The sequence below is a fragment of the Oratosquilla oratoria genome, chromosome 19 (assembly GCF_046742065.1).
Source record: "Oratosquilla oratoria isolate Oo_2021 chromosome 19, ASM4674206v1, whole genome shotgun sequence".
In the NCBI taxonomy this organism is placed as follows: Eukaryota; Metazoa; Arthropoda; class Malacostraca; order Stomatopoda; family Squillidae; genus Oratosquilla; species Oratosquilla oratoria.
The window spans coordinates 22,200,252-22,270,359 of NC_134795.1; the positions used below are offsets into that span (position 1 = coordinate 22,200,252).

The 70,108-nt window shown below is 42.3% G+C and overlaps 1 protein-coding gene across 1 annotated transcript; it reads left to right on the forward strand.

The window, feature by feature from the left end:
- Positions 1-14,265: 14,265 nt before the first annotated feature.
- On the forward strand, positions 14,266-60,695 carry und (methionyl aminopeptidase und). The gene is made up of 10 exons (XM_076202755.1): positions 14,266-14,476; positions 28,205-28,323; positions 36,362-36,479; positions 38,032-38,186; positions 43,041-43,278; positions 50,897-50,998; positions 55,133-55,267; positions 56,114-56,288; positions 59,690-59,819; positions 60,045-60,695. The coding sequence occupies exons 1-10, from the start codon at positions 14,323-14,325 to the stop codon at positions 60,165-60,167; spliced, it is 1,449 nt and encodes a 482-aa protein (XP_076058870.1). The 5' UTR covers positions 14,266-14,322; the 3' UTR covers positions 60,168-60,695.
- The last annotated feature ends 9,413 nt before the right edge of the window (positions 60,696-70,108 follow it).

The following is a 70,108-nucleotide window of genomic DNA, read 5'->3' on the forward strand; positions in this document are numbered from 1 at the left end:
GTAGCCTGAAGAGATGTTTCCATTTGCTCCATATATTTCTCAAGTGGATGATGGGGAAAGGGTTGCTATATAATGAAGTTGTGGGAGTAATCCAGCTCTGGCTGTGGAAGCTTAAGACCCAAGCAGAGTGGCAAGGGACAGGAATGACCCTGCTAAAATGGGAGGGATAAAGTACACCTAGGTCTCTTAATCCGACACTTGCCAACTTCAAGAATTGGCCCAGGAGATAAACCTGCATCAGGAATTGGCCCAGGACATAAAACACAACCAATTCTCAAAGCAAGTAATGTCCTGGGCCCAAACATCTGCACAAGTGGCAGTTGGCAAATGTTGGATTAAGAGACCTAGGTTTATTGGTTTTAGGATGGGTGTATACTTCGACTCAGCCTCACCCCTTATGTGGAAAAAAAAGCCTTTTGGTGTGTGTGTTAGAAATTCTCAATACTGGAATACTGACTACATACAAACATATATTTAATGTTTCAGTGGATTTTAAGGGCACCCTATGGACCAGAGGCACACATTTTGTTCAAAGACAATTTTCCTTTCATGGAGGAATGCTGGGCAACTTTCAATTCTTATTATCCCTGGTTTCTGTTGTCCTTAAATTTCTACTAGGCTTATAAGATGTTCAATGGCCAAGTGGCAGTGCTAATTAGGCACAACATTAGGAGAGGAGGCTGCCAAGTGACAAGTTTGTAGTATAAGTATAATATACTAAATTCTCTGCTTCAAAAAACCTCCTGTAAGGGGACACAGTGCTAGCCATCTTTGATGGAGTTCATGATGTTAAACTGAATTGAAAACCACTCCCATGACACCTTTCCTCTTGCTCCTGTGAGAGAGGGATAAGAATGTTCTGATGCATGTTGTAGATATCAGTTAAATAGGACAAAGCAAGGGAATTATTCTTTCTGCATTTTTCCCGCTGTGATTCAAATCATGCTTGGACTTGGCCAACCCTTTTACAAAGAGGGAAAGGCCATTATTACATAACTAAGCAATCAGAATACGTGTATATATATATATATATATATATATATATATATATATATATATATATATATATACAGTATATATATACACCAAAAGACCCTTTCTTCCTTAAAAGGTTATGACTGAGTCAAACTTACACCCTACACCCATTCATTTGATACCTGTCCCATCTTAGCACCTTATGGAAGGTCATCTCTGTTCCCCACCACATTGCTTGGGTCAAAGCCACTGTACCAAGACACAGTGATTCCACTACAGGTAATAACTGGAGCTGGTTTGACTACATACATACATGTACCAAGGCTTTTTTCCCCCTTACAAGGGAGGTAGCCAAAAAGGGAAAGGCATAAAATCATTTCCACCCATTCCATCCCTGAATACACTCCACACCCCTCCACCCTCCCTCTTATCTGAGCACCTCCTGGATGACGGGTCATCCCTGCACCTTGTCCATTGTCCTGGGTCAGAGGCAGTGTCGCAAGACACAGCACATCCACAGCAAGGCCGCTTCATTAAAACGGCGACCCCCCCTCTCCGTCCCCCCATTGCATAAAAGGAGAGGACAGGGAGAAATCCCTTCGGGCTGCATCAAATTTTGTTCACACATACTACCTCACCCCCCATCCCCCCGCCTATTCCGCCTCATGCATTCACAACATCATCCATATACAACCATTCTCCATTCACCTCTATCTTCTGTCCTCTCCCGTCCTTCCTCAACAGACATTCCCCTCTTCCCCAAAGCCCCCTTCACCCCATCCATCCACCTCATCCTAGGACGTCCCCTCATGTTCACTCCCTCCACATCTGCCTTCCATACCTCTTTTACTAGTCTTTCTTCACTCATTCTTTCCATGTGTCCAAACCATCCTAATATTCTTTCATCAACCCTATCTCCCAGCTCCTTTTCCACCCCTGTTCTCCTCCTCACCTCATCATTTCTCACTCTATCTAGCCTAGTAACCCCCATCATACTTCTCAGACACCTCATCTCAAACACATTCAAACTCCTTCTCTCTTCCTCTCTTATGTTCCACGTTTCTTCCCCATACAGTGCTGTTGGCACAATCACTCCTTCACACAGTCTCCTCTTAGCATCCATTCCCAAATGTCTATTCCTCATTACACTCTTCAATCCACCAAGGCATTTACTCGCTTCTCTCAATCTACATTCTACCTCCACCTTCACTCCACCTTTTCCTGCCACATTTGCACCCAAGTATCTAAAACTATCCACTTCCTCCAGTCGCTCTCCCTTAATGCTCACTTCCAGATTACTGCCACTTTCACCCCTTGTACATCTCATCACCTTACTTTTACCCACATTTATCTTTAGCTTTCTTCTATCACATACTCTCCCAAACTCTGTCACCAACTTCCTCAATCCCTCCTCCGATCCTGCCACAAGCGCAGTGTCGTCAGCAAACAACAGCTGGCTCACCTCCCACTTTTCTCCATTTTCTTTAACCATCTCCAATCCCTGACCCACTACCCTTGCATTTACCTCTCGCACTACCCCATCCATGTATAAGTTGAAAAGCCAGGGCGACATAACGCATCCCTGACGAAGTCCCACCTTTACCTCGAACCACTCACTCTCTCCATTTCCAATCCTGACACAAGCTCTACTACTCTCATAAAAACTCTTGGCAGCTCCCAGAAGCTTTCCTCCTATTCCGTATATCTGCATAACCTCCCACAGTGCCTTTCTGTCTTCCCTATCATAAACCTTTTCCAGATCCATAAAAGCCCAAAAAACATCCTTCCCCTTTCCTATAGCTTTCTCATATATCTGTCTTACCACAAAGATCTGATCTACACAACCTCTACCTGTCCTAAATCCACACTGTTCCTCACCAATTACTCCCTCTGTTCCTCTCCTAATCCTCTCAATCAAGATCCTCCCATAAGCCTTCCTAATTACACTTAACAAGCTAATCCCTCTGAAACTACTACATTCACACTTGTCCCCTTTTCCCTTGTAAAGAGGAACTATACAGGCACTCCTCCAGGCCTCCAGCACTCTACCCTCTCTCCAGCAAACATTAAAAAACCTCACCAGCCAGTCCATTATCACTGTACCTCCCTTTTTCAGACATTCTGCATGGCATCCATTCAGGCCAGGTGCCTTACCTGCTTTCATCATCATAACAACTGCCTTCACTTCATCCTTCCTTATTTCTCCTCCATTCTCCTCACTCATCACGGTCATTTTCTTCGCACTTCCCACTGCAGCTATCTTTCCCTCCCTATCCTCCTTCACATTTAGCAACTCCCTAAAATATTCTGCCCATCTTCCCCTTACTGCCTTCTCTTCCATTATCATCTCTCCATCTGCACCTTTTACCTTTTCTTCTCTACTTGATTCGCCTCCTCTTCCTCTCTTGATTTCTTTCCAAAAAATCTTTTTATTACCTTCAAAATTTTCTGTCATACTCTTACCCCATTTCACATCTGCTCTCCTCTTTGCCTTCTTTACCTTTTGCTTTACTTCTCTTTTCTTTTCTTTGTACCTCTCATATGACTCCCTCGTCCTATTTTGTAACCAATCTGTGAAAGCTCGCTTCTTCTCCTCTACAACCTTCTTTGTTTCCTCAACCCACCATTCACTACCCTTTCTTCTATTTCCCCCTGTCCTTCTTGTTCCACACACCATCCTTGCACACTTTGTGACTCCCTCCTTGAACCATCCCCATTCCTCCTCCACACCCAGCTCCACTCTATCCTTTACTCTCTCCCACTTCTCCTTCAGCTTCTTTTCGTACTCCTTCTCCTTTCCCTTTTCATTCAAAGAGTTCACTCTAAGAACCTCCCTACCTTTTGTCCCTTTCCTCTTTCTCCATCTATCCTCCACTCTCAACTTACCTTCTACCAAAAAATGATCTGATGTTCCCCCACCCTCTCCTATTAGCACATGTACACCCTTAACTCTTCTTATCATAGTCCTATTTACCACTACATAATCCATTAACGCTCTATCTACCACCCTTCCCTCCACCACCCTCTCCCATGTGTACTTATGCTTGGTTTAACTGCACTGCTTTATTATGTAGCAGCCCCCTCCTCATTCACTTAAAATAATTTGTAGAGCATACAAGAGGATCATCCCTTCAAGCCATATACTTTCTTCATTAATTTACAACCATGGTTGTGACCTAAATGAGAGTCACAAAGGTATTTCCAAGGGTCCTTAGATGATCTCGAAAAAAAAAAAAAAAACAGGAGAGGGTGGGGGAATATCAGATCATTTTTTGGTAGAAGGTAAGTTGAGAGTGGAGGATAGATGGAGAAAGAGGAAAGGGACAAAAGGTAGGGAGGTTCTTAGAGTGAACTCTTTGAATGAAAAGGGAAAGGAGGAGTACGAAAAGAAGCTGAAGGAGAAGTGGGAGAGAGTAAAGGATAGAGTGGAGCTGGGTGTGGAGGAGGAATGGGGATGGTTCAAGGAGGGAGTCACAAAGTGTGCAAGGATGGTGTGTGGATCAAGAAGGACAGGGGGAAATAGAAGAAAGGGTAGTGAATGGTGGGTTGAGGAAACAAAGAAGGTTGTAGAGGAGAAGAAGCGAGCTTTCACAGATTGGTTACAAAATAGGACGAGGGAGTCATATGAGAGGTACAAAGAAAAGAAAAGAGAAGTAAAGCAAAAGGTAAAGAAGGCAAAGAGGAGAGCAGATGTGAAATGGGGTAAGAGTATGACAGAAAATTTTGAAGGTAATAAAAAGATTTTTTGGAAAGAAATCAAGAGAGGAAGAGGAGGCGAATCAAGTAGAGAAGAAAAGGTAAAAGGTGCAGATGGAGAGATGATAATGGAAGAGAAGGCAGTAAGGGGAAGATGGGCAGAATATTTTAGGGAGTTGCTAAATGTGAAGGAGGATAGGGAGGGAAAGATAGCTGCAGTGGGAAATGCGAAGAAAATGACCGTGATGAGTGAGGAGATTGGAGGAGAAATAAGGAAGGATGAAGTGAAGGCAGTTGTTATGATGATGAAAGCAGGTAAGGCACCTGGCCTGAATGGATGCCATGCAGAATGTCTGAAAAAGGGAGGTACAGTGACGGTGGACTGGCTGGTGAGGTTATTTAATGTTTGCTGGAGAGAGGGTAGAGTGCTGGAGGCCTGGAGGAGTGCCTGTATAGTTCCTCTTTACAAGGGAAAAGGGGACAAGTGTGAATGTAGTAGTTTCAGAGGGATTAGCTTGTTAAGTGTAATTAGGAAGGCTTATGGGAGGATCTTGATTGAGAGGATTAGGAGAGGAACAGAAGGAGTAATTGGTGAGGAACAGTGTGGATTTAGGACAGGTAGAGGTTGTGTAGATCAGATCTTTGTGGTAAGACAGATATATGAGAAAGCTATAGGAAAGGGGAAGGATGTTTTTTGGGCTTTTATGGATCTGGAAAAGGTTTATGATAGGGAAGACAGAAAGGCACTGTGGGAGGTTATGCAGATATACGGAATAGGAGGAAAGCTTCTGGGAGCTGCCAAGAGTTTTTATGAGAGTAGTAGAGCTTGTGTCAGGATTGGAAATGGAGAGAGTGAGTGGTTCGAGGTAAAGGTGGGACTTCGTCAGGGATGCGTTATGTCGCCCTGGCTTTTCAACTTATACATGGATGGGGTAGTGCGAGAGGTAAATGCAAGGGTAGTGGGAAAGGGATTGGAGATGGTTAAAGAAAATGGAGAAAAGTGGGAGGTGAGCCAGCTGTTGTTTGCTGACGACACTGCGCTTGTGGCAGGATCGGAGGAGGGATTGAGGAAGTTGGTGACAGAGTTTGGGAGAGTATGTGATAGAAGAAAGCTAAAGATAAATGTGGGTAAAAGTAAGGTGATGAGATGTACAAGGGGTGAAAGTGGCAGTAATCTGGAAGTGAGCATTAAGGGAGAGCGACTGGAGGAAGTGGATAGTTTTAGATACTTGGGTGCAAATGTGGCAGGAAAAGGTGGAGTGAAGGTGGAGGTAGAATGTAGATTGAGAGAAGCGAGTAAATGCTAGACGATGTGGTGCACTGCCGATCCCAGAGGTGATGGCTCGTAATGAGATATTTGACTTATGTGTCTTGGGCAGACATCGTATGGATGGAGTTTTTGGGACCTCTTCCAATAGGTGTATTAACTTCTTTCCTCGCTCCGTCTTGTTCAACAGGTGTCTGGCTACTTTATTAAATATATCCGCCTCCTTTACCGCTTGGCCACGGAGTTGTCTAGAATATGTGTTTCCGTCGGCTAAGAGGTCAAGCATCTTCTCGTTGTAGTCGTCGGAATCTAAGATCACGATGCCTCCTCCTTTGGTAATGATGATATCGTCCATTTTCTTTCAGTCATTAAGTGTCTTGACATATATCTTCGGAATTGATGGTCTCCTCGAATAGGCGGACGCAGTGCAACTTAAAATGATACTGTACAGCCGCGACAAGTCACATAGCAGGGAACGTGACTGATATCCACGACCTGACGCTTCTCTGCTAGCGCGACCCTGCCTGACCCGACCTAACCCAGTGCAATTACCTAATTACGCACCACGGGTAACTTGCCCACACAGTATATATATCGGCTTCCGCCGCATGTAAAATCAGTTCACTCGTACCTTACAATAAAGGAGACGAACTCACCAAAACCTCTTTCTCTTCACCAATAGTAGCATCGCTACACTGGTGACCATTCGGAGCGACAATGGACCCATCTACCGCCGCCACCCCCGACGCCACCCTCGACGCCACGCTGCCCGCTACTAACACCGTCAACGTCGTCTCCTTGAAGCTGCCGCCTTTTTCTATGGTCGACGCCTCCTCCTTGTTTCGACGAACGGAGATTCAGTTCCGCCTGCGCAATATCAGCGCGTCCCAAACGAAGGCAGACTATGTTCTCGAGGCGATCCCCGAGGATGTGTTCCCACTCATCTCCCAATGGCTTGATCAACACGACGGCGTTATCCAGTATGACGTTCTGAAACAGTACCTGCTTCAGGAATTCACGCCGTCAGCAGCCTCCAGAGCCGCAAAAATCCTCCAACTCTCCCAACAGCCACTGGGAGACATTAAACCAAGTACAACATACTTCGAGATGATGTCCATCGCCCGCCTCCCACCCACAGCCAACGGAACCAGCAGGAACGTCGATATGCTTCGTCAATTGTGGCTCATGCGCCTCCCAGCGCCCGTCCGATCCGCCCTTGGCAACGCCGAGGAAATGACCACCGACGAAGTTTCACGGAAGGCGGACCATCTCGCCGATGCCCACGCCGCCGCAGCAAGGAGTCAGGATGTCTGTGCTACGGACGACATCACGGACGAAATCTTCGCCGCAGCAGCATCGCCAGCCAACAGGCGCCAACAACACCAGCAAAGGCAGCGACGCCGGACCACCCCCGCTCTGCACCTGTGCTACTACCACACAAGATTCGGCGCCTTCGCCAAGAAATGCCAACCAGGATGTACCTGGACAAAAAACGCCTAAATGGGTCACCGTCCATCACGGTGGCCCCTACAGGCGCAACGGGCCTCTACATCAACGACAAGGCCTCTAAACGTCGCTTCCTTGTCGACACTGGTGCTTGCAGGTCCATAATTCCTGCATCCGCTGCAGAACGCCGGGTCCCCAAGGACGTTGACATTAGGCTCGTCGCAGCTAACGGCACTACCATAGCTACCTACGGGTGGAAACGCCTGAACCTCACCTTTGGGAGTCGCCACTACTCATGGAACTTCATCCTGGCAAACATCAAGACGCCCCTTCTCGGTGCTGACTTCCTCGCTCATTACAGGTTACTGGTCGACGTCGCCAACAGCCGCCTAGTCTGCGCAACCGCATCCGTCTCGACGCCCCTGCAAATCGCGCCACAGCCAACCACGGTCGCCACCATCGACGCTAGAATGCCCTACGCCCACCTGCTCACGGAATTCCCCGACGTCTTCAAGCCTGAGCTGCGACAGACACCACAGACGCCAGCTAAACATGGCGTGTACCACTACATCAAGACGTCTGGGCCCCCGGTATTTGCCAAATACCGCCGCCTACCGCCCGAGAAACTCGCCGTCGCCAAGAAAACCTTCCAAGAGATGGAGATACTAGGCCTATGCCAAAAGGCCTCCAGCCCTTGGTCCTCACCTCTCCACCTCGTTAAGAAGAACGATGGTTCCTGGCGCCCCTGTGGAAACTACCGGCGGCTGAACATGATGACGGAACCTGACCACTACCCACTCCCAAACATCGTCGACGTCACCATATACCTCAACGGCGCCAAGATCTTTTCGACACTGGACCTCCTGAAGGGCTACTACCAAGTTCCGGTGCATACAGACGACATCCCGAAGACCGCCATCACCACCCCCTTCGGGACGTACACCTTTAATTACTCCTGCTTTGGCTTGCGAAACTCAGGTGCGACCTTCTAGCGCCTAATGGTCGACATCCTCGGCGACCTCGACTTCTGCGTCTGCTACGTCGACGATATTCTGGTCTTCTCCAACTCGCCTGACCAGTACCTCCAACACCTGCGGACCATCCTCGAGCGTCTCCAGGACAACGGCCTCGTTGTCCGCTTTTACAAATGCAGCTTCGGAAAAAAGTATGTCCCATTTTTGGGACACCTCATCTCTCCTGACGGCGTTCGTCCCCTGCAGGATAAAGTCGCCGCAGTCGACAAATTTCCCAAACCTACTACCATCGAAGCCTTGCAGGAATTTATTGGGATGGCCAACTTCTATCACCGTTTCCTCCCTAACATCGCTCAAACGCTGCAACCACTTTATAACGCCCCTCACGGAAAACCGAAGGACCTCCTGTGGAACCCCGCCATGAAAGCTGCCTTCGTCAACGCCCAAAAAGCCCTTGCCCGTGCCACCACCCTCTCCTTCCCTGCACCAGGTGCCCAGCTACAACTGTCAACGGACGACAGCAATGTCGCCATAGGGGGTGTGCTCGAACAAACCCTCAGTGGCAGACCTACACCCCTCGGTTTCTTCAGCAGGAAACTCTCCAAGGCCGAGCTCAACTACAGCACCTTCGACAGAGAGCTCCTCGCCATCCACCACGCCGTCCGCCCCTTTCGCCATTTCCTCGAGGGCTCCTCATTTATCGTCAACACCGACCATCAACCTCTGGTGCACGCCTTCACAAAACAACAGAACGCTTGATCTGCCAGACAGCGCCGCCACCTCTCCGCCATCGCAGAGTTCAATTGCACAATCAGGCACGTCCCCGGTACAAACAACCCCGTCGCAGCCGCCCTCTCCCGAATAGCCATCGGCGCAGTTCAACTCGGCCTCGACTACGCAGCTATTGCCAGAGAGCAACGGGAGGATCCTGAAACACTTGCCTACAGGACATCCATCACATCCCTTAAGTGGCAAGACGTCCCTTTTCACGACAACCACACCATCCTCTGCGACATCAGTACCGGCCGCCCACGACCCCTCATCCCAGCTGCCTTCCGACGTTAAGTGTTCAATTTAATACACGGCCTGTCTCACCCTTCAGGGCGCGTCACGGCGAAGCTCCTGAAGCAGAAATTCATCTGGCACAGCATCTCCAAGGACGCAAAGGAGTGGGCCAGATCCTGCATTGCCTGCCAGCAAAGCAAAATTCATCGCCACACTGAATCAGGCATCGGATCATTCCATCAGCCCCGACGACGCTTCGCACACATTCATGTCGACGTCGTCGGCCCACTCCTCCTGTCGGAAGGCCATCGTTACCTCTTCACCGCCATCGATAGATCGACCCGCTGGTTGGAGGTCATCCCCATGAAGGATATTACCGCCTCATCCTGCACTACAGCATTTCTCACTGGATGGATAGCCAGATTTGGCCTCCCGAAACACGTCACCTCCGACCGAGGAATTTGCTTCACGTCGCGGCTGTGGCACTCTCTCGCTGAACTCCTGGGTACTACAGTCCACCACACTAACCTCCTACAACCCCGCAGCCAACGGCATGGTCGAGCGAACCCACCGCTCACTCAAAGCATCTCTTATGGCACGCTGCAACAACGGCTCCTGGCTACCCCAGCTACCATGGATACTCCTTGGCCTTCGGACAGCCATCAAGGACGACCTCAACGTGTCTCCAGCAGAGATGGTCTTCGGCCAAACCCTCGTCGTGCCCGCAGAATTCTTCCTTCCACAGGAGTCTCCCGAGAGCCTGCAACAGCTTCGACGCACTGTCGGCAAATTTGCCCCATGCGTGCCGACACATCACCGGGAGGTGAAGGAATACCTCCCAAAACACCTCCACACCTCGACAAACTCGACGCACGTTTTCCTGAGGACGGACACTCACACCCCACCACTCACCCGTCCCTACACTGGCCCCCATCTTGTCCTTGAACGTAAAGACAAGACCTTCCGCTCTCCATCTCCGGCAGGCCAGAATGGGTTTCCATCGACCACCTAAAACCGGCACACAAAGGATTACAAAGGATTACAAAGGCGGAGCATGCCGACAGGAGACCTTTTGATCCATATCTAGGTCGGATGCAAAAAAAAAAAAAAAAAAAAAAAAAAATCATATTAGTAATACAATAATAAATAAAAACTATAATAATGTAAATAACAAATAAAATACATAAATAAATGCATAGGTATAGTTAAAATGATAAACAAACAGGTAAATAGTAAATAATAAATTAACATATAACTAATAATAAATTAAAATCAGACAGACAAATGATAACAAAACAAATTATAATCATTACAGCATCTTACTTTAAGTATTTATCTAAATGATTCTTAAAGCTTTGAACTGAACTACATTGCACTACCTGTGCAGGAAGTTTATTCCATTCATTAACTACACGGTTGGCAAAGTTGTTTCTACCTACTACCACACCTCGACACTCCGCCCACCAAATTCTCACGTGCAGGACGCCCCCTTAAGCCAAGGCAAATTTAAGAGAGGAGTATTGTACAGCCGCGACAAGTCACGTGGCAGGGAACGTGACTGATGTTCACGACCTGACGCTTCTCTGCCAGCGCGACCCTGTCTGACCCGACCTAACCCAGTGCAGTTACCTAATTACGCATCACGGGTAACTTGCCCACGTAGTATATATATCGGCTTTCGCCGCATGTAAAATCAGTTCACTCGTACCTTACAATAAAGGAGATGAACTCACCAAAACCTCTTTCTCTTCACCAATAGTAGCATCGCTACAATACCTTGCTTGAAGCCTTTCTCGATGTCGCTGTCGTCCCAACGGCTGTTTTTCAACACAAAATCCAAATAACTCTTGTTGTTCATACCGGTGTCAAACTTCATCCCTAAGGACAGTGCTTCCTGTTGTGTTGATGTCAGAGTGTGGGAAGATAGGTTGTTGATAAGATCCATCCTCCCTACATGTTTCCACTTGTCTGTGCAGAGATATGAACTTCGGTTTGTTAGATTATTTTTTAATTAGGTCTTCGTCCTTCAATTTAGTCACTAGGCTGTGCGGTAAGTGAACATGAGATAAAAAAAAAAGCTTTAATTCCTGCTATCTCATACTTGAGATCTTCGCAACCTTTCTCCAAATACATACTTGCTGTGTCACTAAAAGGGTGTTCTTCTAACCGTAGATAAGCAGACGCGGATCGTGACTACTTTCTCCTCGATCACACACTCTTGTAGAAACCAAGGTCTATATATAGACCTTGGTAGAAACGCTCTTCGGTTACGCAAACTAACCAGCTTCGACCTTCGTCTATACTCCCTTGCGGGTATGGAAACCAAATGTTGGGGGTATGGAATTCGATCTCTGGGAATTGGTATTTATTTTATATAATGTATCAATTTATACCTAGGTAGAATGTTAGATTATTAACTAGCACTGTCATTCCATATTTTGACACTTATGGCACTTGATATATGGCACTTGATGTGTCAGATGATATGCGAGTAGCTTTGTCAGTAACTATACTTCGATTCCATGCGTTGACTGCACAAAAACAACAGCAAATATTTCACTAGATAAGTAAGAGTCTGTGTTATATAATCGAGTTGTAGCTGTTTAGTTGTAGCTATTTGTATATTCGTCATTTCCCATTCTCTTATTTTGCTTTTTGTAAATAAGTATGATAAAGTTATCAATACTTATGATTTTATTTCATATTCTATTGCTAGCTATCCATATCTACAGTACAGTAAATTCAATCTATTGATATATTTGGAAGTCATACTGGCAACTAATAGGAATGATGATTATTTCGACAGTCAAGTGAAGGGGGTATGGGACCATATTGGACAATCCATTAGAGGTTTGGAGTCACCAAAAGGCTAAGAACTACTGCTCCAGTAGGTAGTGTGTGTGTGTGGGGGGGGGGATAGTTGTTGCATCTTGGCCCCACAGATTTTGCAGCGTTCGTGATTGTCTCTTCCCACGAGTAGCACTTGCTTCCCACGGCGATATCCTAGGCGGATCCTTTGGACAGTAGATTCCGCCCTTCTACCCGGAGGCAGGTGGACTGCCTCGCACCTAGTGACAAGGTAATATCACAGCGCTGATTCCGAAGTATGAAGTTTGATGCTGAGGTTGGCCCTGGCTATTAATCTGGCCTTCTTGATGGTGAGGCCTGGGAATCTACAACCAGAACACTATTAGCATTCGAGACTAAACGGATTTCATGGTTTTCGGGTTATCGCTTTGTGGAGAAGACATTTGGAAATAAGCTGTTTGGGTTATGACACAGAACAGGGTTGGATCGTCGACCAATAATTTGACAAAGGATTACAAAGGATTACAAAGGCGGAGCATGCCGACAGGAGACCTTTTGATCCATATCTAGGTCGGATGCGGAAAAAATCATATTAATAATAAAATAAGAAATAAAAATATAATAATGTAAATAACAAATAAAATACATGAATAAATGCATAGGTATAGTTAAATAATAAACAAACAGGTAAATAGTAAATAATAATAAATTGACATATAACTAATAATAAATGAAAATCAGACAGACAAATGATAACAAAACAAAAACAAATAATATAAGATAAATTATAATCATTACGGTTATTTTGTGAGGGGTTTGTTTAGTTATGTCATCAAAAGTAGCCTACAGATGAACCTCGGATAACAAAAGCCCTATTCAGCGAACAAATCGGTTAACGAACAAGTTTTGTGATTTTCTTTTGTCTCTGTTAACAAACGATACTAGTATCGAGGTATGAAGACGCATACGCCTATATGCACAATCCCACTAGCTATGTCGTGCTTTGACGCATTTGTCCTAATTATTTCAGTTAGCGAATGTTTCGGTTTAAGAAAGGACTCGCGGAATGGGTCGAGTCCGTTATCCGAGTTTCCACTGTAATAGTGATAAGACGAATATAAAGAATACTTCCTTGGGGAGCTCCATGTTGGATATGGGGAGAAACAGATCTGGAAGTTGGGGAGGAAATGTAGGAATTCACTTGTCTGGTATGTTCGGTCACGGAAACGAAGGGCTTGCAGTTGTTACAGGTGAACTGTAAATTGGTGTAGGGAGTGTAAAAAAAAGGATGTAGAGCTCTGGAAGGGTATTTTTTTCTTAGTTTTATGGAACAAATTGCTAGTAGCAGCGATGTTATTCGAACAATCAGGCCCAGCCGTCGCGAAGCTTTGAACTCGGGTCCCTCATGCTTACAGGCACCCGAATCTGAAAGTTTTCCGAATATGATAATTATGAATTTGGAGGACCGGAAGGTACGGAAGTTAAGGGAAGGAAGGAAATTGTCGGATGTTCGTAGGTGATATGAGTGGATGGATGCAGAGAGGGAATTTGAATTAAGACAGTGAACGAGTGTGCCTAATTCTTATTATTCAATATTATTTCTTCTTGACCTTTCTGCATCTTCGTGTCTTTTTTTCCTATGTGAGTTTCGTATATTCCCAGTCGCAGATTCGAGTCTAGCACTTCTCTCCGACTTCCAGCAGTGACTACCTGCTCCACCAGTGCACATAGGACACAGGTGATGGCTTTGGGCGTAGTGCTTGCCTGCTAGCTTATGCTCTTTACCTTCAATATTTAAATGGGACAAATCTAGATTAAAGAAGGGAGTAGGCAAGTAACCATGTAGCGAGCGATGAAACTATTGGTGAGAGGGTTAGATAACCTTAAGGATGGGGATGATAGGTGGTAATGGACATAGCATTGCCTATTGTAGGCATGTTTTATTGCAGTCTCCTTTATTCTCATGATCTTATCTCCATCTGTCTGATGGGTTACAAATTTAACCTGCATAAACTCATGATGTTTATATGGGAAATTTGTTCGATGTGCTAACAAAAAGTTAACAAAGCTAAAATCTCACATGTTAGCGGAAACTATCGTAAACAGTTGACATCATATCTTGCACGCAACAACGGCAGCACTATAGTAAACATGTCTGCTGCTGTGGTTAATAATGTTGGCGAGAAGGCAGAAGATAAAAAGCGAAATGAAGAAGAGGAAATAGAGGACATAGATGAAGTACCTGATGGAGCCGCTCCAGAGGATGCAAAGAAGAAGAAGAAAAAGAAAAAGAAGAAGAAGGCTGGTAAGAAAGATATGAAGAGGGTGTTTAAAATTGACAGCATGGCGTTAGTATTTTTGCATCTTATCATAAGATCACAGATAATAGGAAGTTTAGTTAGTGATTGTCATGATAACCATACCAAATGTTCCTGATCGAGGGAATACATTAAAAATTATCAGGAACTTATAATGATAATTTCCGAGTATCTACAGGCAGTATGTACTATCGATACATAGTAACTATGTATCGAAATTTGGCTAACTAGTATTGCGACGTATTTGGTGATCAGTGCAGGGCAGTAGACCAGAACTAACCAGAAAAGTACAGAAATTATGCTTATGAGGGCAATTGTAGAAAATACTGCACTGCGTGTAAACTCGAGATAGATTGTGCATGTGTCAAAGATGTATGACAGTCACATTGGACATGTTTAATGATGTTAGCAAGAGTGAAAATATTCAGCAAATAACCAAATTCAGGAGTGAAAAGTAATGAAATTGGTCCCTTGTCACTGTTTATGTTACTGACAGATGGTTTCTGAATTGGTAAATTGGCATTTGTGAGATGGTTTCTGAATTGGTAAATTGGCATTTGTGGAGGCACTTGTGGAATGTAGACCTATTTGGCAACATAATTTGATCCCCTATTTCCACCAATTGTTTTTTCTGACGTCAAAATATTTGCTAAATTTTAGTTGTGCACACCTATACAATGTTATATAGTATACAGCAATAGGAAATTAATTTTGGAAAATGTAATACATGTACATCAATGTAATATGTTATTTTCATGGCAAAAATCTATAAAAAAGGGTATTATTTTAGTTGTGCATGCCTACATGATAGTCGATATAGCTTTAGAAAACTAGATATTAATTTTGTAAATTATAGTACATGAACGTAATATGTGATTTTCTTGGTAGAAATAAAAAACAAGAAAACCTTGCCACAAGAAAATTTACTAACAAAGCTAGCTAGGTCAACATGAAAATGGAATTCCTGATATTTTAGCTGAAGTAGTTCCCATGGGATGCAGAACGTCGCTATGAGTTAAATGCAATTTGAATTATCCATCTAGCTGTCCTAGTTTTCGAGATATTGAATTTTGAAGGGAATTAAATCGGGCCTATTTTGTCCGAGGAAATCGGGCCGAAACGTGCGGTCTGACTGATCGCCGATCAAACGTAAACAATGACGGTTTTTACTGAAATGCACCATTGTATATAAAAATTTAGCATATGGTGGCATTATTTGACCTATTTTCTTTACGATGTGTGATTTACATGTATTGTGATCAAAGAATTACGTTTTTATCCTCTGCAAAATTACCCACCACAGCTACGAATACCGTCAAATTACATGAAAATCACACATTCTAAAGAAAATAGTTGAAATAATTCAACTATATGCAATATATTACACTAATAACACAATAGTAATAAACTTAATAGTGTAGTTTGATCCATACCACCAGTGATCATAGATGTGGACTGGAGGAATCGTAGCTGTGGTCCGTAATATTACGGAGGATAAAAACGTAACTTCTCTTTGATGAAATTGCATGAAAATCACACATTTTAAAGAAAATAGTTTAAATAATGCAACCATAGGCTACTCTCTAATTACACATATATCACTACACTACAGTCTACAACTCTACACTCAAGTTATATCACTACATTGCTGGATTTGTACGTACCCGCCTATCTGCAGTGACGTCCCGATATTATCGGGTATATGTTCAATGGGGTAATTGATAACTGCGAATTTGAATTTTTGGGTAATCATAATTTCGAAAAGGTTGTGAAACACTGCATTAGAAGGACAAATCAACTCTTACCCAAAGGATGACAGATTACATACTACTTCACTCTAATTTTTACTGGGGAGGAAATAAGTCACTCACGCCCACATGGCAGCGCAAACATAAGTTATGCCAAAAATTGGGGAGGACAAATCAACTCGCACCCAAAAGATGTTAGATAACATACTACTTCACTCTAATAACACTGGGGAAGAAATAAGTCAACTCACACCCAGATGATGCATCTAGAGAATGAAGTCCAGGTCTCCACGAATATAATCGACGATTATCTCGTCTGGAGTCTGGTACGCCACACTACTGCCACCCTCATAACTCAGTTTGAATTCCATTCCAGTTTCGCAGTCCACTACTGATTCAATCACACCACTGTACCACCTGTTCTTCCCGTCATCGTTCCATTTTTGCGTAAACTGCCTTCCCACCATCTGCCTTGGATTCCGAAGGAATTCCACAAATTCATTGTCCACACTGACATTTGATTCAACAATGGCCATAAGAATATCTGCCAGCCGAGAATCGGTGAGCTTTGTCAGCGCCGGATTCCCGATGTCGACGTGCAGAACATTTTGGTAAATGTTGATGTGTGCTCTGAGTGATTGGGAACGAGCCGTTTTCGATTTTATGTGTTTAATTGCATTGACCTCGTCTGGGGTCGTGGCCAATCCTCCGTCGCGGAATGCTATCTCGAGCCACTTCTCGTATTTCGTCCTTGTCCGTTCCTCCTTTAGTTCAATGTCCTGCTGCTCTTTTGACATCTTCTTCTGGATCTGCTGCTGGTAATGGATAGCGTTATCTTTTTCCTCGTTTCGCAGCTGTCTGGCAGACTTCTTCGCTCGGTCGATGACATTCCCTATGGAGCCTGCATCCTTTCTCTCCAGCCACTCTGCCGTGCAATTTTTCCGAAACATCACCTTTGCCTCAATGTAGGGAAGTTTTCCGCTGGGAGCCCTCACCATCTCCCGGTCACACATGGCGAACGCCCTTTCCCCACTTACATTGGTAGAGGAGCAGGATGCCGCCTCCTTCACTAAGGCATCAGTCGGACACCAGAACTTACCACCGGGAAGGTGGTCGCTCAGTTGTCGATGCATCACATTAACAATCGCACCACACATCTGGCAAAGAAGCTTTCCCGTGGAATCATCAGTTTGGTGATCGGCGATGAGTGAAGAGAAAGTCTGGTCTCTCAACACTTCGATATCTGGAAAAGCACTCGCTGTACTGGCTTGAAGTAGCGGTGATGAGTCGATGCTCCACTGCGTAATCTTCTCGAACGCGGCGTGTAGAGGCTTAGAGGTCTCCAGTATGGTCGATTGAATGGATACCATCCTCTGCCAAGGAGCGGTTATGAATTTGCCGATGAGGCCAAGGGCTCGGAGGGTCGTCTTCACCATTGCTATTTTCAACGCATTGAACACTGTTGTTTGCACTTTGTTGGATGGACTGTGCACTGTATCAAAGAAACCAATAATGTGTGGTAGGTAATGAAAAAGTTTACCTGCAAGCAACTGATACATGTGAAATCTATTCCCTACAAACCTGGGATACAGAGGTCCATCAATTATTACAACCTGCTTTAGGTATGCCTCCAGTTCCGGCCGACACGAGTACTTCGTGCTGTTGAACATTTTACTTGCAGACCTCACCAGGGCCATGGTTAACGACTCTCCTCTGTGGGTGAAGGGTAGATCCTTGTTGGCGGGCTTTTGTTGTTCAATAGGCAGGCTGACTTCAAAGGAGTGTACTGCCTTGTCCAGGTCCTTTGTGATGGTGTCCAATGGGTGCAGATTGCACTTGAAGTTATTAAATGTCTTTTTGTAATGGAGGGCAAGTTTCTCCTCGATGGACTTATTTACTGCGACCCGATCACTCATGGTATTGCTGATATTGTTGGCAGTTTCTGTGTGTTGGAGTGTCGTTGTGATGGTATCAATGTAATCATCGGCTCGTCCTCCAGCCTGCTTATTCAGCCCTAGCAGCAAGGCTCCGTGCTCTCTTGTTTCTACTTCCACTTCCACAAGGTGGCCAAGTGGCTTGGTGGTGCCATCGTACTTTAACGTGCTGCTCTCCGTGGATGACAAATACAGGTAAACGTCGACTTACGATGGCATTAGGTTTCGATAGAACCATCGTAAGACGATTTCATCGTAAGTCGATCCCCAATTTGTGTATCACTCTGTTCCGTGGCCACTGTACCTAGCCTACCTGTATATTAACCACCAGAGATACTGAATATAGCCTATTAAACATGTACAGTAGTTTATTTAATTATTCTTATCCTTTTTACCATATTCAAACACTATAATATGTATTTTCAGTACGGACCTTAAATCTCGCGGGCAGCAGCCAATGCCAGCCGTACGACGTGACGTAATAATACTCGCATCATAAAATATAAAATATAGTCACCGCTTATATCGATCGTTCTCTCTTTCACCCGCGAATTTTGAAAACCACAGAGAATGGGATTCAGGGCACATTTGAAAGAATGTAAAAACACAGGGGCGACTACAATAAATATAATCAAGACGCCGATATGGCAGCGTCGCGAATCCACTTGCTCCTCATGACGCCTACGTGTGCGGCACCGTATGGAAGGGGTTAAATTATCATATAGTCGTCGTCGTCGTCATCGTAAAGTCGAACAATCGTAAGTCGCGGCCATCGTAAGTCGACGTTTACCTGTACTCCCGCGCCTGTTGCCGAGCGAGGCACTTCATCTCCTTAGTGAATAGGTTTTGACTGCTGTATGACGGCAGCGGACCGGGTAGGATGTCACCAGTCAGGACACGGTAAAGTGCACGCAATGCTTTTGACACATTTTTTTGGGCCACTCCATAATTCTGCAGAATGTAACATGCGCGTCTGATCTTTGCTGAGTAAGCACGCCCTTGCTTGATGACATTCCTCAGATTACCCTGAATTTCAGAAGTCTTTTCTTTCTCTTTGAGCAATTCCTCCTCTCTACATTTCAGCAGTCTGTTCAACTTCTTATTCTCTTCTTGTTTGTCAATCAGTTTTTTTTCCATTGCTGACACAAGTTTTCCAATCTTCAGGACAGTGTTCTTCTCCCTTGTCAGACTGTTTCTCGTCTTCATTTTTCTCTTTGCTTCCCTTAGACGCCTCAGCTTGTCCTGGGTTTGCTGAAGTTTTAAAGCCCTCTTTTCTGCATTTTCCTTGAGTTTCTTCATCACAGCATACTTTCCCTTCCACGATGCTGCTGATGAATCTTTCCTTTTCAAGGCCTGTCTTGCTCGACTAGGGTGTAGTTGCCTTAGAGCTATTACCTCTTCCCTGCATTCATTCAGCTTATGAGACAGGTCTATGTTCTCACACTCTAGCTCCTGTTTAAGGTTGCTCAGTTCCCTACACTCTACAGCTAATTTCCCTAATGCTTCCTTTTCTGCTACACTATTGAAATCTGCAGTTATTTGAGGAATCTGATCTGCATCAGAGGTACTTGCACTATGCACAGCCTCAGTTGTAGCCAGAGATGCAGATGCAGATTTCTTGGGTAGGCAATACAATTTTGATAAAAAATTTGTCCGGACCTCACCACGCCTCCTTTTTCTCTCCTCATACACCCTGTGGAATGATCGCTTGAGGCTAGCCTCAGTTATTTCACTCAGACTTGGCATTTGATGGCTGAGTGCACAGTAAACAGCTTTCCAAGGAATTCTGTGTTTCTTTATGAAGTTCAACATCTCATGGACAGTACCATTGTTCACATGGCTGATATTTAGCTGATTGCAATCTTTCAGGAAGTTTGCATCCTTTATGCCAAACTTCTCACTATACGGCCCCAAGAATGACATATCAGCAAGTACAGTTATTCACACAATGTTCAATAGCAAGATATAACTGGATTATAATAACTTACAGTAGGTTAGAGTACGAGTACACGTCTATATCGGCGGTTGAAATGTCGCTATGCGTCTGATGTTATCCGATAATCCGACCCGATACACAAATATAACAAATTTTAACCACCGATTTCTCAGCTGCACCGTAACACGCTGCCTTTGTTTTGGTATTAGAATAACCCGCGATACTAGTTGTTTTGGTTATTTATGGTCAGTTGCCCGCACCATAAATTTGTGAGCTCATTTTTTACGTTGAAACATATACCAATTTTCGATCTACTGCTGAATGCAGGCCGCCATGTTTATGTTACGTTTTTATTGACCGACATGTAACTGATGATGTGAATGTTTGAAATTTACTACGATCGTAGTAAATACACTCACACAACATTTTTATTCATTAAATTTCCCGCGGTATGTAAATTTGGCCGTTTGAATGGCGTGCGCATAAAATGACGCGCTGTTGTCCTCGTCATCGACGGTGGCGCCTCTGGTGATGTTTGACCTACCTAACAAAGCTGCTAGGATACAGTACGGATGCCATGCCAGTCCAGTCACTATCAAACGACACATTTTGTGTTGTGGACTGGGTGTTCTCCAACTCCAGATGGTGATAGTAAGTGCTGTTACAAAGACAATAGGGCTTGCTTGGACTCTATAAGAGAACAGGGGGTTCTGCCTTCATCTTTTAATTGCCTGAGGTATAATATTGATCAAGCCATCAGCATCCATGATGACGATGACCTGGATGATCTTTAGAATTTGAGGTACTGAATTACTAAACATTGGTTGGGTTGCATAGGTTAGGTTAAGTTAGATTAGGTTAGAATAGACTAATTTATCATCCTTTCATTTCTTTGACATCAGCACCTATCAAAAGAAACATGGCGCATCATTCAACTGCCGTGACTTTGTTAGAAAATAGGTTTTAGCAACTTTTTTGTCATTGATTTCTGTCAAGAAAATCACATATTATGTTGATCTATCATAATTTACAAATTAATTACTTTTCTATTGCTATATTATGTAGGTGTGCAGAACTAAAATTTTATCCAAAAATGTTGTTAAAACCCATTTACTAACGAACAAAGTCACAGTGGTTGAATAATATGTCATGTTTATTTTGATAGATACAGAGGTCGAAGAAATGAAAGGACGATAAATTCATCTATTCTAACCTAACCTATACTTATACTTCAAATTCTAAAGATCATCTGGGTTGTCGTCACGAATGCTGATGCCCTGATTATTATTGTACCTCGGGCAATTAACAGATAATGGCAGAACCCTGTGTTCTCTCATAAGGGAGGTAGCCAAAAAACAAAGGCATAAAAACCCACTCCCACCTATTCCATTCCCACATACTCCACTCCCATTCACTCCCCTCCCTCCCTCTTATCTTGGCTCCTCTTGGATGACGGGTCATCCCAGCATCTCACCCACTGCTCTGGGTCAGAGCAGTCATGCAAGACACAGCACATCCACAGCAAGGCTGCTTCATTTAATTGGCTTCCTCCCCCTGCATCCCCTCGTGCGATAAAAAAGAAGACGGGAAGGAATTGCTTTGGGCTTTGTCAAATTATTTTTCACACATACTTCCTCATCCCCCACCTTCTCCCACTCGTGCATCACAGCATCATCCATACACCACCATTCACCCCTATCTTCTGTCTTCTTCGGTCCTTCCTCAACAGACATTACCCTCTTTCCCAATGTCCCTTTTACCCCATCCATCCATCTTATCCTTGGTTGCCCCCTCATATTTACTCCTTCCACCTCTGCCTTCCACACATGTATTACTAATCTTTCTTCATTCATTCTTTCCATGTGTCCAAACCATTCCAGTACTCTCAACCGTATCTCCCAACTCCCTTTCCACCCTCATTCTCCGCCTCACCTTGTTTCTAACTATCCAGCCTAGTAACCCCTATCATACTTCTCAGGTGCCTCATCTCAAACACATTCAAACTCTTTCTCTATTATGTTTCTGCCCCATGCAGTACTATTGGCTCAATCTCCATACAATCTCCTCTTAGCATTCATTCCTAGATGTCTATTTCTCGTTACTTTTTATTCCCCCAAGGCATTCACTTGCTTCTCTCAATCTACATTCTACCTCCACCTCCACTCATCCCTTTACAGCCACATTTGCATCCTAGTATCTAAAACTATCCACTTCCTCCTTGTACATCTCATCACCTTACTTTTACCCACATTTATCTTCAACGGTTTCTTCTTTCGCACACCTTCCGAAACTGTTGCTAATTTCCTCAATCCATCTTCTGATATTGCCACAAGCCCAGTGTTGTCAGCAAACAACAACTGGCTTATCTCCTACTCTTCTCCATTTTATTGGTTACAAAATAGGACAAGAGAATCACATGAGAGGTATCAAGAAAGGAGAAGAAAAGTAAAGCAAAAGATAAAGGAGGCAAAGATGAGAGCAGATATGAAATAGGGTAAGAGTATGACAGAAGATTTTGAAAGTAATGAAATTGTTTTTAAAGGAAATTAAGAGAGGAAGGGGAGGCAAATCAAGTAGAGAAGAAAAGGTAAAAGGTGCAGATGGAGAGATGATAATGGAAGAGATGGCAGTAAGAGGAAGATGGGCATAGTATTTTAGGGAGTTGCTAAATGAGAAGGAGGACAGGGAGGGAAAAATAACTGCAATGGGAAGTGCTAAGAAAATGAGTGATGAATGAGGAAAATGTGTATACGCCTCATACACAAGTGAATATATCACTCAGTCATATAACCCACTCACCTCCACTCACTCCCACACTCACACCAGCCGGCAGACTATGGGGCGCCTGACGCTTCCTGCATAACCAGCTGACACAAGCATTCCCTCACACCATGCACACGCGATCACACACCAATAAACACATTATTACGTATACTGACGAACCTCCCCTGGATATATATATTATAGTCTGGCTGTCAGACTAAATTATAAACTAATTATGTAAATTAAAATATAAGATGTGACGAAGTAAATCCAGCTCACATAAATAATTCAGTTATACGAGCGTGGCACCTCACCAAGGAACTTCCGACATTCTTAACCGAGATGTACGAGCTCGGAGAGGTAGTTCTGCCAGTGACGTGCCTTAGTGATAGGATTGTGTAATAGTGTATCAAGAGAACATAAATTGAATAGGACAATAAACAAACAAAAACTTAGAGGCGTTTGTGCAGTGGACACCCCTAAACATGTTAATGTCACGGACCCGTCATATTCTGTGTTACAAGTGACCAGGATAGAGTAACGTAACAGTACCGTTACACCCGTCCCGTTACAAATGGAGGAGAAATGAGGAAAGATGCAGTGAAAGTTATTAAAATGATGAGAGCAGGTAAGGCATCTGTGTTGGATGGGTGTCATGGAGTGTCTAAAAAAGGGAGGTGCAGTGATGGTGGACTGCCTGGTGAGGTTTAATGTTTTTCTAAAAGTGGGTAGAGTGTCGGAGGACTGAAGGAGTGCCAATATAATTCTGCTTTACCAAGGAAAAGGGGACAAGTGTGAGTGTAGTAGTTTCAGAGGGATTGTTTGTTAAGTGTTGTTGGGAAGGCTTATGGAAGGGTTTTGATTGAAAGGATTAGGAGAGGAACAGAGGGAGTAATTGGTACAGAACAGTGTGGGTTTAGGACAGTTAGGGGTTGTGTGGTGTGGCAGATATGTGAGAAAGCTTCAGGAAAAGGTGAGGAAGTTTTTTTGGGCCTTTATGGATTTGGAAAAGGCTTATGGCAGGGTAGACAGGAAGGCACTGTGGGAGGTATTGCAGACATATGGGATAGGAAGAAATCTGTTAAGGGGGTATGCGACACCTGGGGGTGTGAATTTGGTCAAGATATAGCATTTTTCAAAACTGTGTTCAAAATGTTTGTATACCATTTAGAAATAAATCCCGACAAATAATTTTCCAGCGGCGCGCAATTTAAATGTCTTGGGTGGGGGTTTAAATGGATGGAGTTCAAGGCGCAACCCACACTAGAGGGGGCGTGCCGCTTAGGACCTTCAGGCGCATCGGATAACGTTGAAATTCGATTGAATTTACACTCGCCCAATGCTTCAACAGCCAGTGTGAGAGTGGAGGGGAAGGGAGGAAGGTGGAGGGATAGCTCTTGCCAACTTAGAGCTCAGCTGGACGTCAGTTACCTACTAGCTTTGAAAGAAAAAGTACGCATGTCTCATGAGCTCTCCTGGCAATATATTACCTTAGCTAGTACATATTACTCATTAGTAGTCATCATGGGTAGCAAAAAGAACATCTACAATGACAAAAAAACAACAGTTAAAGATGGCAAACAGTCAAAGACGACTAGCCTAGACCTCACCACCTCTCACTCCACCACTGCCCTCACTTCCACCTCTCTCAACATATGTAGCCAGGTTCTACACCATGAAGTACTTTATTCATCTCGAATACAGCAAGAAAATTAGATATTAGTTATGAAATTGTACAGAGGGGAGATAAGAATGAATGTGAATTTATGATTGTGGAGAAGAGCAGTTTTTTGCAGTGGATAAATTCGCTTGTTAGATTCCAGTGTGGTGAGAAGATGTATGTTGAAGTGATAGGAGAATGTGGAATGGTGAAGACATTTCAGGCAGAATGAAAGTTGTGCTCTGAAAAGAGCAAATGGTGTACTTCACCAGGCGGTAGAAATGAAAGTTATGAAATACATAACAGAGTTGTGGAGGCCGGCTTACTCTGTGGGGATGTTGCAGTACAGAAAATGTGCATGGCAATGAACATGAAAATGATACATCACAAGACGTTTAGTAAACTTTGCCATCATATTATAGAGACCAGCATAAAAAAGTATGAGGAACTCTTGGAAAAAACAAGGGAACATGTACATGCAGCATTAGAAAAGGAAGACCCAACTTAACCGGAAGTAAAAGTTACCATCGGTGGTTCGTGGAGTAAGAGAGGATTCACTTCCAAAGGCACCCACTGCTGGTTAAAATAAACCTCTTTCCAATGATTTAGATACCCTGAAGACCCCCAGCAGTGAGGTTTCATATGAAGAAACCGACAAATGTGCAAAAAAGCAAATTATATGATGGTGTTGTCTGTACGTCGCCACTACTGTGATATACTTATACTTTGGTTTTTCATTATTTAAAGTACTTATAATTAAAATATGTTGATGATTTTTACTGTACTTAACCATTATATAATAAGAATTAAGCCATGAAAAAATCAGTCAAATTGGTGAAACTATAAGCAAGTTACAGATATATTTATATTTCAAGTCGCCATATCTCCGTTTGATATTTTTTTACTCTTTTTTTTTTTTAATCCTAAAAAATCTAAAATACATCAGATTTAGATGAAACTTACAGGAAATATTACATTTAGTAACTGCTAGGGCCAGTCATTCGAATGTTTTGAATAAGATGAAAGAGAAGGAGTAATAATGGAAACAAGACAAAAAAAATGTCATTTTTCACGATTTTTGTCGGACATTAGAATTGAAATGCCTGTATGCAAAAGTATAAAGGAAATTGTTCAATTACTCAATGACCGGCCCTAGGTGTGCCTAGTGACTAATCATAGCCAAAATATAAAACAAATTGGTCCACATATTATGATGCTGTGAACTTTTAAATGTCGCTACTGTGTACATACATCATTCTGTTTCACCTAAAATGTAGGCAACATGGATACCTATTTACCTGAGAAGTTTCAGGTCTTTACTCTAAATAGTTTAGAAAATGACCCCTAGGTGTCGTGTACCCCCTTAAGAGCATTCAAGAGTAGTAGAGCCTGTGTTAGAATTGGAAATGGAGAAAGTGCGTGGTTTGAAGTAAAGGTGGGACTTTGCCAGGGATGTGTTATGTTGACTTGGCGTATACCTGGAGTGGTGCAAGAGGTAGACACAAAGGTGATAGGTTTGGGGATTAGAAATGGTTAAAGAAAATGGAGAGAAGTGGGAGGTAAGCCAGTTGTTGTTTGGTGACAACAGTGCTCTTGTAGCAGGATCAGAGGAGGGATTAAAGAAGTTAGTGAAGGATTTTGGGAAGGTGTGTGAGAGAAGGAATTTTGAAGATAAATGTGGGTAAAAATATGGTGATGAGATGTACAAGGGGAGAGGATGGCAGCAAATTGGAAGTGAGTATTAAGGGAGAGACTGAAGGAAGTGGATAATTTTATATACTTGGGTGCGAATGTGGCAGGAAAAGGAGTGGAGGTAGAATGTAGATTGAGTGAAGTAAAGGCCTTGGGGGATTAAAAAGTGTAATGAGAAATAGACATTTAGAAATGGATGCTAAGAGGTGATTGTGCTTATAGCACTGTATGGGGCAGAAACATGGAGCATAAGAGAGGAAGAGTTAAAATGTATTTGAGACGAGATGCCTTAGATGTATGATTGGGGTTACCAGGCTAGATAGAGTGAAAAACAAGGAAATGAGGAGGAGAGTGGAGTGTGGAAAGGGAGTTGGGAGATGGGATTGATGAAAGAGTATTGGGATGGTTTGGACACATGGAAAGAATGAGTGAAGAAAGATTAGTAAGAGAGGTGTGGAAGGAGTGAACGTAAGGGGGAGACCAAGAATGAGATGGGTGGATGGGGTAAAAGGGGCATTGGGAAAGAGGGTAATGTCTGTTGAGGAAGGAAGGGAGAAGACATAAGATAGGGGTAAGTGGAGAATGGTTGTTTATGGATGATGCTGTGATGCATGGAAGGGAGTGGTTGGGGGATGGGGGCATGAGGGAGTGTGTGTGAATAATATTTTGAAGTATCCCGAAGGGATTTCTCCCCATCTTCTTTTCTTCTGCCTGAGGGGATGGAGAGTGGGTGGTTGTTGATTAAATGAAGGAGCCTTGCTGTGGATGTGCTGTGTCTTGCTACATTGCTTCTGACCCAGGGCAGTGGGTGAGATGCAGGGATGACCTGCCATCCAGGAGGAGCCCCCCCCCCCCACCCTTTTCATAAATGAAGATGTTGCGCTTTTACTGATTTAAAACCTCACTGCTGGGGTGTCATCACTTTGTCAAATCATTGCAGAGTGGTTTATTTTTACCCGCAATGAATGCCTTTCCTTTGCTTAATGACAAAGCTTACCAAAAAGGTGTTTGATCCTACACAGGTGTGATCCCAGCACCGTATGGTTCTCCTTTGCCAGCTATTTTCTCTTCCTCCTCCTGAATTTCCCTCGTCTTCTCTTCATTTGGAAGAAAACACTTTGTCAGGTGTGGTGGTATTTGGTGGTGGAGATGGTGGTGGTGATGTGCAAGGCAGTGGGATCCCTCCTCCAAGCCTCTCACACCTTGCCCTCCTTGTAGCACAACTTTCATTCCACTTTTGGCTCAATTTTTTCATCTTTTACTTGGTTTTCCTCTTGGTCATGATGCAGTTGATGATTGGACATCTAGTAAGTGTAGTAATGTCCAGAAAATAAGGCAAACAGCGGCACAGGAACACAATATCGCCACAGTCAGTTAGGTGTTTATGCATGAATCTACTCTGATGTTTGATGGGTAACTTAGGCTTGAAGCGTGCTGTGCACACCACACGGAAGAGGAAGTCACACTGATGCCAGACGTACTAAAATATTTGGTAGCCTTTTCATGGAATTAGACAAGTGAAAACAAGACTTATTTATAGATATTTAGGGCCTATTCTTGCGCGAGCCATTTAAATTGACACATCTCCTGGGACCTTTAAACTCCCTCCATTATGCTGGGGAGGAAAAAGTCATTCATATATTGCTTTTAGGATGTTTACATTATTCAAACATGCCCATATCTAAAATTTGATTTTTGGATGAAAATTTCATGATTCAAGGTGTTCAGTCCCCCCTTAAAATGGAGGTGATGGTGTTAATGGTTTTGAAGATGATTCATGGAAATGATTCTCTTGGTGTTTATCTTGAAGGAATACCAGTTTGAAGTGATCCCTCTGGTAACTGAAATTTGGATAATTGAGTACATTTAAGTTGCTAGATTTTAAGATTGTGTATACAGGCTTAAATGTTGTTATTTTTTTCATGTAATGTGAGAGCATCTGTATTTGGTCATGTCTAATAATATATTGTATTATTTCTCAGCTGGTGGCGAAGGGTCTGTAAATGTTCCTGATGGGGGAGAAGCAAATGGAGAGGTGGGCATGGCCACAGCAAAACTGGCCAATGCCCACCTTAGTGATGAAGAAGAGGGGGAGGGGGAGGTAAGTGTTCATATTCACAGCAGGTTTTTATGATTAGAAACAGTGAATTTGAGTTGTGTGTGTGTATATGCAATGGTGATACACAACCTGCCTTTAAAAGGTAGAATTGTCAACTGGTGGAGGACAACCAATTGAGAAGATTGAAGCCTCCTGTATCATTCCCACCCCTACAAGATATGGTTCTGAAGGTCCAGTACCTGGTCTCTAGGTTGGATCTAGAAACTTGCTGTTTTTTATATCATCCAATCTCCCCTCTTTTATTTACTTATTAAATAACTTTTCTCATAAAGCTGCCATTACCCCAGCGCCTGCCATCCCTCGCCTCTTGCTAGCTTGAGACAGAAGAGCCTTGATGCATTGCATTACTTGGTAACAGGTACACAAAGAAATAGATTGCTATACTCAGATGCTTGTTAACAATGGTTTCAGTGACAACTTCATCATATACAGACAGCATATATTGTAAATAACGAGTACAACAAGAGTAACAACAACCAAGACAATAAAAAACAGACGAATAATAAGATAATCTTGTACTGTAAAGCCACTTATACAACAGCACACACAGAATAATGAAGAAAATTGTGAAATAGAACATTGAGTAAATAAACCCAGGCAAGGTAATGTCAAATACTACAAGTCCTAAAAGATGAGCTCTGTCCTTCTCAGGAATAGCCCGATGAATCTCAGAGGCACTCGGAAATCATGTCGTGTAGGTTCACTTGCAACACAGAGAACTGGAAAAAAATAAACTTCCTACATTGCTAGAACAACAATGAAACTGTCCCATAGAGTATCTTGCCATCTTACTTCAGGAGCACCAAAGACCATCTGAGACAAAAGCACAACTTAGTAGTTAAGTTCTCAACCTGGGGGGGCCATGACCCCTAAGGGAGCCATAATGAAAATTTAGGAGGGCCACGGCCTGCTGTTGCAAATTATACATTTCTACCTAATGTGACAAATCTGAAAAAAAAAAAATCGCCCTGTCCCCAGGCAGAAGATAATTGTGACACGTGCTCTAAGGTCATAAGCGCCTTTTTTAAGAATACAAGAAAAAATTCATTTAAAGTTTTCAAACAAATAGATTTCCAAAACCAACCATATGAATTTAATAAAGTTTACACAATTTTGAAGGGAATTTATCACTAATACCCTGCCTTTGGTGGTGCATAAAACTAGAAACTCACTGGTGTTTCAGGGTCAGACATGGGCATGATTATGAAAAATTATTACAATTTGATTTTGATTATGGTTTAATACTTTTTTGATTGTGATTATGATAATTTGTTTTTCAATTTTTTGATTATGATTTGATTATGATTACTTGAAATTTTGCTGTTTTTGATTATTATATTTTTGTGCATGATTATGATTATAATCACATTTTGCTGTGATTATTTATAAAAGAAGTAGTGATTAAGTATGGTACAATGCTTAAATAAGTAGTAAATTTGATCTATTAGGTACACTTTTACATATTTTAGCTCAGTAATATATAAAATTGTTTATATCACATACTAACTAATGGTACTAAAACATACATTTGTGTGTAAGAAGTTTTATTTGTTTTTGCTTTATAGTACATAATACATTACAAGTATTTTCCTGCAAAATATGTAACCCTCAGTGATAATGAAAACAAAATATTTCCCTGCAAAACATATAACCCTCAGTGGTAATGAAAACAAAGTATGTAAACCTCAGTGATAATGAAAACAAAGTATTTCCTTGCAAAATATAGAAACTTCAGTAATAATGAAAGTATTTCCCTGCAAAATATAGACTTTGTTATGCATTTTATTATTTCTCATATAATGGTTTAGTTTACATTTTGTTTGTTACATTTGATAAACATCAACTCCTCAAAGCGAGCATCTGTTATTCTGCATCATTCAGGACGAAAGATTTTCTCAGCAATAAAGAAAAGTGTCTCAGTTGGAGCTGATGATGCTGGGATACACAAATATTGGAGAGCCAGTATTGTTAGTTGAGGTAATGTTGACTGATTCTGTTCCCAAAAGAGAAGGGGATCACTGTCTTCCTCTGTTGTTGGCTGACTCAAGGAGGATTCCACTTGTGATAAAGTTGATGTTAATGCACAGAGGGAAGAGCTCATTGATGATGATGGTGTCATGAATCTGAACAGCTTGCACTTCTTTCTAGGGGCCTCCTTATTTTACTAAAGGGAATCCTTTTCTTTATTGCCAGTAGATATGATTTCATCTACTTTAGATCTCAGTAGGGATTTCATTAAATTGACTTCTTCTGGTGAGCACCAGTCCATCTTAAAGCGAGGATCTGGGAGTGAAGCCAGCTGAAACATCTCCATGTCTTCATAGATCTTCAATCTTTTCTCGATTTAGGTTTTGAGAGTGGGGATCATGTACGTCTGTGACAGTAGTTCAAGCTCAGCTCTCAGTCCGCAAATGCATGGAATTACTTTACTTGAAGTTATATTTTCTCCCTGACACTGTAGAGTTGCTACTTCAAATGGTGTCAAGATATCTGTTATTTCCTTGATGAGATTAAGTTCATGTTTAGATAGCTTTACTGGACAGTATGATCAAGCTTGGATGGATCCATATTCAGAAGGGAGTGAAGCATCTTAATACTGCTGGAAATTACAAATAAATAATCACAATCACATTCTAATCAGTGATTATTATCAAGAAGAAATTGATTATGATTTGATTATGATTATCACCACAGGGTAAATTTTGATTATGATTACACAAGTTTTATGCTTTTTGATTACGATTTGATTATGATTACATAATCACAGCCATGGATTATGATTTTTTGATAATCATAATCATGGCCATGTCTATTCAGGGCACATTAGACAATAAGAAAATATACAGAAGGGCATATACTACCTACTATTAGATAGAGGAAAATGTGAGGAAAAATGCCTAACTGATCTCGGCATGGTGGCGCTTATGACCTTACTACAGTGTATGCCTCAGTTAATAATTAATTTTATATGTATTGTTATATGTTTAAAAGAAAAGAGAAGAGAAGTAAAGCATAAGCTATAGGAGGGAAAGAGGAGAGCAAATGTGAAATGGGGTAAGAGTATGACAGAAAAATTTGAAAGTAATAAAAAAAATTATTGGAAAAAATTGTCCTTTTCATAGTTTCTCTTATTCCCTGTGTATTTTTACATATTCATTTCTTAGTTTGATGTATGTTTGTCACTTGCTTTTTTTTTTTCTTCTTCTTTGTTTCTTCTTTCCAAGCTTTGTCTTCTATCTTTAGCCTCGTTAATTTTTTTTTGTACCAGCACTTTATGTATACCCATTCTTGTTTCTTTTGGTATATATTTGTCTATTCTCTCAATATAATTTTCTTTTAATATGTTCCATATCGCTTCCATCTTTGTTTCTTCATTTAAGAAGTTTTCCCAGTTTGCATTTTGAAAGAATTTTCTGAGTTTCTCAAAATCTGTTTTTTGTATAGTCTTCCTTTTCTATGTTTCTCATTTCTTCTCAAATCAATCTGTACTTTTAGTTCAAATTCTATTAGTATGTGGTCACTCTTCCCAATTGGTGTCTTGTATTTCATTTTATCCATGATTTCAGGCTCTGATGTAAATATTAAATCTAGTCCCGACTGTTCTTCATTGTTTCTATACCTGGTATTTTCCTTTACCTATTGAGTCATTGTTTATTCACTGGTCATATCCAGTAGAATATTTCCTTAAAGGTCTTCAACTTTCACTGTCATTACTTGCCAACATATTTCTTTTGAATTAAAGTCACCCTTCTTTCAGTAATTCAGTCAATGCATTTTTTGTGTCTTCCAACATTTTGGAACAATCACTATCTGTCCAAATCTGTGTTTTTGGGGGTACATATATTAGTACAGATTTTCTACTTTTCATGTCTGTTGTTTTCAACTGTAATTATAATCAGTTCCACATTTTTTCCTTCTATTATCTTTGTCACATTTAAGCCTTTCTGAGTCAAAAACATAATTCCTCCACCCAGTTTTTCCTTTCTATTTTTCATTCAATGGTTGTATAGACCTTGTCCCACAGTATTTGATGGTGGTGGACTTTTTAATTTTGTCTCCACAATTCCCATTATGTCTGGTTTCTTTACTGACATTCTTTTAATTAATTTAGTCCTGAAATCATGCTATCTATGTTAGTATATGTTATTTAAAAAAAATTCTTTTCTTCTCTCTCTTTTTACATTTCCTTTTTATACATACATACATATACCAAGGCTTTTTCCCCCTTACAAGGGAGGTAGCCAAAAAGGATAAGGCATAAAATCATTCCCACCCATTCCATCCCTGAATACACTCCACACCCCTCCACCCTCCCTCTTATCTTAGCACCTCCTGGATGACGGGTCATCCCTGCACCTTGTCCACTGCCCTGGATCAGAAGCAGTGTCGCAAGACACAGCACATCCCCAGCAAGGCTGCTTCACTAAATCGGCAACCCCCCCTCTCCATCCCCCCATGCATAAAAGGAGAAGACGGGGAGAAATGCCTTTGGGCTGCGTCAAATTTTGCTCACACATACTACCTCACCCTCCTCCGCCCATTCCACCTCATGCATCACATCATCATCCATATACAACCATTCTCCATTCACCCGTGTTCTGTCCTCTCCCGTCCTTCCTCAACAGACATTCCCCTCTTCCCCAAAGCCCCCTTCACCCCATCCATCCACCTCATCCTAGGATGTCCCCTCATGTTCACTCCCTCCACATCTGCCTTCCATACCTCTTTTACTAGTCTTTCTTCACTCATTCTTTCCATGTGTCCAAACCATCCTAATACTCTTTCATCAACCCTATCTCCCAACTCCCTTTCCACCCCCGTTCTTCTCCTCACCTCCTCATTTCTCACTCCATCCAGCCCAGTAACCCCCATCATACTTCTCAGACACCTCATCTCAAACACATTCAAACTCCTTCTCTCTTCCTCTCTTATGTTCCATGTTTCTGTCCCATACAGTGCTGTTGGCACAATCACTCCTTCATATAGTCTCCTCTTAGCATCCATTCCCAAATGTCTATACCTCATTACACTCTTCAATCCACCAAGGCATTTACTCGCTTCTCTCAATCTACATTCTACCTCCACCTTCACTTCACCTTTTCCTGCCACATTTGCACCCAAGTATCTAAAACTATCCACTTCCTCCAGTCGCTCTCCCATAATGCTCACTTCCAGTCTACTGCCACTTTCACCCCTTGTACATCTCATCACCTTACTTTTACCCACATTTATCTTTAGCTTTCTTCTATCACATACTCTCCCAAACTCTGTCACCAACTTCCTCAATCCCTCCTCCGATCCTGCCACAAGCGCAGTGTCGTCCGCAAACAACAGCTGGCTCACCTCCCACTTTTCTCCATTTTCTTTAACCATCTCCAATCCCTGACCCACTACCCTTGCATTTACCTCTCGCACTACCCCATCCATGTATAAGTTGAACAGCCAGGGCGACATAACGCATCCCTGACGAAGTCTCACCTTTACCTCGAACCACTCACTCTCTATTTCTAATCCTGACACAAGCTCTACTACTCTCATAAAAACTCTTGACAGCTCCTAGAAGCTTTCCTCCTATCCCATATATCTGCATAACCTCCCACAGTGCCTTTCTGTCTACCCTATTGTAAGCCTTTTCCAGATCCATAAAAGCCCAAAAAACATCCTTCCCCTTTCCTATAGCTTTCTCACATATCTATCTTACCACAAAGATCTGATCTACACAACCTCTACCTGTCCTAAATCCACACTGTTCCTCACCAATTACTCCCTCTGTTCCTCTCCTAATCCTCTCGATCAAGGTCCTCTCATAAGCCTTCCCAACTACACTTAACAAGCTAATCCCTCTGAAACTACTACATTCACACTTGTTCCCTTTTCCGTTGTAAAGTGGAACTATACAGGCACTCCTCCAGTCCTCCAGCACTCTACCCTCTCTCCAACAAACATTAAATAACCTCACCATCCAGTCCACCATCACTGTACCTCCTTTTTTTAGACATTCTGCATGGCATCCATCCAGACCAGGTGCCTTAACTGCTTTCATCATCTTAACAACTGCCTTCACCTCATCCTTCCTTATTTCTCCTCCATTTTCCTCACTCATCACGGTCATTTTCTTAACATTTCCCACTGTAACTATCTTTCCCTCCCTATCCTCCTTAACATTTAGCAACTCCCTAAAATATTCTGCCCATCTTTCCCTTACTGCCTTCTCTTCCATTATAATCTCTCCATCTGCACCTTTTATCTTTTCTTCTCTACCTGATTCGCCTCCTCTTCCTCTCTTAATTTCTTTCCAAAACCTCTTTTTATTACTTTCAAAATTTTGTGTCATACTCTTACCCCACTTCACATCTGCTCTCCTCTTTGCCTCCTTTACCTTTTGCTTTACTTCTCTTTTCTTTTCTTTGTACCTCTCATATGACTCCCTCGTCCTATTTTGTAATCAATCTCCTTTTTATGTTATACAATTTTCTCAGTCTCAGGTCCAGTACTCTCCAAAAAAACTCATTCTTTTCAGCCTCTGTTCTTCTCTCATTTTTTTCATTTGCTTTGTTTCTAAGGGTCTTTTCTTTCTCCTTTTCCTCATTGCTCATTTATTTTTTTTATCCATACATTTTTGGAATTTTCACTATTTGTCAGCTTTGCTACTTTTGATAGTACTTCAACTATCATTTGAGACATTAGTTTCATTTTTAGTGGCCTATACTGTTTTCCTCTAGAATACTGTCCCATTCTATGTACTTCTATCTCTGTGTCCATTACCTGTCCCTCCTCTTGTATCTCTTTCAGAATTGTTTTTGCAATTTCTTTCTCTTCTTTTTCTCTTTGGTATCTGTGTACATTGTTTTTCTTTAATACCAATACCATAAACTACAAGGCACTTTTTTTTTATCCACTGTGTCTCTTGCCCATTTTTCCTTTTCTTTAATTAATTACCATTTCTTTAGCATTTTCCTCTACCTGCTGTTGTACTATTTCTTTAAAGGTTATTTTCTGATTTTCTTGTTCTAGCTTCCATTGATTCTTTATTTCTAGGAGATCTATCTCCTTAATTGTTTCTCCTACTTTCTTGGTCACTGCTTGTATTTGTTCCTTGACTTCTTTTTTCAATACCTCATTTTTACTATGTCTTCATTTTTCATTCTTTTGTTATCACTTCTGACCATATTTGATTTTTTAGATCATTAAGCTCTTTGTTCATCTTGTCATTAGTTCTTCGTAGTTGATTTATTTCTCTGTACATTGCCCTGTATTCATCTTTCAATTCTATTAATTCCTCCATCATCAACAATATCCTGATTTCTTAGTACATTTTATACCTAGTTTCTCTTTCCACATTTAAATCTCTGCCTAATGATCCTCTTTTGGAAATCCTGAAAAAACATTGGTGTCTCACCTTTGAGTTGGTTTTGGGGTATCATTCATTTTTTTTTTTTTTTTTTCCTCCATGTTTGAACCTCTCTTTGTTGGTTCACTTTTTCTTCCTCCATTTTGTGTATTTAATACACTACTCTAATGAGATGAGGTGCATGAGAAGTATGATAGGGGTTACTAGGCTGGATAGAGTGAGAAATGAGGAGGAGAATGGGTGGAAAGAGTTGGGAGATAGGATTGAAAGAATATTGGGATGGTTTGGACACATGGAAAGAATGAGTGAAGAAAGACTAGTAAAAAAGGTGTGGAAGGAGTGAACATGAGGGGGTGACCTAAGATGAGATAGATGGATGAAGTAAAAGGGGCATTGGGAAAGAGGATAATGTCTGCTGAGGAAGCACAAGGCAAAAAAGGGTAGTATTCCATATTCCAGACATTGACAGTGGCAAATCTTTTACTTAATGTTATAGTTTGACATCTTTGAAGACTTGTTCTATGGAGACAAGTGAGATTATTATACTTTCATTTATTAATTTTTTATGATTGTGTCACTACAATTAATTCATTGTTTATACATTTTAAGGAGGTTGGCAGTAAACACATTTCAGTTATTGAATTTAAAATATTAATTACTAATCCACAGGGTGCTGCTCAGACTGAAGGCTCAAGCAAGAAAAAGAAGAAGAATAAGAAAAAGAAGAAAACTGGTTCCATGCAGACTGACCCACCTTCAGTTCCTGTTGTTGACCTATACCAAGATGGTAAAACTGTTTACTGTTATGTTCTTCCTTAATAGTATTAATGGTGGTGGTAGTCTTATTTTGAAGTATACATTCCAGATTTTCCTTTGTCATTGTACTGCCATTTTGATGTGTGGTAGGTTATAGTATTTGAGATAGAGCTTTAGATGTTCACTCATTACCAGCTTTTGACCTACTTATGAAATATATGTATATATATACAAATCAATGGCCTCACGAGTTTGCTTATGTTTTTTTTTTTCCAAGTATCACATGCATAACTAGTAAATCACAACATTCACAATGTATGTTTACATGTTAAATGCTCTAATTGTTTCAGTACTTGTATTTGTCACCTTTTTTAATGCTACATTATGTTGTTTTAGACAGAACTTTCTTAAACTGTCCTATAATTTGAACTATAATATTTGACATGAACAAGACAAGTATTGTTAGGGTCTATCTATATACCAAGGACTTCTTCCCCCTTATAAGGGAGGTAGCCAAGTCAAGACATGCACTCACTTCCACCCATTCCACTCCCATCCATCACCCTTGTTTCCCTCTTATCTTAGCTCCTTGTGGATGAATGGTGATCAGTCTCTTGCTCACTGCCGGGTTATTATTAGTGTATAATATCATTCAAATATATGTAGTCTGCCTAAACCTCGCCTAAAGCACATCTACTACTCTTGAATATAAGCTCAGCAGGTTTGATACATATGATCTTTCAGTTTTATAACCAAATTGGTTATCCACCAAAACTTCATTATATTGAACTCGTTTACTATATACAAGTCTAATGTGATATGAATTGGTACTATATGTATTATCTCTATTCCACTCTTAATGGTTCTGGACTTCCTTCAGTGAACACAATTACATTATGAATTGAATCTTGTTTTTTAATTGGTGTCTGTATTCCTTAATCATTCAGTTAAAGATTCCATCAGGCCCTGGAACCTTTCTAGTTGTTATTGTTTCCAAGAACTTTTGTACTTCCTTTACCACATTTATATACAATGAGACATTACTGTCTACTTCTATCTAATAATTTTTATTTAAGCTCATCTTTGCATTTATGAAAATATATTTTCCAAAGATCTTATATGGGATAACGACTGAATTTTAGGCATAAGGGCCCACATGTTTTGATCATGCAAGATGTTGGAAAGAATCATCACCCCATCAATTGTCATCAAACCGCATGAGGTCCCTCACCTCTGTTAGCATATGGAGACTCTCAATCTCTAAACATGTACAAAACTTCGTTCTGTCAGCTGTGACTATTTTAATTTGATTTTTCTCATTAGGTTAACAAGAAAAAAATAGTCCCTTTTTTACCTATTACCAACAGATGACATTGAAATGGACCCATGCTAACACAAGACACTGCACAGGCAATATTCCAGTGTTTTGTCTCAGGGATTCAAAGTAGGGCCTGAGGACCATTGCTAACCATTGCGGAAATCAGGGTTTACAGTCAGTGGAAATAGAGGCATCAGTTATTATTTTTAGTATTCATGTCTATAGTTTATGGTACTTTATTAATTGTATCCTTGAATTCTGTCAGGTGAATTACCAATTGGTGAAATATCTGAGTACAAAATCAACAAGGATGATCGAAAGGCTATCAACAGGATGACAAGTGCAGAGAAAAGGGCTTTGGAAACATCATATGATGAAATGTACCGTGAAATACGTATTGGGGCAGAAGTGCACCGAACAGTAAGTTTGAAACACTTTTATGTTGATTTTACTGGAATAGAGGTACCATAGGTGAGTGGATGAAGAGTGTTGCAATATGGTGAAGCAAGTGGGAAGTTTTGGTTGTCGGGTATTGCTTTAGAGAAACTGCGGACTTCTTCCCCTTCTTAATCCCTTGGATATGATTATGCCTACATAGGTGTCATGAAGAGCAAGTGGGTATATGAGGATGCTGGTGTTGGCATCTTGATTATATTTATTTTGTAATTGTAGAAGAATGTAGAAGAAAGGGAGGCCTTTTGGATAGATTTAAATGAGTGCATAGAGGATTTAGGGAGAAATGTCAGTGTAATAGTACTGGGAGACCTGAATGCTAGGGTAGGAAATGGTCCAATTGATGGAGTGGTTGGGAAATGTGGAGTTCCAGGAAAGTATCGTTGGGGAGAGTTGATGGTGGAAATGTGCCTAGAGAGTTGATGATAGCAAATACAGTGTTTCGTAAGAAAGTCAAGCATAAGTACACATGGGAGAGGGTGGTGGATGGAAGGGTGGTAGATAGAGTGTTAATGGATTATGTAGTGGTAAATAGGATTATGATAGGAAGAGTTAAGTTGTACATGTGCTAAGGGGAGAGGGTGGGGGAATATCAGATCATTTTTTGGTGGAAGGTAAGTTGAGTGGAGGATAGATGGAGAAAGGGGAAAGGGACAAAAGGTAGGGAGGTGCTTAGAGTGAACTCTTTAAATGAATAGGAAAAGGAGTACAGGAAGAAGCTGAAGGAGTGGGAGGAAGTGAAGGATAGAGTGGAGCTAGGTGTGGAGGAGGAATGGGGATGGTTCAAGGAGGGAGTCACAAAGTGTGCAAGGATGGTGTGTGGAACAAGAAGGGCAGGAGGAAGTAGAAGGAAGGGTAGTGAATGGTGGGATGAGGAAACGAAGAAGGTTGTAGAAGAGAAGAAGCGAGCTTTCACACTTTGGTTACAAAATAGGACGAGGGAGTCATATGAGAGGTACAAAAAAAAAAAAGAGAAGTAAAGCAAAAGGTAAAGGAGGCAAAGAGGAGAGCAGATGTGAAATGGGGTAAGAGTATGACAGAAAATTTTGAAAGTAATAAAAAGAGGTTTTGGAAAGAAATTAAGAGAGGAAGAGGAGGCGAATCAAGTAGAGAAGAAAAGATAAAAGGTGCTGATGGAGAGATGGTAATGGAAGAGAAGGCAGTGAGAGGAAGACGAGCAGAATATTTTAGGGAGTTGCTAAATGTGAAGGAGGATAGGGAGGGAAAGATAGTTGCAGTGGGAAATGCTAAGAAAATGAGAGTGATGAGTGAGAAAAATGGAGGAGAAATAAGGAAGGATGAAGTGAAGGCAGTTGTTAAGATGATGAAAGCAGGTAAGGCACCTGGTCTGGATGGATGCCATGCAGAATGTCTAAAAAAAGGAGGTACAGTGATGGTGGACTGGTTGGTGAGGTTATTTAATGTTTGCTGGAGAGAGGGTAGAGTGCTGGAGGACTGGAGGAGTGCCTGTATAGTTCCTCTTTATAAGGGAAAAGGGGACAAGTGTGAATGTAGCAGTTTCAGAGGGATTAGCTTGTTAAGTGTAGTTGGGAAGGCTTATGAGAGGATTAGGAGAGGAACAGGAGTAATTGGTGAGGAACAGTGTGGATTTAGGACAGGTAGAGGTTGTGTAGATCAGATCTTTGTGGTAAGACAGATATTTGAGAAAGCTATAGGAAAGGGGAAGGATGTTTTTTGGGCTTTTATGGATCTGGAAAAGGCTTACAATAGGGTAGACAGAAAGGCACTGTGGGAGGTTATGCAGATATATGGGATAGGAGGAAAGCTACTGGAAGCTGTCAAGAGTTTTTATGAGATTAGTAGAGCTTGTGTCAGGATTAGAAATAGAGAGTGAGTGGTTCGAGGTAAAGGTGGGACTTGGTCAAGGATGCGTTATGTCGCCCTGGCTGTTCAACTTGAACATGGATGGGGTAGTGCGAGAGGTAAATGCAAGGGTAGTGGGTCAGGGATTGGAGATGGTTAAAGAAAATGGAGAAAAGTGGGAGGTGAGCCAGCTGTTGTTTGTGGATGACACTACGCTTGTGGCAGGATCGGAGGAGGGATTGAGAAAGTTGGTGAAAGAATTTGGGAGAGTATGTGATAGAAGAAAGCTAAAGATAAATGTGGGTAAAAGTAAGGTGATGAGATGTACAAGGGGTGAAAGTGGCAGTAGACTGGAAGTGAGCATTAACCTCTTCACTCCGGGGCACATCGCACGTCTGGCAGCATTAGCTGCCCGACGTGCGATGTTGGGTCATAATAATCGCATTATAAAAAAATAAAGTCGGTGCTCAATCGTTCGTTCTCTTTCACCCGTGTATTTTGATAACCATAGAAAATTGATGAAGCCAGTTTAGAGAGAATGGAAATTACATAGGTACGACTACAATAAATATAATCAAGATGCCGACATCGGCATCATTGAGTACCCTTTTGTTCCTCATGCCACCTACATAGGCGTCACCGTATGGAAATGGTTAAGGGAGAGCGACTGGAGGAAGTGGATAGTTTTAGATACTTGGGTGCAAATGTGGCAGGAAAAGGTGGAGGTAGAATGTAGATTGAGAGAAGCGAGTAAATGCCTTGGTGGATTAAAGAGTGTAATGAGGAATAGGCATTTGGGAATGGATGCTAAGAGGAGACTGTATGAAGGAGTGATTGTGCCAACAGCACTGTATGGGGCAGAAACATCGAACATAAGAGAGGAAGAGAGGTGTTTGAGATGAGGTGTCTGAGAAGTATGATGGGGGTTACTAGGCTAGATAGAGTGAGAAATGAGGAGGTGATGAGGAGAACAGGGGTGGAAAGGGAGTTGGGAGATAGGGTTGATGAAAGAGTATTGGGATGGTTTGGACACATGGAAAGAATGAGTGAAGAAAAGAGGTATGGAAGGTATGGAAGGCAGATGTGGAGGGAGTGAACATGAGGGGACATCCTAGAATGAGGTGGATGGATGGGGTGAAGGGGGCTTTGGGGAAGAGGGGAATATCTGTTGAGGAAGGACAGGAGAGGACAGAAGACGGGGTGAATGGAGAATGGTTGTATATGGATGATGTTGTGATGCATGAGGTGGAATGGGCGGGGGGATGGGGGGTGAGGTAGTATGTGTGAGCAAAATTTGACGCAGCCCGAAGGGATTTCTCCCCGTCTTCTCATTTTATGCAATGGCGGGACGGAGAGGGGGGTCACTGATTTAATGAAGTGGCCTTGCTGTGGATGTGCTGTGTCTTGCGACACTGCTTTTGACCCAGGGCAGTGGACAAGGTGCAGGGATGACCTGTCATCCAGGAGGTGCTCAGATAAGAGGGAGGGTGGAGGGGTGTGAAGTGTATTCAGGGATGGAATGGGTGGGAATGATTTTGTGCCTTTCCCTTTTTGGCTACCTCCCTTGTAAGGGGGAAAAAGCCTTGGTATATGTATGTATGTATGTATGTAATTGTAGCTGAGTGGCCCCCTTATTCTGTGAACTGGCCTGATCATATTTTCTCTGGTTATTAACATTCAAAGTGAAAGAGAACAAGTAATACAGCTATAACTTTATATTTAATATTGCTGCCTTGGAGAATTTGACTTGTATTGAAGAGGTTAAAGGAGAAGAAAAATGTTGGAGGAAGTGGATAGCTTTAGATACTTGGGTGCGAATGTGGTGGGAAAGGGAGGAGTGGAGGAGGTAGAATGCAGATTGAAAGAAGCATATAAATGCCTTTGGGGGATTTAAAAGTGTAATGAGAAATAGACATTTGGGAATGGATGCTAAGAGGAGATTGTATGAAGGTGTGATTATGCCGACAGCACTGTATGGGGCAGAAACATGGAATGTAAGAGTGGAAGAGTTTAAATGCATTCGAGATGAAATGCCTGAGAAGTATGGTAGGGGTTACTAGGCTGGATAGAGTGAGGAGTGTGGAAGTGAGTAGCAGAGTAGGGGTGGAAAGGGAATTGGGAGGTAGGGTTGATGAAAAGATATTGGGATTGTTTGGATACATGGAAAGAATGAGTAAAGAAAGATAAGTAAAAGAGATGTGGAAGGCCGAGGTTGAGAGAGTGAACATGAGGGGGCAACTAAGAATGGGATGGGATGGGGTAAAAAGGGCACTAGGAAAGAGGGGAATGTCTGTTGAGGAAAGGAGAAGACAAGATAGGGGTGAGTGGAGAATGGTTAAGATGGATGACACTGATGTATGGAAGGGTGTGGGTGGGGTATGTGTGAATGATATTTTACTGCAATCCAAAGGGATTTCTCCCTGTCTTCTTTTTCTGCATGAGGGGATGTTGAGGGGGTGGGGATGCCGATTAAATGAAGTGGCCTTGCTGTAGATGTGCTGTGTCTTGCTACATTGCTTCTGACCCAGGGCAGTGGGCAAGATGCAGGGATTACCTGTTATCCAGGAGGAACCAAGAAAAGAGGGAAGGAGAGGTGGTGAATGGGAGTGGATTGTGTGGGGATGAAATGGGTGGGAGTGGATTTATGCCTTTGCTTTGGCTACCTCCCTTGTAAAGTGGAAAAAGCTGTTGGTATGGACATATATGTAGTAGTTATAATGTAATGAGGCAAAAGGGCTAAACAAGCTTTGGCTGTTGGTTTCTGCTGTAGAGATGTGTCTTGCAGCATTGCCTCCAACCTGGGTGGTGGGCAGGGGACAGGGATGACTTTTCATCCAAAGGGATCTAAGATAAAAGGATAAATGTATATAGGATGGGTCAAGGATAAGTGCAGGCCTTTGCTGGCCATCTACCATGTATGGGGGAAAGGGTCTTTTGGTATATATATGTATGTACTAGTTATACACCTACTGACTGACTTTTATACCATGTTTACAGACACGGAAATACTTCCAAAAATGGGTGGAGCCGGGCAAATCTATGATAGAGATTTGCAATGTGATTGAAGAAATGAATCGCAAGTTGATCAAAGAGAAAGGTCTTGAGGCAGGTCTGGCCTTCCCCACAGGATGTTCCCTGAACCACTGTGCTGCACATTACACACCCAATGCAGGGGATACTACAGTTCTTTCATATGATGATGTTTGCAAGATTGACTATGGAGTTCATGTCAATGGTGAGGCACTTAATTATTTATCCCATCTGGGATATTGGCTACATGTTATTGTGGGGTTAAAAGCTGCTCGGTAGTATGCAGCTAATACTTTAGGGTCTGTATGGGGTGCCCCTATGGACCAGAGTCACACATCAATTTGTCTGTGATAGAGGAAATCTCTATTCATAGAGAAATGATGCTACTTTATTATACTGCGACTCTCCTTCTATTATGCTGTCTCCCCACTCTTAATACTGGCCTGTACCCCTTCACTGAATATTCATTTACTTTTTTGCCGAACCCTATGGTAGGGGAGAAGAATACTGCCACTGAATGTTCCTGCTTGAGTCGTAAAAGGTGATGAAAAAAAAAAAAAAAGGGACGGGGATAGGACTAGGCATCCTACTCTCTGTAGCCCCAAAGGGGACATTCCTAAAAAAAGCAAAGGCATAAGAGGGTCTGGGAGGAGTTTTCCAACCAGAACCCTAAGGTTTGGGTCTTTTAATGTGCATGGATGTGGTACAGATGAGAGTAAAAGGGAAGAGATAGGCAGTATGTTTGTGAAAAGAAAGATGGATGTGTTCGCATTGAGTGAAACAAGTTGAAAGGGAGGGGCGAGTTTGAGTCTGGGAGTGTAGTTGGGAGGGTGTCAGGGGTGAAGAGAGTATGAGGGAGAAAAGGGGTATCTATACTAGTATGTGAAGAGATAGGTAACTGTATGGTGAAGTGGAAGGAGTATTCTTCAAGGTTAATATGGATGAAGGTGAAACTGGGAAGGGAGATGTGGGTCTTTGTAAATGCATATGGGCCTGGTAGTGAGAAGAGTGGAAAGGAAAAGGAGGCTTTTTGGATAGATTTAAATGAGTGCATAGAGGGTTTAGGGAGAAATGTCAATGCAGAGGTATTGGGAGATCTTAATGCTAGGGTATGAGATAAACCAATAGACTGAGTGGTTGGGAAGTGTGGAGTTCCAGGAAAAAATCGTAGTGGAGAAATAATGGTGGAGATGTGTCTAGAAAGAGAGTTGATAGCAAATACAGTATTTAGGAAGGTCAAACTTGCGTACACATGGGAGTGGAAGGTGGATGGAAAGGTGATAGGGCTTTAATGGACTACATAGTGGTAACCAGGAGAAGAGTAGGAAGAGTTTTGGATGTGCATGTTCTAAGGGGAGAGAGTTGGGGAATATTATTTTTTGGCAGAAGATAAGTTGAGAGTGGAGGATAGATGGAGAAAGAGGAAAAGGACAGAAGGAAGGGATGTAGAGCAAGCTGCTTAAATGAGAAAGAAAAGTACAAAAAGCTGAGAGAAGAGTGGGAAGGAGTGAAGGATAGAGTAAAACTAGGAGTGGAGGAGGAATGGGGATGATTCGAGGAGGGAGTTGCAAGGTGTGCAAAGTTGGTGTGTCGAACAAGGATGGGAGGAAATAGAAGGAAGGATAGTGAGTGGTGGGATGATGAAGCAAAGACGGTTGTGGAAGAGAAGAAATGAGCATTCACAAATTGGTTAAAAAATAGGATGAGGGAATCATGAGAGGTACAAAGAAAAAAGAGAAGTATAGCATAAGATAAACGAGGCAAATAGGAGAGCAGATGTGAAATGGGGTAAGAGTAAACAGAAATTTTTGAAAGTAATAAGAAAATTATTTGGAAGGAAATAAAGAGGAAGGGGAGGAGAATCAAGTACAGAAGAAAATGTAAAAGGTGCAGATAGAGAGATGATGATGGAAGAGACATCAGTAAGAGGAAGATGGGCAGAGTATTTTAGGGAGTTGATAAATGTGAGGGAGGGAAAGGTAGTTGCAGTGGGAAGTGCTAAGAAAATGACAGTGATGAATGAGGAAAATGGAGGAGAAATGGGGAAAGATGAGGTGAAACCAGTAATTAAAGAGGCAGGTAAGGCACCTGGGTTTGATGGGTGTCATGTGGAGTATCTAAAAAAGGGGAGGTACAGTGATGGTGGATTGGTTGGTGAGGTTCTTTAATGTTTGTTTAAGAGAGGGTAGAGTGCAGGAGCACTGGAGGAGTACCTGTATAGTTCCACTTTACAAGGGAAAAGGGGACAAATAGTGAGTTTAATAGTTTTAGAGGGATCGGTTTAAGTGTAGTTGAGAAGGCTTATGGGAGGGTTTTGATTGAGAGGATTAGGAGAACAGCAGAGGGAGTAAATTGGTGAGGAACAATGTGGGTTTAGGACAGGTAGGGATTATGTGGATTAGATAATTGTGGTAAGACAGATATGTGAGAAAGCTTTAGGAAAGTTAAGGATGTTTTTTGGACCTTCATGTATTCCGCCCCTCGGGATTAGAAATGGAGAGAGTGAGTGGTTCGAGGTAAAGGTGGGACTTCGTCAGGGATGCGTTATGTCACCCTGGCTGTTCAACTTATACATGGAGTGTCATATAATGGCCAATCATCGCACATCAGAAACATTAAGAACGGAGTACCACAGGGCTCAGTTCTATCCCCCACATTATTTAATCTATACATGCATGACTTACCCACGCCAGACACCTCAGAAATACAAATCTCTTCCTACGCAGACGACATAACAATCACATGCACACATCGTAACACAGACAAAGCTGCAGAAATAATCCAGCCTTACCTTGACACACTCAACACATGGTTCATCACAAACAGACTCAAAATAGCTCCAACCAAATCTACAGCAACACTTCTCACCAACTGGACAAAAGAACACAAATACATACCTCATCTCTACATCAACAACACTCTAATACCACACACAAACACACCGAAAATTCTTGGTGTAACATACGATACATCCATGTCTTTCAAACAACACCTCACAAACATAAAAAACAAATGCACACCTAGACTTAACGCACTCAAGTCAATCACTGGAACAACATTTGGACAAAACAAAGAAACTAATATAACAATATACAAACAATGCATACGCTCAGTGATGAATTATGCGAGTCCTGCATGGGCTCCTAATCTCAGTGAGACACACCACAACACCCTTCAAATCATACAAAACAAAGCCCTAAAAACAATTACAGGCTGCACAAATACATCACCTACAGACCATTTACACCATGAAACAAAAGTCCTCAAAGTCAAGGACCACTTCGACATGAGAGGCACACAAACACTTGCTGCAGCCACCACAAACACATCACACCCGCTACACTACATAGCAGAACACCCACACACACCAAGAAACATTAAAACTACACCCATAGACCTTTATTACACACAGATACTCTCTTCTCTTCCTCCACAACCACCAAATACCAGCCTCCGGAAACATATTCATAATCATATCACTCACCGCTCCATTAACACACTGAAAGACAACACACTGCTGCATGCCAGACCCCCTGATATCCACCCTTCTGAATCCTCTCTCCCACGTAAGGACAGAGTCCACTTGGCCAGACTGCGATGCGGTCACCACCCAGCACTTCTAAGCTACCAGAAGAGGCTGGACGACCGTGTTGTGAACAGCTGCCCAGGATGTAACACTTCACCCCATACCATACAACACATAATGGAAGACTGCATTATACACAATCATGCACGCAAACAACACAACATACACTCTATAAAGGATTTGTGGGAAAACCCAGTTTCGGCTGTGGCCTTCCTTGGGGAGACGGGACTGCTCGGACAGACAGTCTAGGGAACGACAACAACAACAACAACAACAACTTATACATGGATGGGGTGGTGCGAGAGGTGAATGCAAGGGTAGTGGGTCAGGGATTGGAGATGGTTAAGGAAAATGGAGAAAAGTGGGAGGTGAGCCAGCTGTTGTTTGCGGACGACACTGCGCTTGTGGCAGGATCGGAGGAGGGATTGAGGAAGTTGGTGACAGAGTTTGGGAGAGTGTGTGATAGAAGAAAGCTGAAGATAAATGTGGGTAAAAGTAAGGTGATGAGATGTACAAGGGGTGAAAGTGGCAGTAATGTGGAAGTGAGCATTAAGGGAGAGCAACTGGAGGAAGTGGATAGTTTTAGATATTTGGGTGCAAATGTGGCAGGAAAAGGTGGAGTGAAGGTGGAGGTAGAATGTAGATTGAGAGAAGCGAGTAAATGCCTTGGTGGATTAAAAAGTGTAATGAGGAATAGAAATTTGGGAATGGATGCTAAGAGGAGACTGTATGAAGGAGTGATTGTGCCAACAGCACTGTATGGAGCAGAAACATGGAACATAAGAGAGGAAGAGAGAAGGAACTTGAATGTGTTTGAGATGAAGTGTCTGAGAAGTATGATGGGGTTTACTAGGCTTGATAGAGTGAGAAATGAGGAGGTGAGGAGGAGAACGGGTGGAAAGGGAGCTGGGAGATAGGGTTGATGAAAGAGTATTAGGATGGTTTGGACACATGGAAAGAATGATGAAGAAAGACTAGTAAAGGAGGTATGGAAGGCAGATGTGGAGGGAGTGAACATGAAGGGACGTCCTAGGATGAGATGGATGGATGGGGAGAAGGGGGCTTTGGGGAAGAGGGGAATGTCTGTTGAGGAAGGATGGGAGAGGACAGAAGACAGGGGTGAATGGAGAATGGTTGTATATGGAAAATGTTGTGATGCATGAGGTGGAATGGACGGGGGAATGGGGGGTGAGGTAGTATGTGTGAGCAAAAATTTTGACGCAGCCCGAAGGGATTTCTCCCCATCCTCTCCTTTATATGGGGGGACGGAGAGGGGGGGGTCGCCGATTTAATGAAGCGGCCTCGCTGTGGATGTGCTGTGTCCTGTGACACTGCTTCTGACCCAGGGCAGTGGACAGGGTGTAGGGATGACCCGTCATCTAGGAGGTGCTAAGATGGGAGGGAGGGTGGAGGGGTGTGGAGTGTTTTCGGGGATGGAATGGGTGGGAATGATTTTATGCCTTTCCCTTTTTGGCTACCTCCCTTGTAAGGGGGAAAAAGCCTTGGTATATGTATGTATGTATGTATATATGTATTCCAAAAAGGCATATGACAGGGTAGATAGGAAGGCACTGTGGGAGGTATTGCAGATATATGGGATAGGAGGAAAACTGTTAAGAGCGGTCAAAAGTTTTTACAAGAGTAGTAGAGCCTGTGTTAGAGCTGGAAATTGAGAGTGTTAGTGGTTTGAGGTAAAGGTGGGACTTTGCTAGGGATGTATTATCTTGCTTTGGCTGTTCAATTTATATATGGATGGGGTGGTGCGAGAGGTAAATGCAAAGGTAATGGGCTGGGGATTGGAGATGGTTAAAGAAAAAAACGGAGAAAAATGGGAGATAAGCCAGTTGCTGTTTGCTGATGACACTGCACTTGTAGCAGGATCAGAGGAAGGATTAAGGAACTTAGTGACGGAGTTTAGGAAAGGTGTGTGAAAGAAGTTGAATATAAATATGGGTAAAGATAAGGTGATGAGATGTACAAGGGAAGAGGATGGCAGCAAATTGGAAGTGAGTATTAAAGGGGAGAGACTGGAGGAAATGGATGGTTTTAGGTACTTGGGTGTAAGTATGGTGGGAAAGGGAGGAGTGGAGGTAGAATGTAGACTGAGAGAAGCAGATAAATGCCTTGGGGGATTATAAAGTGTAATGAGAAATTTGGGAATGGATGCTAAGAGGAGATTGTATGAAGGGGTGATTGTGCCAACAGCACTATGGTGCAGAAACATGGAACATAAGAGAGGAAGAGGTTAAATGTGTTTGGGATGAAAAGTCAGAGAAGTATGGTAGGGGTGACTAGGCTGGATCGATTGAGAAACAAGGAGGTGAGGAGCAGAGTGGTGGTGGAAAGGGAGTTGGGATGAGTTGGGATGACCCGTCATCCTGGAGGAGCCAAGATAAGAGGGAGAGAGAGGGTAAATGGGAGTGGGGATGGAACGTGTGGGAGTGGATTTTATGCCTTTGTTTTTGGCTACCTCCCTTGTAATGGGGGAAAAACTGTTGGTATATGTATGTATTTATTATTGGTGGGAACAGGAGTGGATGTGGAGGTAGAATGTAGATTGAGAGGACCAAGTGTATGCCTTGGGGGATTTATAAGTGTAATGAGACATAGACATTTGGGAATGGATGCTAAGAGGAGATTGTATGAAGGGGTGATTGTGCTGATAGCACTAAATGGGAAAAAATATGGAACACAAGAGAAGAAGAAAGAGTTTAAATGTGTTTGAGATAAAATGTCTGAGGATTATGATTGGGGTTACTATGCTGGATAGAGTGAGAAACAAGGAGGAGAGCAAGGGTGGAAAAGGAGTTGGGAGATAGGATTGACAAAAGAGTATGGGAGATAGGATTGACAAAAGAGTATTGGGATGGATTGGTCCCATGGAAAGAATGAGTGAAGAAAGATTAGTAAAAGAAGTATGGAAGGAGTGAATATGAGGGGGCAACCAAGGATGAGATGGATTGATGGGGTGAAAGGGGCATTGGGAAAGAGGGGAATGTCTGTTGAGGAAGGAAGGGAGAACACAGAAGAAAGGGGTTAGTGAAGAATGGTTGTGTATGGATGATGCTTAGAAGGAGTGGGTGGGGGATGGGGGGTTAGGGAGTATGTGAGAATGATATTTTGATGCAGCCCAAAGGGATTTCTCCTCATCCCTTCTGCATGAGGGGACGAAGAAGGGGGTCATCGATTAAATGAAGTGGCTTTGCAGTGGATGTGCTTTGTCTTACTGCATTGCTTCTGACTCAGGACAGTGGGCGAGATGCAGGACCTGTCATCCAGGATGAGTCAAGAAAAGAGGGGGGGAGGGAGGGAGGGGTGGTGAATGGGAGTGGAGTGTGAGGATGAAATGGGTGGGACTTTGGCTACCTCCCTTGTAAGGGGGAAAGAGCCCTTGGTGTATGTATGTATTTAATTTATTAACTTATGGCAGTTCTATCACCCTCACTTTTCTTCTTTTTCCATTCAATCTCCACTCTTAATTTCCCTTCCACCAGATAATATAAAAGATCTGACAATCCATTGTCCAATTACCTAAACAGGTTTATGGCCAGAATTCTTCCATTCATCCTTTCTGGCACCACTATCCACCACTATGGCATATGTATACTTATTATCTTTCTTCTTAACCCCTTCGATACGGTGACGCCTACGTAGGTGTCATGAGGAGCAAGTGGGTACGTGAGGATGCCGATGTCGGCGTCTTGATTATATATATTGTAGTTGTACCTGCGTGACCCCCATACTCTGTAAACTGGCTTCATCATATTTTCTATGGTTATCAAAATTCACAGGTGAAAGAGAACGAGCAATACAGCGGTAACTTTATTTTTTATAATGTGAGTATTATGACGCAACATCGCATGTCTGGCAGCTAATGCTGCCCGCGAAAATTTGGCCCGTATTGAAGGGGTTAAACACTGTATTTGCTATTATCATTTCCCTTTCACTGCACATCTATACCATTACTATAATTCCTTTTTGCCACCTCATACCTCCCTATTACTCCATTTGTTGGCTCATTTCCTACTTCAGTATTAACATTCCCCAACACCACTCTCTAGGCAGCAACACAGTCTCTTCACTGAATGACTTACGAGCTGAACTGGTGGCAATGACTGGTTTCCTGGGGTTTGTGTGTTTCATGCAAAAGAGAGCTGGGGTAGTGGATTGATTTATGCTTATTGCTCATTATGATGTTCCCTGATTTACGCTCCTTATTCTTTAATTTTACTTCCAGGCCGGGTCATTGATTGTGCCTTCACACTGACATTTAATCCAAAGTATGATCGCTTGGTAGAAGCTGTGAAAGCAGCTACCAACACGGGTATTAGGGAAGCTGGTAAGTACTGAATATTTGATTTGACAGGTTTTACAATAAATCATAATTGTTGCATTCTATGCTCTCAGCTTTGTGTATGTTTAGACAGTACATTGTATGGACACTTGTATTTATCCACATGCTATAATGGATGGTTATGCCAGGATGTATCTGGAGCTGAAAGTACCTGTACTGGATGAATGTTTGTCTTTAGGGACCTTGTGATCCCAGTCGAGCTATATGGATACAAGATTTGGACTCTGACCAGGGCTTGGAAGTTTAATTTGAAACTCTTTGGTACAGGATGAAAAGATCACTAGGTACCCTAGATATAATCAAGTTTCAAAATGATGTATGCTCACTTTTTGCTGATATTAGATGGTATACTTCCCCACTGAAAATTAGATTGCAGTCAGGTACCATATATAACCTCTCCTTTGTAAACATACATACAGGGTGTTTGGGATAAATTTGACACTTTTTTGGAAAGGAAAGAAAAATGTCATATCTTGGGAAAAAAATTGATGTATTCTCAAAATTCAAAGTGCATCTCTTGGAGATTCTTTTGCCAAATACAGCTCACACAAAGAAGTCACCCTGAGCCTCCACCACAGCCTCCAGGTGGGACCTGAACCTGTAGCTAGCAGCCTTTACAGTGTCCTTCAAGAGATGCCTGAACACCAGTTTGATCCTGGCAATCAGCTTGTCCTTGGTGTTGCAGGTGGTACGATTGGTGCCTTTTTCAGTTGCACCTCATTCATAATAGTCCATGGGGTTGTAATCAGGCAAATTGGGGGCCAGATGTTTGGGACTGGTGAAGTCGTAGAAGTTCTTAGACACCTGCTTCTGGGTTTTTCTGGAGGTGTGATATGGAACAGAGTCCTGCTGCCACACGTATGGTCTTCCCGCAGCCACCCTCTCCACCCAGTGCTTGACAACAGTGGACAACAAATCAGTATAGCCATCTGAAGTGAGTCTGAGTCCCTCTTCAAAGATGTGGGGCGGCATGACTTGGCCTTCACTGGAAATCCACCCAAAGACCATCACAGTTTTAGGGAACTTGGTTTTCTTGGAGTGCAGGACTTTGCGTGGACAGGCTAGCCACCTGTTGTTCTACATGTTGTGCAACTGTACTTGGCAGAAGTTCTCATCTGAGAAGAACCAGAGCATCCCCGGCTCAACTGGGTGTTTGACCTTGTTGAGGAGTTTCCTGGCTGTAAGGCAGTTCTCTTGGGCCTTGGCAGTGAGTAGTTGGCTCTTGTGCCTTTTGTATGAGGAGCTTTTTTCATAATCGCCACTCCAACACCCATCTCTCTTGCCAAGGTCCACATTGCCTGGATCTTGCCATACCTTTTTTTGCAGCTTCTCAATGAATTTTGTTGTGTAGACAGAGTCAGAACAATTATGATCCTTTCTCTCTTGCCAAGGTCCACATTGCCTGGATCTTGCCATACCTTTTTTTGCAGCTTCTCAATGAATTTTGTTGTGTACACAGAGTCAGAACATGTATGATCCTTCCTGCTAGCCACTGCTTCCACATCTCTGTTGCAATTCTCCAGCTCACAACTCATGGCCTTCACGGTATTCAAGGAGCCCTGAGCTGCAGCTAAGATTTCCAAATTTTTGAATGGGGCACGAATTATCATGATGCAGGTCACTCTCTTCCAAGATTCTGGTGCTTTCCAGTCATCCATGCTCTCCAGCTTTCAAACCCACCAATAGTACACAGAATCAGCTATCCATTGCACTAATCCTTCAAATGGTTCTGAACTGACAAGATAAAAAATGATCAAATTTATCCTAAACACCCTGTATACCAAGGTTTTTTTCCCCCCCTTATAAGGGATGTGGGTGAATGGGAGTGGAGTATGTGGGGATGGAATGGGTGGGAGGGGATTTTATGCCTTTGTATTTTGGTTACCTCCCTTATAAGGGGGAGAAAGCCTTTGGTATATGTATGTACAAGGGAGGTAGTCAAACTCAAAGGCATATCCACTCCCACCTCTTTCATCCTCACATACTCCACTCCCATTCACCACCCCTCCCTCCCTCCCTCCCTCCTTTCTTGGCTCCTCCTGGATGATGAGTCATCCCTGCATCTCATCCACTGCCCTAGGTCAGAAGCAATGCAACAAGACACTGCTTTTCTTTATAAACACCAAGAGAAAATACTTATGAAATGCCTCACTCATATTTTCCTCTGATTATATCCTTAAGAATGACAAAGATGTCATGATAGAATTGAAAAAAAAAAAAATGAGTGAGGTTTTTAACAACTATTTTAACTTGGTATTTATAAAGGAGAGGTTAGATATGGTACTTGACTGCATTACGATTTTTGTGGGGATGAAGGAAGTAGACTAATATCAGCATTAGTAAGGTAGAAGTAGTCAAACGGCTAGGCTTAAAGCTACAAAATCCCTGGGTCCAGACCAATTTTTTTCTGGGAGTGCATAAAGAGTAAATTTGAAATCTACGACCAGTTAATGGAAATATTTAACAAGTTGGTAGACACTGTTTTGTGCCTATTGCATGGGGGCAGGCAAACATTGTTCCTGTTTTCAAAAAGGGTGATAAATGATCTGTATGCAACCACAGGTCAATCAGTTTGACATCAGTTATAGGTAAAATGTTTGAATAAATAATAGTTAATAGAATCAGAGATAACATTTGTGACTCACAGCAGGATAAGGCATGTGTGACTAATCTTCCTCTACCAGAGACTATTAAATAAAGTCAAAGTCCATGGCATAGAAGGAAAAGTGTTAGAATGGATTAGAGCTTGTATCAGTGACAGAAAATGGCGGGTCACCATAAATGGTGTAAAATCCAAATGGGGGAGTGTTTCTATTGGTTTCCCAGAGCTTGGTTTTGTGAACAACACAAAAATAGGATGCCTAATTATGTTAGAAGATGCCAAGATTCTGCAGGAAGATCTTAACAAATTGTGAACATGGTCGGTGAAATGGCAAATTGACTTCAATATTTCAAAGAGCAGCATGTTAAAGATAGGTTTACACAACCCAGAAAGCAGATATAGCTTAGATAACACTATCTTTTAGAGGAAACTGAGTGTGAGAAAGACTTGGGTGTTCTAACAAGTCCTGACCTTAAATACAGGAAATAGTGCATTAGTGCCAGGAATAGAGCTAACAGAGCATTAGGTTTCACTGCTAGGATGGCTACGAATAGAAGTGCAAAGGTAATTATTAAACTCCATCTGGCATTAGACCCAAACTTGACTATGTGGTATAGTTTTGGTTTCCTATAGAATGGGTATCAATTCACTAGAATCAGTACAGAGGAGAATGAGCAAAATATTACATGGGCTCAGAAATTTACCTTGTGAGGAGAGGCTAGGCACCTTAGTTTACACACTCTGGAAAAATGCAGAGTGCGGGGGGATTTTATAGAAGTGTTCGAGTGGATCAAAGGCTGCAAGGGGTGATGCAGATAAGGTCATCATATTAAGACAACAGGGCAGGACTCACAGAAATGGATTTGAATTGGACAAATTTAGGTTTAAGAAGGAAATGGGCAAGAACTGGTTTACTAATAGGGTCGTTGATGAATGGAATAGACTTAATAACCATATAATGAGTGCTGAAACTATTGGTTCTTTTAAGAAACAGAATGTGGATGGGGATGACAGGTAGTAATGGACATGGAACTGCCTAGTGTAGGCCTTATGGTCTTGAAGTCTCCTTCATTCTTATGTTCTTATGACACCAGGCAGGTAATGTACCTTATCACCAGCTGAGGTATTATGGCCATGTGGTTTGTCTCATGGGTAATTACCCTACTGAGAGAGATGTTCCAGAGTGGAGCCATATGATATATGGTTATGTCAACTAGATCTAAACTCTCAGGAGATGGTAGAAATTCATATGGATTCTAGGAACTTCCTGGGGTTGATTCATTGAGATTGAAAAAAAAGATATGTGAATGTGAGTGCACTGCTTGGATTTTACCCACATTTATTGATTGTCTTCATAAGTTTTTGTGGTGGCATGTGTGTAGTTGTACCCCTACAGAGAATGGTGTTTTTGATGTTTGCATTTAGAAATGGTTATAGAAGTATGTTTATGAGACTGCCTTAAAGTGATGTTAGTTTGCTTTCACCATATTTGGTAAAATGTGAATTTGTCTATTCAGGCATTGATGCTCGCCTTTGTGACATTGGTGCTGCCATTCAGGAGACCATGGAGAGCTACGAGGTAGAACTGGATGGTAAGACCTACCAAGTCAAACCAATTCGAAACCTTAATGGACATTCCATAGCTCCATACAGTAAGTTGAATAGTTAAGAAGTTGTGTAATATGTCATTGTTCTTATTCACAGGATGTTTTAAAAAAGACAATTGGGCACCTGCCTACAAAAACCAAAATCTTCCGCATAGAATACCACATGAATGTGACAGGAACACAATTCTGTGCCAGAACCCAAAACACCACACACAAATCACACAACATCTCCAAGCACCACCAACATAATGGAGGGGAGAATATATATATATGTGTGTGTGTATATATATATATATATACATATACACACACATAGATACATACATACATACATATACCAAAGGCTCTTTTCTCCCTTACAAGGGAGGTAGTCAAAAAACAAAGGCATAAAAACCACTCCCACCCACTCCATCCCTATCACACTCCACTCCCCTCCACCCTCCCTCTTATCTTGGTACCTCCTGGATGACAGGTTATCCCTGCATCCTGTCCACTGCCCTGGGTCAGAAGCAGTGTCGCAAGACACAGCATATCCACAGCAAGGCCGCTTCATTAAATCGGTGAGAGACACACACACACACGCGCGCACATACACGCGCGCACACACGCGCACACACACACACACACACACACACACACACACACACACACACACACACACACACACACACACACACACACACACACACACACACCCATCAGCAGACTGTTCAAACATCTATGACCCCCACCTATACTACGTAAAACATCCACACAAAAACACAGACATTAAGATTACTAAAGGGCCCTTTGATATATGTATATAGAAATGTGTAACTCTCACAAAAGAATATTTACCATTTGTAAACCTTTTTACTTTTAGCACTTCATACCTTTGTTTTTTCTCACCAGGGATCCATGCAGGGAAGACTGTTCCAATTGTTAAAGGTGGAGAGATGGAGGTGATGGAGGAAAATGAAGTATATGCAATTGAGACTTTTGGCTCCACTGGCAAGGGTTATGTTCATGATGACATGGAGACCTCGCACTATATGAAGAACTATGATGTTGGTCATGTTCCTCTGAGGTTAGTAGTAGTATTGTTTTTTTTTTTTTTTTTTTTTTTTTTTTTCTCTCTCTCTCTCTCTCTCTTTTTTCCACAGGTGATGTACCTGTGAGGGAAAACTATTGTCCTGTTGCACATTATCAAAACTCATCAACACCCTTACCTTTGTCTGGATGTACAGTCCCAAGGGGCTGACACTCAAAGGCCCAAAATTTCTCTGTTGACTTTAACTGTATTTCCTTTACATTTTCACATAAAAATAGCAACCACATCTCTCATACTACAATATACTTGCTACATGAAGAGACAGCAGTCCATTGTTTCTTCCCATGTTGTAGGGACAAAATAGAATGAGGGGGCAGGGGATTTGTCAGTCTGTATTTTTTGCCTACAAAATGTCAAGGTAGGTCTGGGAATGAGTGAAGAAAAATTAGCTAATAATGTGGAAGGCAGAGGTGGATGGAGTGAACTGAAAGGAAGACCGAATGTAAGGTGAATGGATGGGTGAAAGGGGCTGTGAGCAGGGAGGGGATAGGTGTGAGAGGAAAATGGTTATGTATGGAAGGTAATTTGATGTGGCCTGAAGGGATATTTAATACATACATACATATACCAAGGCTTTTTCCCCCTTACAAGGGGGGTAGCCAAAAAGAAAAAGGCATAAAATCATTCCCACCCATTCCATCCCTGAATACACTCCACACCCCTCCACCCTCCCTCTTATCTTAGCACCTCCTGAATGACGGGTCATCCCTGCACCTTGTCCACTGCCCTGGATCAGAAGCAGTGTCACAAGACACAGGACATCCACAGCAAGGCCGCTTCATTAAATCGGCAACCCCCCCCTCTCCGTCCCCCCATTGCATAAAAGGAGAGGATGGGGAGAAATGCCTTTGGGCTGCGTCAAATTTTGCTCACACATACTACCTCACCCTCATCCACCCGCCCATTCCACCTCATGCAATCACATCATCCATATACAACCATTCTCCATTCACCCCTGTCTTCTGTCCTCTCCCGTCCTTCCTCAACAGACATTCCCCTCTTCCCCAAAGCCCCCTTCACCCCATCCATCCACCTCATCCTAGGACGTCCCCTCATGTTCACTCCTCCACATCTGCCTTCCACACCTCTTTTACTAGTCTTTCTTCACTCATTCTTTCCATGTGTCCAAACCATCCTAATACTCTTTCATCAACCCTATCTCCCAGCTCCTTTTCCACCCTTGTTCTCCTCCTCACCTCCTCATTTCTCACTCTATCTAGCCTAGTAACCCCCATCATACTTCTCAGACACCTCATCTCAAACACATTCAAACTCCTTCTTAATTTTTCGTATGAGGGGAGAGGGAGGGTTGCTGTGTAAATAAAGCGGCTGGCCCTGCTATGGATGTGCTATGTCTTGCTGTGCTGCTTCTGACCTGGGTAGTGGGCTGGAGACAGGGATGACCTCTCATTCATGAGGAGCTAAGAGGAGAGGGAAACAAATAGGTGATGGATGACAGTGGAATGGGTAGGAGTGGGTGTATCCAGTGGCTGGCTACCTCCTTTATATAAGAGAGAAGAGACCCTTGGTACATACACATACCAAAGGCTTTTTCCCCCTTACACAGGGGGTAGCCTAGTACATGGAGTACATAGAGTATGAGAGGGCTCAACCTGAACCTTGATAATTGGGTCTTTGAATGTGTGTGGATGTGGTATGAGTAAGAGCAAAAAGGAAGGAGTAGGTAGAAAGACAGATTTATTAGCTTTGAGTGAAATGAAAGGGAAAGGTGAGTAAGGGAATAGGAGCATGATGAGTGGATGTTAGAAATGGCAAAAGGGCAAGGGAGGGAAGGAATGGCACTGATGTTAAGTGATGAGATGGGTAAGTACATGGTGGAGTGGAAAGAAGTGAAGTTTCATTAGAAAAACGTAAGCAAATCTGAGATTGGGATGGGAAGTATGGGTATTTGTGAGTGCATTTCTGTGTTAGTTAGAAAAGTGGGAAGGAGAGGAAAACATTTTTTATTATTTAGATGTGTGTGTTTAGATGTGGGATGGTTTGGACACATGGAAAGAATAAGTGAAGAAAGATTAGTAAAAGTGTGGAAAGTAGAGGTGGAGGAAGTGAACATGAGGGGGTAACCAAGGATGAGAAGGATGGATGGGGTGAAAGGGGCATTGGGAAAGAAGGGAAATGTCTGTTGAGAAAGGAAGGGAGAAGACAGATAGGGGTGAATGGTGAATGGTTGTATGGATGATGCTGTGATGCATGGAAGGGAGTGGGTGGGGGATAGGGGGTGAGGGAATACGTATGTATAATATTTTGACGTAGCCCAAAGGGATTTCTCCCCATCTTCTCTTTCTGCATGAGGGAGCAGAGATGGGGTTGCTGATTAAATGAAGTGGCCTTGCTGTGGATGTGCTGTGTCCTGCTACATTGCTTCTGACACAGGGCAGTGGGCAAAGTGCAAGGATGACTCATTATTCAGGATGAGCCAAGAAAAGAGGGAGAGAGGGGGTGAATGGGAGTGGAGTATGTGGGGATGAAATGGTGGGAGTGGATTTATGCTTTTGTTTTTGGCTACCTCCCTTGTAAGGGGGAAAAAGCCATTGGTGTATGTATGCATGTTTAGAGAAATGTTTTGGAAAAATTATAAATGTGGTATAGGTGAATCTTATTATTAGAGTAGATGAGCCAATGGATGGAAGAGTTAATAGGTATAGGGTGGAAGGGAGGAATTCTGGCAAAGAGAGTTTGAAATGTGTTTTGAAATGAAATTACGATAGCCCACAGAAAAATCCCTCTGAAGATAAGCAAGATCCATACTATCATGCTTGCATTCAGGGCATCATTCAACATGAACAGTATCAATATAGAATAGGCCCAGTTACAGAAATAAATTGCCCCAGATGCAGCCATCACACAGAGGACATGACATCTCATCATACACTGCCCTTCCATAGCCATACCCTGACAGCAACACAGTATTTCTTCCTCAAGTGACTTATGGGACAGAGGTGGGTTGAAGGAAATTATCAGACAGTGAACCAAGATTAAACTTTTAACTTCTGTATTTGGATGGCATTTGTTCTGTTAATTGGTGTCAGCCACCCTCTCCTTATAAAGTACAAAAATGGGAGGGATGAATGGAAAGAAGACGGGGAGAAACCCTTTCAGGCTGCGTCACTTTATTTCTCACACATACTCCCTCACCCCCCATCCCCCACCCACTCCACCTCATGCATTACAGCATCATCCATACACAACCATATTCCATTCCCCTAGTAAGGGGGAAAAAGCCTTTTGGTATGTATATATTTTTGTTTCTGCTGCCCAGCTGTTATATTTTCAGACCATATACATATTAAAGGAGGACTCTCCAGTTCAAAAGAATAAGCAAAAGTTAATCCATAACATTGGCTTTAATTTGGCAGGTTGGCAAAGTCCAAGCATCTCCTTAACATTGTCAATCAGAACTTTGGCACCCTGGCCTTCTGCAGACGTTGGTTGGATCGACTAGGAGAATCAAAGTACCTGATGGCCTTGAAGGATCTTTGTGATAAGGTATAGATTATATTCTATAGTTTGTCATGCCCTTTTAAACGGTAAAGATTGTCTCTGGTAGATAACTTGTTACCACAGTTGGTATATTTATCGTTTAGCATGAGTTTGTGTTTATAGATATAGTGTTATGAATTTATGACCACAACAGGACCATTAATGAAACCAACTTGTGACTGAGTTTAAATAGCATTTAAGAATTCTCAAATTGTTTACTTTCCTTGACAGGGTATAGTGGATCCTTATCCACCTTTATGTGACATCAAGGGATGCTACACTGCTCAATTTGAGCACACCATTGTCTTACGCCCAACATGCAAGGAAGTAGTCACCCGTGGAGATGACTACTAGTGCTTTGGTACAGCTCAAGTTTTGTGCATACAGTACTTGAAGCAAGAAGTTAGTTTTGCAAGACACTGAATGTGGGGGCCTCTTTGGTAGGTTATGCCAATGTATTCCAGATTAAGTGCTCGCTTTACCTTACTGACTATTGCTTAATAATTGGTAAAACTACAGAGCCATTAATCACCAGATTATATAGGTGAAAAAACTAATAGTTCTAATTAACTTAGGCTGAATTTTAATTATTGTCAAATGCTGGGATTTTCAGTTGTGTAAATTATATAGTGATATGATTATGAAAAATATGATTTAAAGTGATATGTCTCAAGTATTTCTCTTGCTTAATGTGGTAAAATTCTTTGTGTAGACCAAGACTCAAAGAAGGTTACTTATGAACTTCAGTATTCTTCCTGGCAGTACATTATGCATGTGTAAACCTCTATTGTACACACAGTCTTAGCATTTGTTTTGCAGGCCTGATTATGTACACAACTTAATTGTCAAAGCTTGTTCTGTCAATAAAGAATAAAAGCTGAATTGAATCTTTTTAATTTTATATATTTATTTTCTTTAATCTATATACCAAGGGCTTCATTATAGAATATAAAGTTGAGCTTTATCGTTCATTCTCTTTCATTCTGAATATATTAATAACTACAGAAAATGTGATCACAAGCCAGTTCACAGAATATGGGGGTCTTTCAGCTACAACTACAAAATAAATATAATCAAGACGTCAATGCTGTTATCCTTGTCTACCCACTCAAACCACATGATGCCTACATTGGCATCATCATAAGGAAGAGGTTAAGGGAGATAGCCAAGTCAAGGCACCCACCCACTCCCATCAGCCTCCCTTATTTCCCTCTCATTTTGGCTCCTCATGGATGAAGGGTCATCTCTGTCTTGTCCCACTTTCCAGGTCAGAAGCAGTGCAGCAAGACACAGCATGTCCATAGCAGGGCTGCATTTACATGGGACCCCCTCTTCCTGACCCCTCATGTGGAAAATAGAAAAGACAGGGAGAAATCCCTTTGAGCTGCATCAAAATATTGTCCATACACAACCAACCTCCACTCAACCCTATCCCCTCCTTTCTTCCTTACTCAACAGACATTCCCCTCTCGATCAAAGCCCTTTTTACTCCATCTATCTATCTCATCCTTGGTTGTCCCCTCAAGTTCACTCCATCCACCTCTGCTTTCCACACCTCTTTTGTTAATCTTTCTTCACTCATTCTTTCCATGTGTCCAAACCATCCCAGTAATCTTAAATTAGTCCTCTCTGGCAGCTTCCTTTCCACTCTTGCTTTACTCCTCACCTCGTTTCTCACTATCCAACCTTGTAACCCCTACCATACTTCTCAGGCTCTTCATCTTGAATACCTTTAAACTCCTTTCTGCTTCTGAATGTCTGTTGAGGAAGGACGGGAGAGAACAGAAGACGGGTGAATGGAGAATGGTTGTATATGGATGATGTTGTGATGCATGAGGTGGAATGGGCGGGGGGATGGGGGGTGAGGTAGTACCGTAATTTGCGGCGTATAAGTCGAGTTTTTAAGCCTAAAAAAATCTTTCCAAATCTAGGGGTCGACTTATAGGGCGGGGCTAAAATGCAAACCTTTACCAATGAGTTGTAAACAAGAGGTACACACATATTGCCACCCTTCGTAAATGACTTTTCTCCCTCCATCATCCATTTATTCCACTCTGAACGAATATTGTCTTTAAAGGGTTTATTTAGACAATTATCGAGAGGCTGAAGCACAGATGTTAATCCCCCTGGAATCATGGCAGTTGCAGTATTGCTTCATTGCAGGTGTTTCTTGACATTTTCTGTTAAGTGAGAACGAAACATGTCCCACACTAACAAGCTCCTTTCATTTTGTAAACCACCTGGACGCCTATTCCATACCTTGTCGATCCATAAATGTGGAGATGTCTACAAAAATATGAAGACCCGTTGCAAAAGCAAAACCTCAACCATCATTGGACAGGTTGGTAGCATGACGTCACAGATTGTTTACACTACTAATGCAAATGGTGGGTGTGCTGTACAGTCATACTGTGTTTTACAATAAAATAAGAGTGCAATTCGCAGCAGTACAAATCTGAAAACTACTTGGAATGATCTTCCATCTATGGTATAATGGCAATATTTTATAGGAGGTAATGTTGACTTGACGAATTTGGTAGCGTGACGTCACAGATTGTTTACACTACTAATGCAAATGGCGTGTGTGCGGTACAGTCATACTGTGCTTTACAATAAAATAAGAGTGCAATATGCAGCAGTACTATCTAAAAACTACTTGGAATGATCTTCTATCTATGGTATTATGGTAATATGTTATAGGAGGTAATGTTGACTTGACAAATTTTATGTTCATAAGTTATACAGGTAGTCGTCGACTTACGACCTATGCGACTTACGACTGATCGACTTTACGACCACAAGATGGTGCAATAATATCTAACATTTAATAGAGTAATAGAATTGCCTTGTTATGCCTGGCAGTGCAGTACATTACTCCGCACGCTGCGAGACGCGAGTCCGATAGTTTTGGCAGGCTGCCGGCAGCGTCAGCATCCCAGCCAGCTAAATATTCTTTCATTTTGTTTGAAGTAAAATGTTTCCTAATTTTGCATTGCATTTTGTATTTTTGTATGTTTTGCAATTAATAAAATATAACAAACTTTTTATGCCTAGGCTAGTTTGTTGTCGATTACAATATGTTCGGTACAGTACTTAAACGAAAAGAATGTGTTTTGTTGAAATAAAAAAAATCATAATATTGCCTTACATTTTGTATTTTTATGTTTTGCAATTAATAAAATGTAACTATTTTTTTTATGCCTAGTCTGTTGTCGATGACAAAATGTTCGGTACAGCATTTTGTATTTCTATGTTTTGCGATTAATAAAATGTAACAGTAAACTTTGTTTATGCCTAGTCTGTTGTCGATAACAATATTTTCGGTACAGTACGTAAACGAAAAGAATGTTTCGAATTTTTTTTTTCCTAATTTTGCTTTACAACGATTTTAATGTAACCAACAAAAAAGGATTTGTAGGTGAAAGATGACAGGACTTTATTCAGTATGCGTAGGCCTAGGCTACGTTTCCTAACATAAATGATAAAAAGTTGATGAATATTAAACAACGTAGCTCAAAGATAATAAGATTTTATTCAGTATGCATACGTTTCCTAAAGAAAGTCTGATGGTAAAATAATACAAAGGTTAACAAATACAGTATTAAATATCATAGGTCAAAGATGATAGGATTTTATTCAATATACTTAGGCCTAGGCTATGTTTCCCAAAGAAAATCAGATGAAATTATAAAAAGGTTAAAAATACTATACAACATAGTTCAAAGATGCTAAGATTATTTCAGTATGCCAAGTATACAATATATATATATATTATATAAAGGGTAATATATACTGTATATATATATAGACCGACTTGCGTCCAGATCGACTTACGACCTGTCTGTCGGAACCGAACTCGGTCGTAAGTCGACGACTACTTGTACTGATACAATATGCGGTAACTGCTGGTGTTTGCTATACAACACAATACAAAAATGTATCATATTATTGTAGCTTTGGTTCATTTACTGGTAGACCTAGATAAGTTTATTATAGCTTTATTTCATTTACCGGTAGACCTAGGTAAGTTTTGGGCCACTGGTAGCCCACCATATGTTTGGGGTCGACCTATATGGTAGGTATAGGCGTAAGTCAGAATTTTGAGCTAAAAATCCTGAGGTTGACTTATATGCCAGGTTGACTTGAATGCCACAATTTACGGTATGTGTGAGCAACATTTGATGCAGCCCGAAGAGATTTCTCCCCGTCTTCTCCTTTTATGCATGGGGGGACGGAGAGGGGGGGTCGCCGATTTAATGAAGCGGCCTTGCTGTGGATGTGCTGTCTTGCGACACTGCTTCTGACCCAGGGCAGTGGACAAGGTGCAGGGATGACCCGTCATCCAGGAGGTGCTAAGATGAGAGGGAGGGTGGAGGGGTGTGGAGTGTATTCAGGGATGGAATGGGTGGGAATGATTTTATGCCTTTTCCTTTTTGTCTACCCCCCTTGCAAGGGGGAAAAAGCCTTGGTATGTGTATGTATGGTATATACTGCTTCTCTTAATTTCCAAGTCTCTACCTTGTGCATTGTCATAAGCACAATCACATATATACATATACCAAAGGCCTTCTCTCCTTACAAGGGAGGCAACCAAAAAAACAAAGGCATAAAAACCACTCCCACCCATTCCATCCCCAACATACTCCACTCCCCTCCCTCTTATTTTGGCGCCTCCTGGATGACAGGTCATCCCTGCATCTTGCCTACTGCCTTGGGTCAGAAGCAGTACTGCAAGACACAGCATATCCACAGCAAGGCCTCTTCATTAAATTGGCATCCCCCCTCTCTCCATCCCCTCATGCAGAAAAGGAGACAATGGGGAGAAATTCCTTTGGGCTGTGTCAATTTATTTCTCACACATACTCCCTCACCCCCCATCACAACGCCCCTTCATATAATCTTTCATCTATTTCCAGATGCCTATTTGTCAGACATATATCAATGACTTTTTCACCCTTACAAGGGAGGTAGCCAAAACAAAGGCACAAAATCCACTTCCACCCATTCCATCCCCACATACTCCACTCCCATTCACCTCCCTCCCTCCTTCTTATCTGACTCCTCCTGGATGATAGGTCATCCCTGCATCTCCCCCACTGCCCTGAGTCAGAAGCAGTGTAGCAAGACACAGCACATCCACAACAAGGCCACTTCATTTAATTGGTGACCACCCTGTCCCCTTGTGCAGAAAAAAAGATGACTAGGAGAAATTTCTCGTGACACTTCTTAATTCCCCAAGATATTAACTTGCATCTCTCAGTCTAGAATTTACCTCCACTCCTACTCCATTTCCTGCCACATCTGACCCCAAGTACTTGATTATCCACTTCCTCCAGCCTCTCTCCTTTAAGACTTGCTTCCAACTGCATCCTCTCTCCTTGTATATCCCATCACCTTTAACCCACATTTACTTTCAATTTTCATCTATCACATACCCTCCCAGATTTCATCTCTAATTACTTTAATACCTCCTCAGACCCTGCCACAACCCCAGTGACCATCACAAACAACAACTGAGAGTTCTGTTACAGTAACATGCAAACACATTTTTCTTGTTTTCATTTACAAGGTCTATATTTTCCATAGAATGGTTGATTTAGGAGCTATTGGACAATGCAAGTTGAATGTTAGATATCCATGCTTGTGTGTTTCTGGAGTTTTACCCAATTGGCTCACCTCCCACTTCTCTCCACAATCACTAACCATCTCCATTCCCTTGCCCATTACCTTTTTATTTACCTCCCATAATAGTTTCAGAGGGAACAACTTGTTAAGAGTAGATGGGAAGGCTTATGGGAGGGTCTTGATTGAGAGGATTAGGAGAGGACAGAGGGAGCAATTGGTGAGGAACAGTGTGGATTTAGGACAGGTAGAGGTTGCATAGATCAGATTTTTGTGGCAAGACAGATATGTGAGAAAGCTTTAGAAAAAGGTAAGGATTTTTTTAGTCTTATGGATCTGGAAAAGGCTTATGACAGAGTAGACAGAAAGGTACTGTGGGAGGTATTACTGATGTATGGGATAGGAGGAAAGCTTTTAAGAGCAGTCAAGAGTTTTTACGAGAGTAATAGAGCTTGTTACCTTTTCTTCCCTACTTGATTCGCCTCCTCTTCCTCTCTTAATTTCTTTCCAAAACATCTTTTTATTACTTTCAAGTAGGGAAGAAAAGGTAAAAGGTACAGATGGAGAGTTGATAATGGAAGAGATGGCAGTGAGGGGAAGATGGGCAGAATATTTTAGGGAGTTGCTGAATGTGAAGGAGGATAGGGAAGGAAAGATAGCTGCAGTGGGAAATGCGAAGAAAATGAGAGTGATGAGTGAGGAGAATGGAGGAGAAATAAGGAAGGATGAGGTGAAGGCAGCTGTAAAGATGATGAAAGCAGGTAAGGCACCTGGTCTGGATGGATGTCATGCAGAATGTCTGAAAAAGGGAGGTGCAGTGATGGTGGACTGGTTGGTGAGGTTATTTAATGTTTGCTGGAGAGAGGGTAGAGTACCGGAGGACTGGAGTAGTGCCTGTATAGTTCCTCTTTACAAGGGAAAAGGGGACAAGTGTGAATGTAGTAATTTCAGAGGGATTAGCCTGTTGAGTGTAGTAGGGAAGGCTTATGGGAGGATCTTAATTGAGAGGATTAGGAGAGGAACAGAGGGAGTAATTGGTGAGGAACAGTGTGGATTTAGGACGGGTAGAGGTTGTGTAGATCAGATCTTTGTGGTAAGACAGATATGTGAGAAAGCTATAGGAAAGGGGAAGGATGTTTTTTGGGCTTTCATGGATCTGGAAAAGGCTTATGATAGGGTAGACAGAAAGGCACTGTGGGAGGTTATGCAGATTTATGGGATAGGAGGAAAGCTTTTGGGAGCTGTCAAGAGTTTTTATGAGAGTAGTAGAGCATGTGTTAGGATTAGAAATGGAGAGAGTGAGTGGTTTGAAGTAAAGGTGGGACTTCGTCAAGGATGCGTTATGTCGCCCTGGCTGTTCAACTTATACATGGATGGGGTGGTGCGAGAGGTGAATGCTAGGGTAGTGAGTCAGGGATTGGAGATGGTTAAAGAAAATGGAGAAAAGTGGGAGGTGAGCCAGCTGTTGTTTGCGGACGACACTGCGCTTGTGGCAGGGTCAGAGGAGGGATTGAGGAAGCTGGTGGCAGAGTTTGGGAGAGTATGTGATAGAAGAAAGCTAAAGATAAATGTGGGTAAAAGTAAGGTGATGAGATGTACAAGGGGTGAAAGTGGCAGTAGACTGGAAGTGAACATTAAGGGAGAGCAACTGGAGGAAGTGGATAGTTTTAGATACTTGGGTGCAAGTGTAGCAGGAAAAGGTGGAGTGAAGGTGGAGGTAGAATGTAGATTGAGAGAAGCGAGTAAATGCCTTGGTGGTTTAAAGAGTGTAATGAGGAATAGACATTTGGGAATGGATGCGAAGAGGAGACTGTATGAAGGAGTGATTGTGCCAACAGCACTGTATGGGGCAGAAACGTGGAACATAAGAGAAGAAGAGAGAAGGAGTTTGAATGTGTTTGAGATGAGGTGTCTGAGAAGTATGGTGGGGGTTACTAGGCTAGATAGAGTGAGAAATGAGGAGGTGAGGAGGAGAACAGGGGTGAAAAAGGATTTGGGAGATAGGGTTGATGAAAGAATATTAGGATGGTTTGGACACATGGAAAGAATGAGTGAAGAAAGACTAGTAAAAGAGGTATGGAAGGCAGATGTGGAGGGAGTGAACATGAGGGGACGTCCTAGGATGAGGTGGATGGATGGGGTGAAGGGGGCTTTGGGGAAGAGGGGAATGTCTGTTGAGGACGGATGGGAGAGGACGGAAGACAGAGGTGAGTGGAGAATGGTTGTATATGGATGATGTTGTGACTGCATGAGGAGGAATGGGCGGGGAAGTGGGGGGTGGGGTAGTATGTGTGAGTAAATTTTGACGCAGCCCGAAGGGATTTCTCCCCGTCCTCGCCTTAAATGCAAAGGGGGACGGAGAGGGGGGGTCGCCGATTAAATGAAGCGGCCTCGCTGTGGATGTACTGTGTCTTGCGACACTGCTTCTGACCCAGGGCGGTGGGCAGGGTGCAGGGATGACCCGTCATCCAGGAGGTGCTCAGATGAGAGGAAGGGTGGGAGGGGTGTGGAGTGTATTTAGGGATGAAATGGGTGGGAGTGTTTTTATGCCTTTCCCTTTTTGGCTACCTCTCTTGGAAGGGGGAAAAAGCCTTGGTATATGTATGATGATGTAATAGAGCTTGTGTTAGGATTAGAAATGGAGAGAGTGAGTTGGTTTGAGGTAAAGGTGGGACTCCGTCAGGGATGTGATATATCGCCCTGGCTGTTTAACTTATACATGGATGGGGTGGTGCAAGAGGTAAATGCAAGGATAATGGGTCAGGGATTGAAGATGGTTAAAGAAAATGGAGAAAAGTGGGAGATGAGCCAGTTGTTTGCTGACGACACTGTGCTTGTAGCATATCAGAGAAGGAATTTAGGAAGTTAGTGACAGAGTTTGGAAAGGTGTGCAAAAGAAGGAAGTTGAAGAAAAATGTGGGTAAAAGTAAGGTGATGAGATGTACAAGGGGAGAAAGTGGCAGCAGACTGGAAGGGAGTATTAAAGGAGAGAGACTGGAGGAAGTGGATAGTTTTAGATACTTGGGTGCGAATGTGGCAGGAAAGGGAAGAGTGGAAGTGGAGGTAGAATGTAGATTGAGAGAAGCAAATAAATGCCTTGGGGGGGGTTAAAAAGTGTAATGAGAAATAGACATTTGGGAATGGATGCTAACAGAAATAATTGTGCTTCAGGTTTCATTGGCTGGAAACCTGAAGCTTCACAGTAGCAAGCAAAGGTCCTCAGGCTCTCCCTTAGATCTCTCTGGCAAGAATGTTGGTCTGTGTTGAATTAGTGTGGGCTTGATTTTGTTATATACTGGTAGTAAAAAGAGGCTGGATGATCTGGATGACACATCATCCAGGAGGAGCCAAGATAAGAGGGAGGGTGGTGAATGGCAGTGGAGTATGTGGGAGTGGATTTTATGCCTTTGTTTTTGGCTATCTTCCTCAATTTGATAGAGATTTTAAGCCCAATTTAGAAACTCAGTGCAAGCCCCTTGGAGCTGCACCTTCAGCTGAAGGTGTTAAACTAATATGAAGACAAATGGCAGGAAGATGATCCTCTCCAGGGTCTATCATGGAGGACCACCACAAACAGGTACGTACCCAATTGGTATCCTAGCTTGCTGTATGAGGTTTGGAAGCACTTCAATCTCTGGAAACTATTGCTGCATTTCAAGTTTGTCATTGTTCTCCATTTATAATTATATATTTCCATATATTCACAGGGCACAGGGTAGACAGGAAGGTATTGCAGATATATGGGATAGGAGGAAAGCTGTTAAGAGCAGTCAAGAATTTTTATGAGAGTAGTAGAGCCTGTGTTAGAATTAGAAATGGAGAGAGTGAGTGGTTTGAGGTAAAGGTGGGACTTTGCCAGGGATGTGTCATGTTGCCATGGCTGTTCAATTTATACATGGATGGGGTGGTGCAAGAGGTAGATTCAAGGATAATGGGCTGGGGGTGGGAGATGGTTAACCTCTTCAATACGAGTCAAATTCTCACATGCAGCATCAGATGCCTAATGTACGATGATACATCACTACTCATACATACATACATACATGTACCAAAGGCTTTTTTGTACTTACATGGGAGGTAGCCAAAAGACCAGGCATAAACCACTCCCACCCATTCCATCCCCTACATACTCCACTCTCTTCTACCCTCTTCTCTTGGCACCTCCTGGATGACGGGTCATCCCTGCATCTTGTCCACTGCCCTGGGTCAGAAGCAGTGTTGCAAGACACAGCACATCCATGGCAAGGGCACTTCATTAATTTGGCAACCCCCCTCTCCATCTTCTCATGCAGAGAAGGAGAAGACGGGGAGAAATCCCTTTGGGCTGGGTTAATTTATTTCTCATACATACTCCCTAACTCCCCATCCCCCCACCCACTCCCCCTCATGCATCACAGCATCATCCATACACAACCTTTCTCCATTCACCCCTATCTTCTGTCCTCTCCCGTCCTTCTTCAACAGACATTCCCCTCTTTACCAATGCCCCTTTTACCCCATCCATCCATCTCATTCTAGGTCTGCCCCTCATGTTCACTCATTCCACCTCTGCCTTCCACACCTCTTTTACTAATCTTTCTTCACTCATTCTTTCCATGTATCCAAACCATCCCAATACTCTTTCATCAACCCTATCTCCCAGCTCCCTTTCCATCCCTGTTCTCCTCCTAACC

Excerpts from the sequence above, each read along its gene's own strand:
- und (XM_076202755.1), top strand. The coding sequence starts at position 14,323 with ATGTCTGCTGCTGTGGTTAATAATGTTGGCGAGAAGGCAGAAGATAAA. Across the intron at positions 36,480-38,031 it reads TGTTGACCTATACCAAGATG|GTGAATTACCAATTGGTGAA; the intron begins GTAAAACTGTTT and ends GAATTCTGTCAG. Across the intron at positions 56,289-59,689 it reads GTTGGTCATGTTCCTCTGAG|GTTGGCAAAGTCCAAGCATC; the intron begins GTTAGTAGTAGT and ends TTAATTTGGCAG.